Genomic DNA, 63166 nt, shown 5'->3' with positions numbered 1-63166 from the left:
ATGCTCATGTCATTGTTACCAATCAACTGCATTAAAGTAAAAAATGACTAGTAACAAGGATTTCTGTATGCTAGCTATGCTAACCAGCGTTTACGAATGGGAGTTCGTATTCAGTAATCACTTCTTCTAAACCTGAAAAGGGACAACTTCTACATGTTATGCAGCAGAAACAGCCAAATATATCCAAATCGGACTTAAGAAGGCACATTGTGGGCCTGTTATAATACATAAATCATGACAGATTTGATGAATATCCACTTTGTTAGATCAGATTTGATTCATGTGCGCCAACCTGTTCAAGGGAACGTCTGTATTCCATTGATTCCTTTACCGCATCTATAGGGCCGTAAAACTATTGTGTCACCAAGGCAGAACTTGAACTTGTACCCTAAAACTGTGATGTCACAAAAATAAAACTATTAATAATAATTCATACAATTTCTGTAGCTCTTTTCATAAATCTCAAAGCTCTCCAAAAGCAAAAAACAAACAAGCAATACACCATTATGAGTAGCCTAGCTATAGCTATAGCTAGCTATAGCTAGGCTACTCATGGTGATGTATTGGTTGACCGGTTGTTACTAAGGCGCCGTGTCAACCAACACAGGGGTAATGCACCTTTTAAAGGCCTTGTTGTTCCCGTGTTTGTTGATACTGCATTCACAATAAACATTGCATATGTTGGCTTTATCGGAAATGACTGCATTGACGACAAAGCGCAATCTGATTTAATCGTGGCCTTAAACTCTAAGGGCTCTATTCAATCAGACCCTCAATAGCTGCCATCCGCATAGCGGTTGTTTTGGTGGTGTCGGAGGTGGGACTACATTAGAGCTGTCAAATCAAAAGGCATTAAACCTAAACCCAAATATTTGATTTCATAGAGGGAGAAAACACGTGCATTGTCATGTCACAAAGGGAGAGACAGAGAGAGAGACAGAGACAGAGAGAGACAGAGAGAAGGACAGAGACAGAGAGAGAGTGAGCATTGGATATAGGCTTGTCCCAAAAGAGAGACCTGTGGTACTGTACTGTAAGCACATCCAAACTCACCCAGCCATTGAAAAATAACTTCCTTTCATTCCCTCAGTGAAATCAGACTTGGTGGATATTTGAGAGGCCTGATCCCGGAAGGACCTGGACCCACCTGTCTCCCCTAGTCAGAGACACAACAGCTGGGCTGCTGACGCACCAGAGGATGGTTCACTGAAAATCTGTGAAAAATGGTTCCTACACAAAACCACTGAGCTGAGAGGCTTGCTGACAGTGGGGTTGGCAGGGTCATATCTGACAGGTTCAGATCATGTTTTTCCCCCTCCTGACGTAGCACGGCTCAGAGTCAGTTAGAAAGACGATCTGGATGATACTCAGTCTCAATCACTCTGCTAATGGCAGAGAGAACCAGACAATATGTGATTTGTAGGGACAGATACACCAATACATCAAAGCAAGAGGTGGTCTCTCTTTAAACTCATTTCTGAGGTTAAAAAGACATTTACGTCATTGACGATGACGATCAATGGCAATCTCACAGGTGAGGTAAAGACTTGTAGTGTCAATGGATGAAGTAGTGAAGTTTTCATAATGTGTAACATTGTCTAAGACCGGACTAGTTATGTTACGTCCCCAAACCAATGCCTAGCCTTTACCTCAACGTAAAAAAGCCCACTGGTCACAGACGTCAATTCAACGCCTATTCCATGTTGGCTCAACATAATTTCATTCAAATGACATGGAAACAACATTGATTCAACCAGTGTGTGCCCAGTGGGAGTTTGTGGTTCGTACACAACCCTGATTCAACAGTCAGTCATACGCATGGTATAAACCATCTCTTCTCATCTCAACAATCTGTTGTACATTACCTGGAATGTTGTTTGAAAGGGAATGTCTCTTTAACTTATTTTACTCTAACTCTGTTGGGCAGCCTTGTATCAGAGCCAAACCCCTATGTTTAAAATGAACAACTGACATGCACCCAAACACAGATACACACATGCACGCACAAAGAGAGAGAGAGAGAGAGAACATCTGTCTGGTTTAGAGCACTAGAGAACAGTTACCTCACCAGCCACTAGGCCTCTGAGTGACAGGGAGAAGCCCCTTGGCAGCATCCCGGAGGACGACAGGGGAATTGAATCATCATAAAGAGCTATAACTTGCTTTTTAAAAGGCCTAAACATAAAGCTTAAGGAGAATGAGGAGCTCTGGCACGAGAGGCAGGGAAGTCGTTGACTTACTGCTGCATACGGTGGCTGATATCATGTGTTGTTACATGGTGAATGTGTCAACACACAGAGATGAAAAGTACTAATATATGTTTTCAATTTGGAATATAGAAAAGGAGTTCAAAGCTCACCTTTAAGGTTGCTGTGCTCACATCAGCAGTCAGATCATATGCTGTACTGTCTGTATATCACTATCTGGCCAAGCACTGTGGGGTGTTTCCATAGAAATGTACTGGAAGGACTCATGTATCAATGTGGAGTCAACAAGGAGAACACAGCCTGATGCAAACAGCTATGTTGCTATATTGGCACTATTTGTGCCATTTCAGAATAGAATAGACACAACATGACCTCTGGCTGGGGTTCAGACCTATTCTGTGTATGTTCAGAATGTCTACCCACACTTAAACCTATTCAACTCAATGGTTAAGATAAGGATTTGAGATGGTTAAAGTGGTCCTGGCCTGATGATATAAGACAGAAAGACCAATAGACCCTTGTCCCATGGTGATGACCTGAAGAGCTCTATCAGCCAATGAACTCACTCTCACCCTGAGACCGCTGCTCTGCTGGCGAGGCACGTGGGCTGAATGGAGCAGTAAATCAAATAAAATAAAATTGCATTTGTCATGAAATGATAACTTGCGACCCCTAACCAACAAAGCAGATTAAAAATCAAAACGTTACAAAAAAACACAGTAAAAAAGGGAATAAGAAATAAAAGTAAAAAATAATTAAAGAGCAGCAGTAAAGTAACAATAGCGAGGCTATATACAGGGGGTACAGGTCAGAGTCAATGTGCGGGGGCACCGGTCAGTCGAGGTAATTGAGATAGTATGTAAATTTGGGTAGAGTTATTAAAGTGACTATGCATAGATAATAACAGAGAGTAGCAGCAGTGTAAAAGAGGGAGGGGAGGGGGGTGTAGCCATTTGATTAGTTGTTCAGGAGTCTTATGGCTTGGGGGTAGAAGCTGTTTAGAAGCCTCTTGAACCTAGACTTGGTGCTCCATCACCGCTTGCCGTGCGGTAGCAGAGAGAACAGTCTATGACTAGGGTGGCTGGAGTCTTTGACAATTTTTAGGGCCTTCCTCTGACACCGCCTGGTACAGAGTCCTGGATGGCTGGATGCTTGGCCCCAGTGATGTACTGGGCCATACGCACTACCTTTTGTAGTGCCTTGCAGTCAGAGGCCGAGCAGTTGCCATACCAGGCAGTGATGCAACCAGTCTCAATGGTGCAGCTGTAGAACCTTTTGAGGATCTGAGTACCCATGCCAGATCTTTTCAGTCTCCTGAGGGGAAATAGGTTTTGTTGTGCCCTCTTCACAAATGTCTTGGCGTGCTTGGACCATGTTAGTTTGTTGGTGATGTGGACACCAAGGAACTTGAAGCTCTCAACCTGTTCCATTAAATCCCTGTCAACGAGAATGGAGGTGTGCTCGGTCCTCCTTTTACTGTAGTCCACAATCATCTCCTTTGTCTTGATCATGTTGAGGGAGAGGTTGTTGTCCTGGCACCAACCGGCCAGGTCTCTGACCTCTCCCTATAGGCTGTCTCGTCGTTGTAGGTGATCAGGCCTACCGCTGTTGTGTCATCGGCAAACCTAATGATGGTGTTGGAGTCGTGCCTGGCCGTTCAGTCATGAGTGAACAGGGAGTACAGGAGGGGACTGAGCATGCGCTCCTGAGGGGCCCCGTGATGAGGATCAGCATGGCGGATGTGTTGTTACCTACCCTCACCACCTGGGGGTGACACGTCAGGAAATCCAGGATCTAGTTGCAGAGGGAGATGTTTAATCCCAGCCAGGGTCCTTAGCTTAGTGATGAGCTTTGATGGCACTATGGTTTTGAACGCTGAGCTGTAGTCAATGCATAGCATGGGTGTTCCTTTTGTCCAGGTGGGAAAAGGCAGTGTGGAGTGCAATGTAGATTGCATCATCTGTGGATCTGTTTCGGGGGTATGCAAATTGAGTGGGTCTAGAGTTTCTGGGATAATGGTGTTGTGAGCCATGACCAGCCTTTCAAAGCACTTCATGGCTACAGACGTGAGTGCTATGGGTTGGTAGTCATTTGTTAGGCAAAGGGACTATGGTGGTGTCACACCCTGACCATAGTTTGCTTTGTATGTTTCTATGTTTTGTTTGGTCAGGGTGTGATCTGAGTGGGCATTCTATGTTGTGTGTCTAGTTTGTCTGTTTCTGTGTTTGGCCTGATATGGTTCTCAATCAGAGGCAGGTGTTAGTCATTGTCTCTGATTGGGAACCATATTTAGGTAGCCTGTTTGGTGTTGGGTTTTGTGGGTGATTGTTTCCTGTCTCTGTGTTTGTTGCACCAGATAGGGCTGTTTCCTGTCTTTGTGTTTGTTACACCAGATAGGGTTGTTTCCTGTCTTTGTGTTTGTTGCACCAGATAGGGCTGTTTCCTGTCTTTGTGTTTGTTACACCAGATAGGGCTGTTTCCTGTCTTTGTGTTTGTTACACCAGATAGGGCTGTTTCCTGTGTTTGTTACACCAGATAGGGCTGTTTCCTGTGTTTGTGTTTGTTGCACCAGATAGGGCTGTTTCCTGTCTTTGTGTTTGTTACACCAGATAGGGCTGTTTCCTGTCTTTGTGTTTGTTACACCAGATAGGGCTGTTTCCTGTAATTGTGTTTGTTACACCAGATAGGGCTGTTTCCTGTCTTTGTGTTTGTTACACCAGATAGGGCTGTTTCCTGTCTTTGTGTTTGTTACACCAGATAGGGCTGTTTCCTGTGTTTGTTACACCAGATAGGGCTGTTTCCTGTCTTTGTGTTTGTTGCACCAGATAGGGCTGTTTCCTGTCTTTGTGTTTGTTACACCAGATAGGGCTGTTTCCTGTCTTTGTGTTTGTTACACCAGATAGGGCTGTTTCCTGTAATTGTATTTGTTACACCAGATAGGGCTGTTTCCTGTCATTGTGTTTGTTACACCAGATAGGGCTGTTTCCTGTCTTTGTGTTTGTTACACCAGATAGGGCTGTTTCCTGTGTTTGTGTTTGTTGCACCAGATAGGGCTGTTTCGGTTTTTCCACGTTTATTGTTTTGTATTATGTTCATGCTTAGTTTTCTTATTAAAAAACATGAACTTCAACCACGTTGCATTTTGGTCCGCCTCTCGTTCCCAGGAAGAATCCCGTTACAGGTGGTCTGCTTGAAACATGTTGGTATTACAGACTCAGACAGGAAGAGGTTGAAAATGTCAGTGAAGACACTTGCCAGTTGGTCTGTACATGCTCGGAGTACATGGTAATCCATCTGGCCCTGCGGCTTTGTCAGTGTTGACTTGCTTTAAGGTCTTACATCTGCTGCGGTGAGCATGATCACACAGTTGTCCGGAACAGCTGAAGCTCTCATGCGTGTTTCATTGTTACTTGCCTCAAAGCGAGCATTGAAGTAATTTAGCTTGTCTGGTAGACTCATGTCACTGGGCAGCTCTCGGCTGTGCTTCCCTTTGTAGTTTGTAATGGTTAGCCAGCCCTGCCACATCCGACGAGTGTCGGAGCCGGTGTAGTGCGACTCGATCTTAGTCCTATATTTGCCTGTTTGATGGTTCATCAGAGGGCATACGGGATTTCTTATAAGCTTTCGGGTTAGATTCCCGCTGCTTGAAAGTGGCAGCTCTACCCTTTAGCTCAGTGCGGATGTTGCCTGTAATCCATGGCTTCTGGTTGGGGTATGTACGTACAGTCACTGTGGGCTGACATCATCGATGTACTTATTGATAAATCCAGTGACTGATCTGGTGTGGTGTACTCCTCAATTATTATTTTTTTCACTTTCATTTAACCAGGTAGGCTAGTTGAGAACAAGTTCTCATTTGCAAATGCGACCTGGCCAAGATAAAGCAAAGCAGTTCGACACATACAACAACACAGAGTTACACATGGAATAAACAAACATACAATCAATAATACAGTAGAACAATCTATATACAGCATGTGCAAATGAGGTAGGATAAGAGAGGTAAGGCAATAAATAGGCCATGGTGGCAAAGTAATTAAATATAGCAATTAAACACTGGAATGGTAGGCTGTGCATAAGACGAATGTGCAAGTTGAGATACTGCGGTGCAAAGGAGCAAGATAAATAAGTCAATAAATACAGTATGGGGATAAGGTAGATTTGATGGGCTATTTACAGATGAGCTATGTACAGGTGCAGTGATCTGTGAGCTGCTCTGACAGCTGGTGCTTAAAGCTAGTTAGGGAGGTAAGATTGTCCAGCTTCAGAGATTTTTGCAGATCGTTCTAGTCATTGGCAGCGGAGAACTGGAAGGACAGGCGGCCAAACGTAGAATTGGCTTTGGGGGTGTCCAGAGAGATATACCTGCTGGAGCGCGTGCTACGGGTGGGTGCTGCTATTGTGACCAGTGAGCTGAGATAAGGCAGGGCTTTACCTAGCAGAGACTTGGAGATGACCTGGAGCCAGTGGGTTTGGCGACGAGTATGAAGTGAAGGCCAGCCAACGAGATCATACAGGTTGCAGTGGTGGGTAGTATATGGGGCTTTGGTGACAAAACGGATGGCACTGTGATAGACTGCATCCAATTTGATGAGTAGAGTGTTGGAGGCTATTTTGTAAATTGCCGAAGTTGAGGATTGGGATGATGGTCTGTTTTACGAGGGTATGTTTGGCAGCATGAGTGAAGAATGCTTTGTTGTGAAATAGGATGCCAATTTAAGATTTCATTTTGGATTGGAGATGCGTAATGTGAGTCTGGAAGGAGAGTTTACAGTCTAATCAGACACCTAGGTATTTGTAGTTGTCCAAATGTAGTCAGAACCGTCCAGAGTAGTGATGCTGGACGGGCGGACAGGTGCGGGCAGCGATCAGTTAAAGAGCATTTAGTTTTACTTGCATTTAAGAGCAGTTGGAGGCCAGGGATGGAGAGTTGTATGGCATTGTAGCTCATCTGGATGATAGTTAACACTATCATGATTTTGGCCTCTTTGGGTATAGCAACCCCATCCCCCTCTCCCTGCCTCCCCCTTGCCTCCTTCAACTAGGCTGCTGTGGTCAGAGGTCGTAAATTCCTGAGAAGACCTCCACATGGACACACAGTATAGAGAGAGTAGATTTTCATGGAGTACAAGGGAATTTCTTCCACCTCAAAGAACTTCAGGTACGAACAAATTTCATGTTCCCGGAGAAAGTATAAAAGATTGGTGAAGAATCCAGCTACGAACTGGTCCGTTTGTCACAACTTGGGAACCTCATGGGAGACGATGTGGCCACATTACCATAACGCTGTTTATATAATAGCCTCAGATATGAGGTTTACATCTAATTGTTGTATAAGATGAATGAGTGAGGATGATACTGTTTGTATAATTGTGTAATATGATTGTGGACTGTTGAATGAAGAAAAATACAATTCCCTTTTGATTTTAACTAAATCAGAGAACCGCCCCTGAGCCCAGTTAGGGTCAGACATCATGGGACAGCCCTCTTCGGCCCTTCCGAATAAAACCCCCACTCGGGTTTTCGATCAGCAGACCGAGCTTACCTCAATTACGAGATGGCTAAAGGTTGCAGACCATGTTTTATTCCATTAGGAGGGACAAAGGTTGTAGACCATTGCTGAATCCTTTAACCATACCATGTGGTTAAACTCTTAGACTATCGATACCGACAGAATAAGAACAAGTCTTTGATATTAATTACTAGTCTGCAGCTAGGAATTCTGTATCAATGAACGCGAAGAACGACAACCGCTGAAACATACATTCTATAACGGATGTCACTCTGAACAATCCACTATAACCACGACATAAAGAGAGAGGGAGAGAGACGGACAATTCTACAAAATAAATGAACTTTTCACCAGCGATCAAGACGACACACTGAGCGTAAATATATATATTGATTGCAATTGTTCCCGAATGAGTGAGCGTTCATGGGTAAAGGATTAGCATTTCAATTGTTATAATTACCACTCTGTGGTGACTTCTTAGTCGACTCCCACTTCCCCCTTTGTCTAACAAGCCGCCATGCCGGTTTAGCCCACTAGGGAACATTCTATCATTTCATGTAACCACATTTACCTTGTTTGTTTGTTTGTTTATGCATTTCTGTGAATTACTCAGTTAGTAATAAATAAATGTTTTAAGACAATTGATGTATGGATGACTCATAGCGAAGACTGGGTTCGTGCAGATAACCAACAATTTACGACGTTTGGAATGAGACTAACGTGAGGTAAAGTAAATAATTCATTAATTCGAAGAATAATTGATCAGATAAAATATCTGAAAAGTTATTTTAGGAAATTATAACTTTGTAATCTGAATATTTTTCCTTGGTGCCCCAACTTCCTAGTAATTACGGTTACATGATTAATGAGTCAAATTGTGTAATAACTAATTACAGAGAATCTTTGATAAAAACTATCAGTCTTCAGTTAATGATAGTAAAGACACGACAACACAGTGTCCAACGAAGAGCCAGAGGTATACAGAATGGTGTCGTCTGCGTAGAGGTGGATCAAATAATCATCAGCAGCGAGAGCAACATCATTGATGTATACCGAGAAGAGAGTTGGCCCGAGAATGGAATGCCATCGGAAGAATCCAGGAACATATTCCAGTCTGTGCTAGCAAACAGTCCTTTAGCTTAGCATCTGCTTCATCTGACCAGTATTTATTGACCAATTCACTGATGCTTCTTGCTTTAATTGTTGTTTGTAAGCAAGGATCAGGAGGATAGAATTATGGTCAGATTTTCCAAATGGAGGGCGAGGGAGAGCTTTGTACGTGTCTCTGTGTGTGGAGTAAAGGTGTTCTAGATTTTTTTCCCTCTTGTTGCACATTTAACATGCTGGTATAAATTTGGTGAAACGGATTTATGTTTCCCTGCATTAAAGTCCCCGGCCGCTAGGAGTGCCGCCTCTGAGTGTTTTCCTGTTTGCTTATGGCGGTATAGAGCTCATTGAGTGCAGTCTTAGTGCCAGCATTGGTCTGTGGTGGTATGCAGACAGCTATGAAAAATACAGATAAAAACTCTAGGTAGATAGTGTGGTCTACAGCTTATCATGAGATACTCTCCCTCAGGCAAACAAAACCTAGAGACTTCCTTAGATATCGTGCACCGGCTGTTGTTTACAAATATACATAGACCCCCACCCCATAATATATTACACTTTTTAATGTCCCGTTGGCAGTTTAATCTTTGCCAATAGATGGCAGTGGGGTTTTACTCGCTTGCCTATGAATTCTCAGAAGGCCGCCTGACCTCAGCCCTATTTTTCTCTTCACGCAAATGACGGGGATTTGGGCCTGTTCCCAGGAAAGCAGTATATCCTTCACATCAGACTTGTCGGACTCGTTAAAGGAAAAAGCTTATACCAGTTCGTGGAGAGTAATCACTGTTCTGATGTTGAGAAGTTATTTTTGGTCATAAAAGATGGTAGCAGCAACATTAAGTACAAAATAAGTTTAAAAAATAAGTTACAAACAACGCAAAAAAAATAACACAGTTGGTTAGGATGTCAGCCATCCACTCCGGTGCCATTCTACATACAGCCACATGCTGCTCTCTTTGTCCCTCTTCCTCTTCCTCTTCCTCTTCTCTCGCTCATGAAAAACCCGCTGGAGACATTAGTGGGCCTGAATCAGACAGAGGGAGAATGCAAAGTATGATAAAATGACACAAAATAAACCATTGGGAAAAAGAAAAGAAAGATTGATAAAGAGGAAAGAGAGAGCTAGAGAGGGGGAAGAGGGGAAAAGAAAGTAAGAGTGAAAGAAAGAGAAGGGAAAGAAAGTGAGAGACTGGCAAAAAGAGGAATAAAACACCCTTTTGCTTTTATTTTGCACTGAGATGAGAGGACATGGAACTTCTACATATGGTCACACTGTTCTCTGTAGTTGTCTGTACATAGTCTTCTGTCATCTATAGTCAAACAATTAGCCAATCTCTTTTCTATGACCATATTATCAGTAGACAACAGCAGTCCCTAACACATGTTTCATACAGTGCTCTCTCTGCGACTATTAGCAGTTTCTTTTGAGAGTTGTGCTGGATCCTGAGCATTCAGGCTGGTTGTAAATCAGCAGCATTTTACAGGACACTGAACAGGGGTCTGTCCTGACACCCTGGAACGAGCTGCTACCTGATTGAGTTATCAAACGACACTCCTGTATCACCATTAATACACACAGAGACAGGAGGTTGGAGAGGTGAATCAGTGGCAGAGGGTGAGTGCCTCTTCTCTATAGTTTACATAATCATAACAGTGTGTGTGTGTGTGTGTGTGTGTGTGTGTGTGTGTGTGTGCGTACATGATGCATGGGCTCCATATCTACCTGACTCAGCGTTTCCTGCTGTACCGTTCTGTGTTCCATTCATCAGAGGCACCAGCGGTCCAGGCCTTGTCCTTTAGCACATGTGGGTGATGAAGGAGCTGGATTGGTTGGATTTATCTGCAATGTCCGTCAGGGAAGTGAGTCCCCCGGGCACGTAGCCATTCAATGAAGTTCCTACATACAGTTTAATAACCAGTCCCTGGGAAAACGATCAACAGGCTAATCAACAGGCTAATTCATCTCTAACAGGTTCTGGAGTTCCTCCAAGCCAAATGTTTCCCCCTCCAGGCGGTACCCATTTCTGCATCTATGTCCGGGTAAGATACACTCTTAGAAAAAAAGGAACCTATAAATGGGTTTTTCGGCTGTCCCCATTGGAGAACCCTTTGAAGAATCCTTCTTAGTTCCAGGTAGAACCCTTTTGGTTCTTTCCACAGAGCGTTCTAAATGGAATCCAAAATGGTTCTACCTGGAACCAAAAACGGTTTTAGTTGGAACCAAAAACGGAGTCTCCTATAGGGACAGCCGAATAACCTTTTTGTAAGGGTCATAAAAACCCACAATGTAATAGCATGTTTCTGAAATATGCTCTGAAAATACCCAAATATAACAATGAGGGTGTAGAGAGGATTCTAGGTTTCTAGGTTGGAAAACACATAGCTACCCAGCGTTCCAGGACTCGGAAGTTGCACTCAGATATTAAAACAGATACAGGATCAGCTTACCATCTCCAAACCCCAACCATAACCATAACAGGGGAAACACAAAACTCACCTCAGATCTGTGTCCAGGGTAAACTTAATCCTACATTACTTGTACGGAGATGGAGGCGTCAAACACAGACAGGGCCCCCCAGGGGTGGCAAGAGAATGTCAATATTCACGTTATAACGTGTGGTCACAATCAGGGTTCAAAGTCCACATTAATTATCGGTGGTTCCTGAGAGTTGGTCCAACATTGCCACATTATTCTGAGTTATTATGGGGGTTTCCACATTAAGAGGTCAAACTTGGGGGTGCCAGGATTTGTTATGGGAAGTCATGCTGTGGAAAAAGCTGTCTGACACCACAGTAAGTGCCAACCCTAACATTAGCTAACAGCTTGAGTAAACCCTGGGATTGTGGACAGGACCCGTCCAGAGCCTTCTCTCACCAAGACCAGGCCTTACTCTAGGCAGTAAACATCTCTCACAGAGACCAGGCCTTACACCTGGCATCAAACATCTCACTGAGACCATGCCTTACTCAAGGCAGGAAACATCTCTCACAGAGACCAGGCCTTACACCTGGTATTAAACATCTCTCACAGAGACCAGGCCTTACACCTGGCATTAAACATCTCACTGAGACCAGGCCTTACACCTGGCAATAAACATCTCACTGAGATCAGGCCTTACACCTGACATTAAACATCTCACTGAGACCAGGCCTTACACCTGGCATTAAACATCTCTCACAGAGACCAGGCCTTACACCTGGCATTAAACATCTCACTGAGACCAGGCCTTACACCTGGCAATAAACATCTCACTGAGATCAGGCCTTACACCTGGCATTAAACATCTCACTGAGACCAGGCCTTACATCTGGCATTAAACATCTCACTGAGACCAGGCCTTACACCTGGCAGTAAACATCTCACTGAGACCAGGCCTTACTCTAGGCAGTAAACATCTCACTGAGACCAGGCCTTACTCTAGGCAGTAAACATCTCTCATCACTCCTCATATTGATCAGTTGATCTGTTGAGCAACACAGATCTTTCATAGTTTTTCTCATCATTGTCAAAAGCAATGTGGATGTGAAATAGGAGGATAGGGGACAAATGAAAGCAGAGTTTTTTATTTTAAGTCAGTTAAGAACAAATTCTTATTTACAATGACGCTCTACCCCGACGACACTGGACCAATTGCGCGCCGCCCTATGGGATTCCTGATCACGGCTGGTTGTGATACAGCCTGAGATCAAAGCCGGGTCTGTAGTGATGCCACTGCGATGCAGTGCCTTAGACTGCTGCGCCACTCGGTCCCCCATAAGAGTGGCGCAGAGTAGAGTAGGTGTGGGCTGCAGAACCCCACAGTGTTAAAACCTGATGAGAGCAGCTCAACTTCTCAGAATTTAGCTGTAGACATGTAGAAGAGGACAGATCTAGAGGAGACAATAGCCTGGTAGAAAGCAGAACATAGAGAGAGAGAAAAAAGGATGGATAATAGCCATGTAGGGGGCCTTCATGAGCCTGTAAAGCTCCTCCTAACTCAAGGTCCCAGAATGCACTGCAGCTCCATGGGTTTTCCTATGCACCCCTGTCTGCTCCTTCAGACCCAGTCCCTGTACTATCCACTACCCAGCTGCAGTAGGCAGCAGGTATGCTCATGTCCCAGACACAATGACAAAGCCCAAGGAACTGTGATGTCCTGTCCTGACGTCACTGCCTGCTGTAGCTGAGTGGGTAGGAGATCAACACAATTCTAGGATCAGTTTACCTTCTCAAAATCCTAACCAACACCAGGTCAGTGTTTAGGGGCACCCTCCTATTGTGAGCCAATCTCACTCTGTGTGTGTGTGTCCGACAGAGTGCCAGGGATCACCCAGAGTGACTATAGCCAGAGAACTGAGCCCATAGCCAGAGAACTGAGCCCAGACTGAACCACCTGGAGGAACTCAGTGTGTTGGGTCTAATGATGTATACACACACTGTGGTCACGGAGAAGTCCCACATAGATGGCAGGTGTAGTGGAGCGATCTAGGTGTGTGTCTGCGTATGTGTGCCTAAGGCAAGACGGTGAAGGGGCATAATGTCTACAAACGGTATTAAGTCATCTGGGTCTCATGCATCTGATCCAAGATGAGTCACTCTCTACACGAACAAGGTTTGAGAAGGTCTTCAGGACAAAGTTGTGCTGTAATTGTACTTTTTCCCCCTGTACACTACTGGAGGCTGTATGCTCATTAATTATATGGACATTAAGTTGGCATGGGCATGGCAATGTACTGAGGTTAAAGGCAGATAGCCTCCAAATAACACTCACATGGCTCAACCATTTCCAAATGCGGGGTGAACCAAGACGAATCATAGTTAGGAAAGTATCCCCCCCTCTCCTCTTTGTGGTTCTGTCGTCCCTCCTCTGGTGACATCAGGCGGATAAGGCTGTTCCAGGAAGTGAAGCTCTTGTCTCTAATGCGAGCTGTCACAATGCATCAGCCACTCATCTTCAACACATTAGGCCTTAATGCCAAGACTTCTCACTGACACGAACACTGGACTTATACACATTGACTGACCCAACAAATGTATTTTCTATTAGAAGTGACTGAACATGATGCCAAAAGTTCAGTAGAGGTTCCACCAAATTACAGATCATACATCTTGCATGCATTATGGTGTGTGTGAGACCGTGCACGCATGTTTGTATCACATGCAACCATACTAAAGATAGGCGGCTCCTGGTAATGGCAGTGTGTGTGATTACTGGCACACATTATTTTATGTACCTCAAGCTGGCTGGCCCAATCCACAGCTCCTAATGCTGATCACTTTTTTCAGATTAGCGCTCATCAACCCGTCAATACTGGATCAATCGAACAGATTGACGAGCAGAACAGCTCCAATAGATTCAATCAGGTTGAGCCTTAACCAGCATTGACCAACATCTGCATATCAGATGTTTTGGCTGTGTGACTGCGGTATGAGCTGACATGTTGGTGGGCAGCTCCTCGTGTGTCACAAACCAATCCTCTATTGTCCCTATCGTGTTAGAAGTTGAAAACAGCACTAGAAAGTGAAGGCTCTATCGATAATAGAAATAATGACTGTCAAATGTAAAACCATTGATGTTAGGCGGATGCATGTTTCATGTTCATTTGGATGGAGGGATTTTGGCCTATCAGTCAAATTAGAGTGTTTGAACTTGTACCACGGCTGTCGGGTCGTAGTCGGGTGTGGTTTTGTTGCATCTAATGGTAGTGTCCTCGATAAGGTAACGCAACGTGCCACTTGTGGATTTGACAGTTCTAACGCAGTTCCACCTCAGACACTAGCAAAAACAACCACAATGAATATAGCCCTAAATTGAAGCTCTCAGTGAAACTGCTGTAAACAAACCACGTTTCCACAGACCTTACAGAACAATATGAGCAATCCTTGACACAAGTATGTCAACGGGAGACTTCTGTAACAAACACAGCACGAGTCATAATTCAGTATAAAACATGTATTTTTAATCATTGCTTTGTTTTAATCTAAATTTTTTAAGAATAAACATTGACAAAACTGCAAGTACTGCACTTTATGCACACCAAAAAATGTATATAAAAATGCACACACAGATTGCAAAGGCATGCCTTTGTCATAAGTGGAAGGTAAGAGCATGCTTTACCAGAATAACCTGTGTTTTCACTTACGGGGAGACATACAGAGGACTGAGAGAAGAGGACAGGAAAACATGAACATAAAACATTAAATATCTCCTAGATTTCTGTGGCTACGTCCCAAATTGGACCTTTTACCTTATATGGTGCACTACTTCAGGCAAGTGGTGCACTATATAGGGAATAGGTTGCCATTTGAGATTCGTTCTGTATATTCTTATGACCTATGACTATTCACATTCAAAACAAACGTGATAAAGTCAATCTATAGCGTGAAGAGTTGCAACTTTGAGGATTCACTCTGGACATAAGGGTCAAGCAAGTGACCCCGTGGAGGAACAGATGAAAGTACCAAAGGAACAACATGGAAACCACTCCTCTCGATGTGAAATGCTAACAGGTTGAAAGTCATGGATAATGGTCAAACTAGTGGTTCCAGAATGGACCTTTTCACATTGCTGGTGAATTCAATTGAAGTAAAAGCTGCAGCTAAGAGTTTGCTTCTCCACAGAGCACATGTTGTGTAGCCATTTACATTTAATGCTCTTTTTTGAATGTTTTCTATGGCATTATATCTGAAAAAAGACAGCCTGATCAAATCTTTGGTTTGCTTTCTTTTCCCTTGAAGATTGTTTCCATTCTAAATGTGTTTTCTTTTATATTTTGGTCCTCGGGCAAAATATTTCTCTCTCTGTGCTCCCTCTCCCCTCTTTTCCCTCTCTCTCTCTCCTCTCCCCTCTCTCCCCTCTTTTCCCTCTCTCTCTCCCCTCTTTCCTCTCGATCTCTCCCCTCTCTCCCTGTCTCTCTCTAATCGCGCTCGCCATCTCCCTCCCTCTCGTAACATTTTATTTCTACCGAAAACAAACTGATTCCTGATGTAGAGTGAGAGAGAAAGGGAGAGAAAGAAGGGAATTTATTGCAGCAGAATTAAAATGGAAGATTTACCCTACATTTTCCACTTTTCCTGAAATAAAGTGCACTACTTCTCACCAGTGCCATACATGGCTGAGACTTGAGATTTGCCAACAAAGTGCATCAAGCAAGTTTCTCCCCAACTTCAGGAGAACACTACCCAGGCTTACTACTGCCCGGAAACCCAGACAACAGAGACAGGCCCCATAGCACCAAGGACAGCACAGACACTGGCCAGTCAGCTGCTCTCAATCTCCCACAACCTACAGCTGTGTATAGAACAAGGGCACACAGCTCTGGTCCAGAGGGCAACAATATCGGCTGGTTTTAGTCCCTGCAGAGGACCTGTGTTACCTGAAGGCCTGAGTTACCTGAAGGCCTGAGTTACCTGAAGGCCTGAGTTATGCACCCCTGGTATAAACCATTACTTTGAGAACTGGCTCTAGTTCATACATAATATGTACAACAGCAGATACAGTGACAATGACACATTAAAGTACACATCCAACATTCACACTTTCCTCAACCCCTATGAGCTGAGATATGATGTTAAATGCAAAATAAAGACTTTATCATGTCTTATCTGCTACCTGAAGAACAGGTATCCTAGACAGCATTGCATTTTGTATGTCATCATTTCAGGCAACAAATATGATTCCAAATGGAGGGAGGCGGGTCTTCCCCCAAAAGGAAGACATCCAATGAGCAGCGGATCTGCCCCCAGCCACCACACCCATTCCAGCAGAGCTCACCCAATCGAGAGAAGACACTGAGAAAAGAGGAAGAAGGGCGGGACAAGAGAATAGGGCACCCCGTTTTTCACAGCATACAGCTGAGAGTCCCGTACAGGTCTACGTGGACACGCTCTCTCTGCGTGTATCAAGAGCGCTCTCTCTGCGTGTATCCAGGGCACTGTGGAAGACACACACACACAAACACTGATTAGACTGGGCAGTGTGGATACTGAGCAGCAGACACTTGGCACTAACTAAATACAGTACCTCACATACAGACTAGACACACACACACACACATATACACACAGTCATACATGATCACACTAATACGACTGCAAAATCACCACGCAATGCAACCCAACACACTCACACACTTCTTTTCTCTGACACAGACATACCCTGTCAGTCAAAATGAGACCAGAGTGACCGTCTGTCTCCACTAACGTGGCCTGTCTCTCTGGGACAGACATACCCTGTCAGTCAAAATGAGACCAGAGTGACCGTCTGTCTCCACTAACGTGGCCTGTCTCTCTGGGACAGACATACCCTGTCAGTCAAAGTGAGACCAGAGTGACCGTCTGTCTCCACTAACGTGGCCTGTCTCTCTGGGACAGACATACGCTGCCAGTCAAAGTGAGACCAGAGTGACCGTCTGTCTCCACTAACGTGGCCTGTCTCTCTGGGACAGACATTCGCTGCCAGTCAAAGTGAGACCAGAGTGACCGTCTGTCTCCACTAACGTGGCCTGTCTCTCTGGGACAGACATACCCTGTCAGTCAAAGTGAGACCAGAGTGACCGTCTGTCTCCACTAACGTGGCCTGTCTCTCTGGGACAGACATACGCTGTCAGTCAAAGTGAGACCAGAGTGACCGTCTGTCTCCACTAACGTGGCCTGTCTCTCTGGGACAGACATACCCTGTCAGTCAAAGTGAGACCAGAGTGACCGTCTGTCTCCACTAACGTGGCCTGTCTCTCTGGGACAGACATACCCTGTCAGTCAAAGTGAGACCAGAGTGACCGTCTGTCTCCACTAACGTGGCCTGTCTCTCTGGGACAGACATACCCTGTCAGTCAAAGTGAGACCAGAGTGACCGTCTGTCTCCACTAACGTGGCCTGTCTCTCTGGGACAGACATACCCTGCCAGTCAAAGTGAGACCAGAGTGACCGTCTGTCTCCACTAACGTGGCCTGTCTCTCTGGGACAGACATACCCTGTCAGTCAAAGTGAGACCAGAGTGACCGTCTGTCTCCACTAACGTGGCCTGTCTCTCTGGGACAGACATACCCTGTCAGTCAAAGTGAGACCAGAGTGACCGTCTGTCTCCACTAACGTGGCCTGTCTCTCTGGGACAGACATACCCTGTCAGTCAAAGTGAGACCCACGTGACCGTCTGTCTCCACTAACGTGGCCTGTCTCTCTGGGACAGACATACCCTGTCAGTCAAAGTGAGACCCACGTGACCGTCTGTCTCCTCTAACGTGGCCTGTCTCTCTGGGACAGACATACTGTAGCTTGTTAGATGTTTTTGGGATTGGAATTGTCTTCCCAGCCAACGTCATTCTGATTAAAGTCTGATTTCCACTCTCAGATATCAAGTTAAAGCTGACAGAATGAATTGAGCCACACAAACGTTTGATGCTGCCGCACAAAGTCTGCAAACTGCCGGTCCTTCGCGTAGAGCTCGATGATGCGGATCCTGTCCTGGATTTCCTGTGGAAGAAGGGTGGGTGTGGTTAACAGGGTGGGAAAGGTTACATGACAGACAGACGTTGTGTCCAATCGGTAGGTCTATGTCCAGAGAGTACAGATTAGATTAAGGAAGGCAACGATACGTATAAAATAAGTATGAGAAGGGATCCCACACATTGGCTATCACCGTCCCTCCACCCCACCAGCGCACGCACGCACACACACACACGCACACACCTACCTCCTTGGTCAGTTCGCTGTTCTCGTAGATGTGGCGTATCTCCTCACTGCTGAAGTCTGTGGAGGCCTCAGCGCTGGCGCTGCTGTAGACCGGGGCTTCTGGGTAGCGGCGGTAGTAGTGGCTATAGCCCGTCGTAGCCTCACTCTCATACATGGGGTTGTACTTAGTGGCCCTCTCTAGAGACGGGATACTCTCCCCTCGCCTGGGGGGACAGACAGCGACAGAGAGAGAGAAAGAGAGAGAGAGAGAGAGACAGAGAGAGAGAGGGAGGACAGAGAGAGAGAGGGAGAGAGAGAGAGAGAGAGAGAGAGAGAGAGAGGGAGAGAGAGACAGAGAGAGAGAGAGAGGGCGAGAGAGAGAGAGAGGGAGAGACAGAGAGAGAGAGGGAGAGAGAGAGAGAGAGGGAGAGAGAGAGAGAAAGAGAGAGAGAGAGGGAGAGACAGAGAGCGAGGGAACGAGAGAGAGAGACAGAGAGAGAGAGAGGGATAGACAGAGAGAGAGGGAAAGAGAGAGAGAGACAGAGAGAGAGAGGGAGAGACAGAGAGACAGAGAGACAGAGGGAAAGAGAGAGAGAGACAGAGAGAGAGAGGGAGAGAGAGAGAGAGACAGAGAGAGAGAGGGAGAGAGAGAGAGAGAGAGACAGCGAGAGACAGCTTAATCTACTAATAGGAGACAGAGACCGACAAGTCTTCTGATTGAATCATGACTGACCAAGGCTTGAATATTCGATGTCCTTCTTACAGTGAATATTCAGACAGGTTCAGTCTGTGGTGGTACTTACAACTAACATGACACCTCTAAAGCAGCTGTATTGTACTGTAGTATAACGTAGAGGCCAGGAGTGTTCCTGACAGGATTAGAGACACCTACACTTTGTTTAGCTACTAACACACAAACATGATTTATTTCATAATTTTTGTCATTTGTCATTACCTAGAGCGACTTACAATAGTGAGTACATACTATTTTGTATTGGTCCCCCATGGAAATTGAAACCACAACCCTGGCATTGCAAGCACCAAGCTTTACCAACTGAGTCACACAGGACCTCCACACACACATACTGTACACACACAAAACTCAGACTGTACCATCCCTCTGAGAGGCTATGACAAAGGAGTGGTGTGTGTTGACTGTCACCGTAAGGGGTCTTCTGTCTCATCCTTATCGTACTGATCCCGTAGTGTCCTCGCCAGGAAGAAGATCACACCGGAAGCCACCAATAGGAAACCGGCTACGGAGGCAATCGCTATGCCGACCACTAGTGGTTCTGACACGTACTCCTCACAGTGTTCTCCACGGTACCACCAGTTCTCCCCTACACGACATCTAGAACCACAAAGAACAACAGTCAGTGCCACTCACACACACAGCTAGAACACTACCAGGTCTCAATTAAATGACAGCTAGAATAGTAAGAATGATCTGTTAGAGCAACTCAATAACGCATATATAAACACACACACACACAGGAACTGGAAATGAAACGTTCCATCGAGGGTGTGTGAACTGGAAATGAAACGTTCCATCGAGGGTGTGTGAACTGGAAATGAAACGTTCCATAGAGGGTGTGTGAACTGGAAATGAAACGTTCCATAGAGGGTGTGTGAACTGGAAATGAAACGTTCCATCGAGGGTGTGTGAACTGGAAATGAAACGTTCCATAGAGGGTGTGTGAACTGGAAATGAAACGTTCCATAGAGGGTGTGTGAACTGTAAATTAAACGTTCCATAGAGGGTGTGTGAACTGGAAACGAAACGTTCCATAGAGGGTGTGTGAACTGGAAACGAAACGTTCCATAGAGGGTGTGTGAACTGGAAATGAAACGTTCCTTAGAGGGTGTGTGAACTGGAAATGAAACGTTCCATAGAGGGTGTGTGAACTGGAAATGAAACGTTCCATCGAGGGTGTGTGAACTGGAAATGAAACATTCCATCGAGGGTGTGTGAACTGGAAATGAAACGTTCCATAGAGGGTGTGTGAACTGGAAATGAAACGTTCCATAGAGGGTGTGTGAACTGGAAATGAAACGTTCCATCGAGGGTGTGTGAACTGGAAATTAAACGTTCCATAGAGGGTGTGTGAACTGGAAACAAAACGTTCCATAGAGGGTGTGTGAACTGGAAATGAAACGTTCCATCGAGGGTGTGTGAACTGGAAATGAAACATTCCATCGAGGGTGTGTGAACTGGAAATGAAACATTCCCTAGAGGGTGTGTGAACTGGAAATGAAACGTTCCATAGAGGGTGTGTGAACTGGAAATGAAACGTTCCATCGTGGGTGTGTGAACTGGAAATGAAACGTTCCATAGAGGGTGTGTGAACTGGAAATGAAACGTTCCATAGAGGGTGTGTGAACTGAAAATGAAACGTTCCATAGAGGGTGTGTGAACTGGAAATGAAACGTTCCATAGAGGGTGTGTGAACTGGAAATGAAACGTTCCTTAGAGGGTGTGTGAACTGGAAATGAAACGTTCCATAGAGGGTGTGTGAACTGGAAATGAAACGTTCCATAGAGGGTGTGTGAACTGGAAATGAAACGTTCCATAGAGGGTGTGTGAACTGGAAACGAAACGTTTCATAGAGGGTGTGTGAACTGGAAATGAAACGTTCCATAGAGGGTGTGTGAACTGGAAACGAAACGTTCCATAGAGGGTGTGTGAACTGGAAATGAAACGTTCCATAGAGGGTGTGTGAACTGGAAATGAAACGTTCCATAGAGGGTGTGTGAACTGGAAACAAAACGTTCCATAGAGGGTGTGTGAACTGGAAATGAAACGTTCCATCGAGGGTGTGTGAACTGGAAATGAAACATTCCATCGAGGGTGTGTGAACTGGAAATGAAACATTCCCTAGAGGGTGTGTGAACTGGAAATGAAACGTTCCATAGAGGGTGTGTGAACTGGAAATGAAACGTTCCATCGTGGGTGTGTGAACTGGAAATGAAACGTTCCATAGAGGGTGTGTGAACTGGAAATGAAACGTTCCATAGAGGGTGTGTGAACTGGAAATGAAACGTTCCATAGAGGGTGTGTGAACTGGAAATGAAACGTTCCATAGAGGGTGTGTGAACTGGAAATGAAACGTTCCTTAGAGGGTGTGTGAACTGGAAATGAAACGTTCCATAGAGGGTGTGTGAACTGGAAATGAAACGTTCCATAGAGGGTGTGTGAACTGGAAATGAAACGTTCCATAGAGGGTGTGTGAACTGGAAACGAAACGTTTCATAGAGGGTGTGTGAACTGGAAATGAAACGTTCCATAGAGGGTGTGTGAACTGGAAATGAAACGTTCCATAGAGGGTGTGTGAACTGGAAATGAAACGTTCCATAGAGGGTGTGTGAACTTGTGATGGTGGGTGTGAAACAGAGGGTTCACACTCATGTTGGCACACAAATATGTTTATGCACACTGTGTGTGTAAATGAATGTGAGCGTGTTCATTATGTCAGTATGTCAGAGTCTGCTTTACAATATGGAAATGTATTGTAATTGAATAAAGAGTGGGATCAGTGCCCCCCCCCCCCCCCCACACACACACCTACCTGCAGATGGCCCCCTGTCCAGGTATGATGTCACACTTCCCATCATTCATACAGAAGTCTGTCTGTAGGTCACAGATGCTCTGACAGGGCAGTCCGTCCACACTGAAGTATCCAGCGTTACACACACACTCCGCCTCGCCAGACCAGCGGTTCACAGAACACTGTGCAAACTCATTACACGCCTGGAACTTACACTGGTTCGCCTGGTCACCTGGCAACAACACACAGGAAGTGTTAGGGTAGATACAGTCAACTCCTGATAAGTGCACATTGGATAAATCCAGTTCACCAGTTCCAATTCAAATACATTATTTTGAATTGCTCTGGATATTTATTTGAAGTTTAGTCCTGAGTCATAGAATACAGTATATACTGCATAGTTTCTCCTTGCATTAGAACGGGGGGATATAACAATTAGTAGAGGTAAAAGGTTATTATAAGAACATAATATTATTCCTAGAAACGTCATGTTGGGATATAATCATAATAAGACGTAGCTATTTTTGTTGTGATTGGCTCAGACAGATTGTGACGGCTCATCTGTCACGATGAGACAAAAAACAGTCATCAGTCAGATATTATCTAAGGCCTCATATGATCCCATACTGTCACAACCACAAACAAACACACCGTCACTGTCACATACAGTCAAACAGTCCCGCTAGTCTCTGAGCCTCTAGGAGAAAGAGGAAAAGATTACACACATACAAATGTATTACAGGATGGTATTTGGATGCATAAGTAATATGTTCAATACCTTCATAAACTTCATTTAACGTAATATACTGTATAACGTAACATAACTTCACCTCATGATGCCAATAACAAGTATCACCAAAGAAGATACAGATGTCCAACGGGAGGGAAGAGGAAGTGGATGTCTTCTCACAGTTTGCTATTCCACAGTGGGATATGGGTTATCTTGCTGTAGTTACACAATCAGTGTGACCAAGACATTGAGTAATGAAAGGAACGCCTGAGAATGCCCGAGACATTTAACACCTAGCTTACACACACACACACACACACACACACACACACACACACACACACACACACACACGCGAAGATACCCGCAGTCTCTGATTTTGAAAAGTGATTCATTTTCTTTGTCTTCAGTCTAGATTAGAACCTCCCTGGAGAGAGCTTTCATGCCAAAATGTATCCATCTACCATGCTTATAACTGACAATCCATGTGCCATGCTTTTAACTGATAATCCATGTGCCATGCTTTTAACTGACAATCCATGTGCCATGCTTTTAACTGACAATCCATGTGCCATGCTTTTAACTGACAATCCATGTGCCATGCTTATAACTGACAATCCATGTGCCATGCTTATAACTGATAATCCATGTGCCATGCTTATAACTGATAATCCATGTGCCATGCTTTTAACTGACAATCCATGTGCCATGCTTTTAACTGACAATCCATGTGCCATGCTTATAACTGACAATCCATGTGCCATGCTTATAACTGATAATCCATGTGCCATGCTTTTAACTGACAATCCATGTGCCATGCTTTTAACTGACAATCCATGTGCCATGCTTATAACTGATAATCCATGTGCCATGCTTTTAACTGACAATCCATGTGGATATGCACATTTTAATGCATTTGAACTCCCCAAAACCAAAGGGAGGAGTGCCTAGGAATAATTAGGAACCCTCCGTTGTGTCTCTGGTGAAATATGTGGTAGTTGTCAGCCTTACCTGACTCTACGTCCAGTGAGTACTTGTCGATGGCCAGGTTCATGGTCTTGTAGGCTGTGTTAGCGAAGTCTTCCAGGATCAGGTAGACTGCGTTGTTGACGCCGCGAGGCACCGGCTTCCCGAACTTCATCCGGCTGTTGACCACAATACTCCCGTTCCGGAAGTTCAGGATCTCCAGGTTCTGGAAGTTACTAAGGTTGGACTGGAGGTAGGGGAGCAGCTAGAGGGGGGCAGGGAGGGACGGAGGGAGGGATGGAGAGAGAGAGTTACAGAGAGAGCGCACCCTCTACATATAGTATCACACCAAGTAAAACATCTATTTCTAATTGTCTACAGGGGGAAAGGGGGAATAAAGGCTTAAAATGAATAGCTCACCAGCTCTATGAACCTTTGTTCCAGGGCCTTGTATTCCGGGGAGCTCTTATTGAAGAGGTCATCTGAGAACTTCATGTTGGTTACCCTCAGACTGAAGAACACCATCAGCGCCCGCCCAGGGTTGATTGGCATGGCAACGCTGTGGTCCACACCATGTACCCCTCCAGAGGGGTACCCGCTGCTTCCCTCCTCTGTTTGGTTGGTGCCACCGAAGGAGACCAGGTCATAGTCTGTCACAGGGTCGATCGTCTGCAGCTGGTTTAACAGACATGAAACAATTCATGGTGCAACTGGTCAATGTGGAACAACATTTGGTTGCTTTTATGATACAACAAGGAAATGTCTGCACTAACAGATGAATAGACAAAGTAAAGTACCATAACAAGGGGAGTTTTTCCTAGTCAGGTTACATGGTCACTCAGACAGGAAAAACTCAGGGTCCTGACTAATGTCCATTACAACCATCATCTCTCCATCATTTTTTATTACCTCCAGAGTGATCGAAATGTCTGGGCCAGGGAAATACTTGGCAGGTGTGAGAGCTGGGGTGACTCCCTGGTCCTCTGCTTCTGCCTCCGGTTCTGGGGCTGTGTCTAGGCCTGTGGCCTCTGTTGCCTCTTCTTCTACTATGGCATCAGAGACTTGGGTGAAGGGCGACTCCTTCTCTGCAGAAAGAGTGTTAGGGTAAACTGCCTCTGGAACAGCCTCGTCGACCAACATAACCTCATCTTCTACCAGGTCCTCCACCGAGGTCTCAGTCATGTCCAGAAGTTCCATCACCACTTCTTCTTTTGCCACCTCTTCCTCCACCTCCAAGGCATCCTCTCCAGTTACTGGCTCCTCGATGATTGGTCCCTCCTCTAAGCTCTTAACTTCCTCTCCATATCCTGATATTTCTGGATGACCCAACACCTCGTTAGCCTCTTCTTCAGGCTCATCTGGGGGTACAGTCTCCATGGCATTCTCGGGGACATTAAGACTCTCCGCTGGCTCGGGATTATCCATCGTTTCCACAGGGACAAAGGCAGGGTTCACTTTCTCCAACTCTTCTATGGTCTCTGTCTCTCGGATGTAATACTCAAGGTTTTCTGAGGGTTCAGCTTCTTCTAGAACCTCTGCAGTATCAGAGACCTCCACTACTTCCTCCTCTACCTCTTCTTCCTCAGGGACTTCCACTGCTTCCTCCTCTACCTCCTCTTCCTCAGAGACCTCCACTGCTTCCTCCTCTTCCTCAGGGACCTCCACTGCTTCCTCCTCTTCCTCAGAGACCTCCACTGCTTCCTCCTCTTCCTCAGGGACCTCCACTGCTTCCTCCTCTTCCTCAGGGACCTCCACTACTTCCTCCTCTACCTCCTCTTCATCAGAGACCTCCACTGCTTCTTCCTCTTCCTCAGGGACCTCCACTGCTTCCTCCTCTTCCTCAGGGACCTCCACTGCTTCCTCCTCTACCTCCTCTTCCTCAGGAACCTCCACTGCTTCCTCCTCTACCACCTCTTCCTCAGGGACCTCCACTACTTCCTCTTCTACCACCTCTTCCTCAGGGACCTCCACTACTTCCTCCTCTACCTCCTCTTCCTCAGGGGCCTCCATTGCTTCCTCCTTTACCTCCTCTTCCTCAGGGACCTCCATTGCTTCCTCCTTTACCTCCTCTTCCTCAGGGACCTCCACTGCTTCCTCCTCTACCTGCTCTTCCTCAGGGACCTCCGATTCTGCTTCCTCTGTTAAGATCTCTTCCTCTATGATCACCTTTTCCAAAACTACCTCTTCTTCTATGGTATGTTCCTCTTCTGCAGCTGAGGAAGGCTCTTCTTCTTCCTCGGGCTGGAAGGGCAGGTCCTCAAGTCTATCAACACCTGACCCAGAGGCCTCTATCTCCAGAGGAGGCTTGGGGAGCGTAGTGCCCTCTGGCTGCTCGGGGGAGACAGGGTCTGCAGGGAGGAGCTCCGGGGGAGGGCTCTCTATAGCCACAGTGTTCCCCAACAGCAGACCCTCCTCCTCCATCCCCGTGTCATCGATGGTCACCTCTGGCTCAGGGGGGAGGGTCACGCTCTCCTCCAGAACGATGACATCATTCTCCCCCGTCGCCACATCCTCAGCTTCAACCTCAGAGGCATCTGGGGTCATCTCAGTAGCCAAGATTTCCTCCTGGACATTAGAGGAGAAACACATTATAACCTAAACTGTCACACAATTAGGTTGGAGTTGCATTCCATTTCAGTCAATTCAGGACATGGAATTGACCCCAACCCTGAACTCCATACTATTAAAATCAAAATTAGGAATTATAGGTTTCCATGCCTTAATGACAGGTAAAAAGGATTTACTTACATATACATCCTTTGCATATTAAGTTTAATCTACCTACATGGTGTGACAGCTACTCCAAGGCATAACACTACCTGATAAAACTTGAATTGGAAAAGGCAGCTTCTGTCTGATAGAGAGAACTCTAGTCTAAGATATTGTAGTCTGTTTCTGGGCAGCTCGATGCCTAGTGCTTCTGTTATGTGTAGTTGGCTGTAAATGCCAGTTACTGACTGGTAGTTTGCCAACCTCTTCCAGTCCATGTAATTACTCCAATTAATCATGTAGGGCCTTAGCAGGCAAGTAAACCAGCAGACCCAGTTACTGTCCAAGACCAAGACTGGAGCTCCCTGCTCTGTTTATCACAATACAGCTGCTAGTCTACTGGCAGAATCCACAAAGATCATAGGGTCCTGCATTCACAAACTGAGTGATAACCTCCCTCCCTCTCTCGCTCTCTCTCTCGCTGTAACTCTGTAGCCCCAGAATAGTAGTGGATTATTATATCAAGAGCCAATCTAATCCTCAAAGCCTTCACCTCATCCCTTACTTCCAGGAGAGCCCTGGTTAACACCACCTAGCAGCTGTCTCACCACTAGACAGGAGAGTCATGGTTAACACCACCTAGCAGCAGTCTCACCACTAGACAGGAGAGTCCTGGTTAACACCACCTAGCAGCTGTCTCACCACTAGACAGGAGAGTCCTGGTTAACACCACCTAGCAGCTGTCTCACCACTAGACAGGAGAGTCCTGGTTAACAGGACAGCATACATCATCACAGCCATATAAGATTCTGCCTCTCACTGTTTCCCAGAAATAACCTCTGGACCAACTGGAGGTCAAGGGTCAAAGGCTGACTTACCAAGCAGTCATCCTTGGTAATTCCAGCCGTGGACTCGATGGACTCAGGAACACTGGACACTGTAGAGTCAAAGAGGACAGAGTCAATACTGTGAATCATAGGGAGGCCTATTCAATCAAACCTGATCATTAAAACAACAACAGGTTCTTCCCTATAGCGGAGGGAGGTAGCCTAGTGGTTAAGAGCGTTGGGCCAGTAACCGAAGGGTTGTTGGTTCAACAACTGCTCCCTGGGCACCCATGATGTCTACTGAATGAGAGGGGTTGTGTTAAATGCGGAAGACACATTTCAGTTGAATGCATTCAGTTATGTAACTGACTACGTATCCCCTTTCCCTTCCCACACTTGAGTCCATGCACCCAACAAAGATGGCAGTTGGAAACCAAACTTAACTGCATAATAAGTCAAACTTTCTCTAATAATGTACTGGAGGAATGACGTTTAAACACTCTCCATCTTTTCTGTATAATCCATTTGTCCTCTCCCCAGTCCTGACAGTGGTGGTGCCGACTATGTGTTTACCTAAGGGGAAACTAATCACCTACTACTAATCACCCTAGAGATCTAGCCCCTATACCTGCCACTATGGGCCAAGACCATTACTGCATTTACCATCAGGCCTGGAGCCTGGGACTGGAGCCTGGTGGCGACAGCTTGGAACCAAGCAGTGCCTGTAAGTCACCACACACTGTGCCAGGCAGGCATCTGACATTATTTACCCCTCATATCAGATGTCTCGGCACATAATGAATCAGGCCGTCAGACGGCATCCATCTTCAGGGAAACACAGTAAACTAATAACAGCAACTCTTTTACAACACTGTCAGGGAGAATTCCAATAGACCAGGGAGATGGTATTATCATCAGTACCATAGAACGTGTTCCATTCGCTGGACAAAACCCTGCCAGGAGTTAGAGCTAACCTACTTACTGGCTAGCTAAATCTAGTGTGTGTGTGTGTGTGTGTGTGTGTGTGTGTGTGTGTGTGTGTGTGTGTGTGTATGTGTGTGTGTGTGTGTGTGCGTGTGTGCGTGTGTGTGTGTGTGTGTGTGTACGTGTGTGTGTAACTGAAGCACTGGAACCCAGCAAAAATAATAGATGAAGTAGAGGGAGAGAGAGAGAGAGAGGTAAGGGCTCTGATTTTTCAAATCCAGTTGTCTCACTTCTATCAAAGACTGTTTAATGAGCTAGATTTAACTGTTGCAAAGTACAATCATAGTCCCAATAAACGAGGAGTCTGTTATTTGTCCATCAAAAAGGACCCACTTCTGGACAGAAATCACCACAAAACACTGTGTAAGACAAAGCGCTGTTGAATAGAATGAAGGAAATGAGGCCCCAGAGAGCCAGTGACATACCCATGGTTTGTCATACCCATGGTATACGGTCTGTTATACAACGGGTGGGTCTAATCCTGGATGCTGATTGATTAAAACCGCATTCCAGGTGGTGTCTATTCCACAAGTTCGCTCAGGCTAAATCTATGGCGTTGAAATGCCTATTTACTCTGTTCCATCTGACTGCGCAATCTACTGTCTCATCAGCCCAGCCAGGCAATTTATAAACTAGATCTACACTGAAAAAAGCATCTATACATTATCTTGTATTTCTTTTAGACCAGCATTTGGTTTTCAACAGCGGAGATTTGTAATAACCTTGCTGTCTGTCTCTCAGACATTTGCAACATTGTTTCAACATTGAAATTCAATCTTCAGCTGTCCTATGGTAATGAACTGTCACACCCTGGTCAAAGTATTTTGTGTTTATCTTTATTTATTTGGTCAGGCCAGGGTGTGGCATGGGTTTTTGTATGTGGTGTGTATGTATGGGGATTGTAGCTAGTGGGGTGTTCTAGCTAAGTCTATGGCTGTCTGAAGTGGTTCTCAATCAGAGGCAGGTGTTTATCGTTGTCTCTGATTGGGAAACATATTTAGGCAGCCATATTCTTTGAGTTTGTCGTGGGTGATTGTCCTTAGTGTCCTGATGTCATTGTTCTGTGTTAGGTTACACAAGTATAGGCTGTTTCGGTTTTCGTTAAGTTTATTGTTTTGATAGTGTTTGTGTTTAGTGTGTTACTTCATTAAACATGGATTGCAATAGACACGCCGCATTTTGGTCCGACTCTCCTTCTCATCAAGAAAACCGTTACAGAATCACCCACCACAAAGGGACCAAGCAGCGTGTCAACAGGCAGGAACAGCCCAAAGTGGAGTACAGTATGGACTATACTTCTTGGGAGGAGATAGACAGGTGGGCGGTCGACCCAGGGAGAGTGCCGGAGCCCGCTTGGGATTCGATGGAGCAGTGCGCGGAAGGATATAGGAGAATGGAGTTTGCGAAGCAAGCAAGGCGGCGCGGACGGAGGCCCCAGAGTCAGCCCCAAACATTTCTTGGGGGGGGGGCTCAGGGAGTGTGGCAGAGTCAGGGTTCAGACCTGAGCCAACTCCCCCTGTTTATCGTGAGGAGCCAAGGAGGAGACCAGAAACAGAGCCGGTGTTGGAGGTGAGCGAAGCAGAGACTGTGAAGGAGTTAATGGGGAAATTGGAGGAGAGAGAAATTAGGGAGTTGCTGTGTTGGTGCATTTTGCATAGAATTCGCCTGACGGAACGTGTCAGGGATTTGATGGCACCTGGGTTAGCGCTCCATACTCGTCCTGAGGTCCGTTTTAGTCGGCTGGTGAAGTTGGTTCCAGTCTCACGCATCAGGCCTCCTGTGCCCATCCCTAGCCTTGCACGTCCTGTGCCAGCACTACGCATCAGGCCTACAGTGCGCCTCGCCTGTTCAGCGCAGCCAGAGCCTCTCTCCTCTCATGCGCTATCGGAGTCTTCCGCCTGTTCAGCGCAGCCAGAGCCTTTCTCCTCTCCTGCGCTGCCGGAGTCTCCCGCCTGTTCAGCGCAGCCAGAGCCTCTCTTCTCTCCTGCGCTATCGGAGTCTCCCGCCTGTTCAGCGCAGCCAGAGCCTTTCTCCTCTCCTGCGCTGCCGGAGTCTCCCACCTGTTCAGCGCAGCCAGAGCCTCTCTTCTCTCCTGCGCTATCGGAGTCTCCCGACTGTTCAGCGCAGCCAGAGCCTTTCTACTCTCCTGCGCTGCCGGAGTCTCCCGCCTGTTCAGCGCAGCCAGAGCCTTTCTGCTCTCCTGCGCTGCCGGAATCTCCCGCCTGTTCAGCGCAGCCGGAGCCTCTCTCCTCTCCTGCGCTGCCGGAGTCTCCCGCCTGTTCAGCGCAGCCAGAACTGCCAGTCTGCATGAAGCAGCCCAAGCTGCCAGTCTGCAATGAGCTGCCAGTCTGCAAGGAGCTGCCAGCCTGCAAGGAGCTGTCAGTCTGCATGGAGCAGCCTGAGCTGTCAGTCTGCATGAAGCAGCCCGAGCTGTCAGTTTGCAAGGAGCAGCCAGAGCTGTCAGTCTACATGAAGCAGCCAGAGCTGCCAGTCTGCAAGGAGCTGCCAGTCTGCAAGGAGCTGCCAGTCAGCATGGAGCTGCCAGTCAGCATGGAGCAGCCAGAGCTGCCAGTCAGCATGGAGTAGCCAGTCATCATGGAGCAGCCAGTCAGCATGGAGCAGCCAGAGCTGTCAGTCGACCAGACTCTTCCAGATCTGCCAGTCGACCAGACTCTTCCAGATCTGCCAGTCGACCAGACTCTTCCAGATCTGCCAGTCGACCAGACTCTTCCAGATCTGCCAGTCGACCAGACTCTTCCAGATCTGCCAGTCGACCAGACTCTTCCAGATCTGCCAGTCGACCAGACTCTTCCAGATCTGCCAGTCGACCAGACTCTTCCAGATCTGCCAGTCGACCAGACTCTTCCAGATCTGCCAGTCGACCAGGATCTGCCAGCCAGCCAGGATCTGGTAGATTCATCAACCTGCCTGAGCTTCCCCTCAGTCCCGAGCTGCCTCAGTCCCGAGCTGCTCCTCAGTCCAGTGGGGTTCTGGGTGAGGACTACTAGGCCATGGTCGGCGGCGAGGGTGGACTATCCAGGGACGCGAGGAGAGGGGACTAAGACATTGATTGAGTGGGGTCCACATCCCGCGCCGGAGCCGCCACCAAGGACAGACGCCCATCCGGACCCTCCCTATTGTTTTGAGGTGCGTTCGGGAGTCCGCACCTTAGGGGGGGGGGGGTTCTGTCACACCCTGGTCAAAGTATTTTGTGTTTATCTTTATTTATTTGGTCAGGCCAGGGTGTGGCATGGGTTTTTGTATGTGGTGTGTATGTATGGGGATTGTAGCTAGTGGGGTGTTCTAGCTAAGTCTATGGCTGTCTGAAGTGGTTCTCAATCAGAGGCAGGTGTTTATCGTTGTCTCTGATTGGGAACCATATTTAGGCAGCCATATTCTTTGAGTTTGTCGTGGGTGATTGTCCTTAGTGTCCTGATGTCATTGTTCTGTGTTAGGTTACACAAGTATAGGCTGTTTCGGTTTTCGTTAAGTTTATTGTTTTGATAGTGTTTGTGTTTAGTGTGTTACTTCATTAAACATGGATTGCAATAGACACGCCGCATTTTGGTCCGACTCTCCTTCTCATCAAGAAAACCGTTACATGAACGTGTCGGGAGTCAGGATGAGACAGACAAGCTGGCAGCTTTTCTAAGCCAGTCAAAATAATTTATCAGCATTATTTTTATGGATATATAAAAAATTAATATATGAAATGCAGATAGTTTTCTGTCATTGCAGCTTCAGTTCTGTCCTTGCGCTGTTCTTGTCTATTGATGTTCTGTATTATGTCATGTTTCATGTTCTGTGTGGACCCCAGGAAGTGTAACTGCTGCTATCGCAACAGTTCATTATAGTGGTTTTGCTGTGTATGGTAGTGTATATATACAGTGTATTGTACAGTAGTGTTTGGTAGTGCTGTATGTCTTACCACTCCTGATAAAATACCAAAATGCAAAAAATGTGTTCACTGAACAGTGGCCTGGCGAGAGAGAAGATTTTCTATGCCAGGTGAAATCGCAGGTCATTAGCTCATTGTTATGAATGAATCCCAAAAAATCACTAGAAAACATCTTAAACGCAAAGCTACTTTGCTGTTACTATGGCTCCACTGTTTTACATGTTTTTATTTTACCCTTATTTTACCAGGTAAGTTCACTGAGAACACATTGTCATGCACAGCAACAACCTGGGGAATAGTTACAGGGGAGAGGAGGGGTGATGAATGAGCCAATTGGAAGCAGGTGATTAGGTGACCATGATGGTATGAGGGCCAGATTGGGAATTTAGCCAGGACACTGGGGTTAACACCACTACTCTTATGATAAGTGCCATGGGATCTTTTACTGACCACAGAGAGTCAGGACACCTGTTTAACATCCCATTCGAAAGACGGCACCCTACAGAGGGCAATGGGATGTTTAGACCAGAGGAAAGGGTGCCTCCTACTGGCCCTTCAACACCACTTCGTTTGAGGTGACTGTGTTTGCCAAAGTTGGCCAGCTAGCAAGCAAGGGGTAAGAATGTTGCCAGCCATCATGGCAATGGAACATTTAGAACGAATGACTGTGTCGCATCCATAGATTTAGAACAAAAAGACTTAACGACTGGGTCACGTCTCTGACAACCGAACCGATAGAATGAACGACCAGCCAGTTTGCATCTTGGGCATTCTCACTTAAATATATCACGGCATTCAGCGAATCAGGATTCAGGGCTCAAACCACCTGGTTCATAATGTATATTTTACCATTCATAGTTTTAAAAAAAAAAATGTTTTACCTTTATTTAACCAGGCAAGTCAGTTAAGAACAAATTCTTATTTTCAATGACGGCCTGGGTTAACTGCCTGTTCAGGGGCAGAACGACAGATTTGTACCTTGTCAGCTCAGGGGTTTGAACTCACAACCTTCCGGTTACACAACCTTCCGGTTACTAGTCCAACGCTCTAACCACTAGGCTACCCTGCCACTAGGCTACAGTGCCAGAGTACTGTGTATAGTCGTTTTACTGTGTATGGTAGTGTATAGACAGTGTATTGCACGGTAGTGCTGTGTGTCTTACCACTCTCTAGTTGCAGTAAGTCATGGTCCCGGGCCAGGGTTATGTCTCTGATGATGTTGTCATTTAGCAGGGGCTCAGTGATGTTGTTCCTGAAGTCAGTGATGTTGTAGACCACTGTGGGCCTCTCCTTCAGCTCTCTGTAGGAGTTCTCCACCAGGTTGGACTGCAGGGTCAGGTAGTCCAACTGCTCACTGCTCACCCCCTCCCCTTCCACCTCCACCGTCACCGCATAGACCACCACTACGCCATCCAACCTGCACAGGCAATACATGTACAGATACATCAGTCAGTTAATCTGTCAGTTGATCTGTCAATCAATCTATCAATATATCAATCTAATAAATATACTCTACCGTTCAAAAGTTTGGGGTCACTTAGACATTTCCTTGTTTTTGAAAGAAAAGCACATTTAGTGTCCATTAAAATAACATCAAATTGATCAGAAATACAGTGTAGACATTGTTAATGTTGTAAATGACTATTGTAGCTGGAAACGGCTGATTTCTAATGGAATATCTACATAGGCGTACAGAGGCCCATTATCAGCAACCACCACTCCTGTGTTCCAATGGCACGTTGTGTTAGCTAATCCAAGTTTATCATTTTAAAAGGCTAATTGATCTGATCAATTTGATGTTATTTTAAATGGACAAAAACAAGGAAATGTTTAAGTGACCCCAAGCTTTTGAAAGGTAGTGTATATCCATCCATTCCTCCACCATCAACATCTATCCACCCATACACCAATGGAAAACCCATCAAATTTCACTGTCAATTGATACATAATTTTATTGATCAGTTTATGAATCTACTGTATATAATATGATTAGCTAGAATCAGAGTCTCTAACAGGAAAACAGTTACCCTGAGAACAGTAGAGTTCCAAACACAGTACTTTTTTGGACTATTCTGAAATGATAGATGGTAGTGTGATAGATTTACACCCGTCTGGAGCATCATCTATAACTTCCATGACTTCCATCCAACCAGCCCAGCCACCCGAGTGATCAATATGGTCATAAACACGACAAACACCCCACAACAGACTCTTGATGTGGAACCTGACTGTGTGGAAAAAGCCATCTATCAGACTTCATATGGCTTCAGAGAGCCCTTCTCTTCTCCCTGTGACCTAGATCTCTCAGCAGGCTTGGCTTGGCCCAGTATGAGGCACGTGCCTGTAATCGGCCCACTGCACCACTGCACCACCACATCCCAGATCCCATTTTTCCTGCTGACAGCTCACACTGGGAAAATGGTACGAACATTTTCACAAGTGTTTAATGACACTTGAAACTAGTTGATGTTCTTTTATACTCTTCTGATGCTGGCCCTACTGCGGAGCTCCGGTCAGATCCACACTGTAGCGCTGCTGACCTGGGAATCTGGAATGACCACTCAGAAGAGAGCAAGGCTTTTCTTAGTAAAGTCCCACGTAATTGCATGAGCAGAGGACTGCTGCATGACTTGTGCGTGTGTGCGTATCTCTCTATACCTGTCTGTCCCAACTGTTGACAGTGACAGGCCAGGAAGCTGATTGCAGTGGGCATAAAGCCTCAGAGATGAGCTCCTCTCCTGGGTTGGGGTTAGGTAGCAGGCATAAAGCGCCATAGATGAGCTCCTCTCCTGGGTTGGGGTTAGGTAGCAGGCATAAAGCGCCATAGATGAGCTCCTCTCCTGGGTTGGGGTTAGGTAGCAGGCATAAAGCCTCAGAGATGAGCTCCTCTCCTGGGTTGGGGTTAGGTAGCAGCCATAAAGCGCCATAGATGAGCTCCTCTCCTGGGTTGGGGTTAGGTAGCAGGCATAAAGCCTCAGAGATGAGCTCCTCTCCTGGGTTGGGGTTAGGTAGCAGGCATAATGCCTCAGAGATGAGCTCCTCTCCTGGGTTGGGGTTAGGTAGCAGCCATAAAGCCTCAGAGATGAGCTCCTCTCCTGGGTTGGGGTTAGGTAGCAGCCATAAAGCGCCATAGATGAGCTCCTCTCCTGGGTTGGGGTTAGGTAGCAGGCATAAAGCCTCAGAGATGAGCTCCTCTCCTGGGTTGGGGTTAGGTAGCAGGCATAAAGCCTCAGAGATGAGCTCCTCTCCTGGGTTGGGGTTAGGTAGCAGCCATAAAGCGCCATAGATGAGCTCCTCTCCTGGGTTGGGGTTAGGTAGCAGCCATAAAGCGCCATAGATGAGCTCCTCTCCTGGGTTGGGGTTAGGTAGCAGGCATAAAGCGCCATAGATTAGCTCCTCTCCTGGGTTGGAGTTAAGAAGCAGCTGGTTCATTGTCAAGCCACGCCCTTATCCTTCTTACCAGGTGAGCGACCACCCTAACACCAATAAAGGGATACTTTGGGATTTTAACAATGAGGCCCTTTATCTACTTCCCCAGAGTCAGATGAACTCATGGATACCATGTTTATGTCTCTGTGTCCAGTATGAAGGAAGTTAGAGGTAGTTTGGCGAGCCAATGACTGGAAGTCTACGGGTATCATCACAACTTCACACGAACCTACGCACACTTACAGATAAAGCCAGCATGGATCTCACATGACCCTCAGACACACACACATACACACACAAATTTAAATAGGTTCTCTGGCACAAAATGAGTATCAGCCAATTAAAATCTCTCTCTTTCTTCAGCCTTGCACACAACACACTGCTATTGCGTTTCTCGTGGTCAGTGATTTTAAAGCAGGGAAATTGAAATCCTTTTTAGCTCGTTTTTACCAGCATGCCACCTCTAGACCACACTTATTCCACACACAAGGCTCTGCCCCGCCCTCCTTTTGGCAAATCAATCCATAACTCTATCTTTCTGCTTCCTGCTTACAACAAAACAAAATTTTAGAGAGGATATCATGTTAATTACTGTTGAAATAATATGACTAGAGGTTCATCTGCCTCAGCTACAGCCCATTCTGGTGAGAAGCTGCTAAAGACCAAGTGCTAACAGTCCGTATCTGGATAACGTGTGAAATGCTTGATAATGTATGTGACATCAACAGATAGATATATTTTCTGGGTGATTTAAATATTGACTGGCTTTCATCAGGCTGCCCACTTAAGAGAAAGCTTATTTAACTAGTGCTTGCAACCAGGCTATCAGTCAACCTATCAGGGTAGTTACAAACAGCACAGGAACGAAATCATCAACATGTATTGATCACATCTTTATTAATGCTGCAGAAATGAGCTTTGAAAGCAGTATCCAGAGCCATTAGATGTAGTGATCACAATATAGTAGCCATATCTAGGAAAACCACATTTCCAAGGGCTGGGCCTAGTATAGTGTATAAGAGTTCATAGAATACATTTTGTAGGGATTCCTATGTTGTTGATGTAAAGAATGCGTGTTGGTCTGTGGTGTGTAATGAGAAGCAACCAGACGCTACACTTGCCACATTTACGAAATTGCATATCACAGTTACTAATAAGCATGCACACATTAAGAAAATTAAGAAAACCAGTTACATCCCTGTGGATTGATGAGGAATTGAAAAATGGTATGTTAGAGAGGGATGAGGCAAAATAAATGGCAAATCATTCTGGCTGCACAACTGATTGGCAAATGTTCTGCAAATTGAGAAATCATGTGATTAAACTGAATAAAAAGAAGAAGAAACTACACTATGAAACAAAGGAAAATGACAAAGAATGATAGTAAAAAGCTTAGGAGCACCTTAAATAACATTTTGGGTAAAAAGGCCATTTTTATTATTTATTGAATCAGAATGCTCATTCATCACAAAACCCACTGATATTGCCAACTACTTTAATGATTTTGTTCATTGGTAAGATTAGCAAACTTAGGCATGACATGCCAGCAACAAATGCTGGCACTACACATCCAAGTATATCTGACCGAATTATGAAAGACAAGCATTGTAATTTTGAATTCTGTAAAGTGAGTGTGGAAGAGGTGAAAAAAGTATTGTTGTCTATCAACAATGACAAGCCACCGGGGTCTGACAACTTGGATGGAAGATTACTGATGATAATAGCGGATGATATTGCCACTCCTATTTGCCATATCTTCAATTTAAGCCTACTAGAAAGTGTGTGCCTTCAGGCCTGGAGGGAAGCAAAAAGTCATTCCCCTACCTAAGAATAGTAAAGCCCCCTTTACTGACTCAAATAGCTGACCAATCAGCCTGTTACCAATGCTTAGTAAACTTTTGGAAAAAGGTTTGACCAGACTTTTGACCAGACAACAGACTTTCAGCACACTTATAGGAAAGGACATTCAACAAGCACAGCACTTACACAAATGGCTGATGATTGGCTGAGAGAAATTGATGATAAAAAAATTGTAGGGGCTGTTTTGTTAAACTTCAGTGCGGCTTTCGACATAATCGATCATAGTCTGCTGATGGAAAAACGTATGTGTCATGGCTTTACACCCCCTACTATATTCTGGATAAAGAGTTACTGTACTTGTCTAACATAACACAGAGGGTATTCTTTAATGGAAGCCTATCCAACATAATCCAGGTAGAATCAGGAATTCCCCAGGGCAGGTGTCTAGGCCCCTTACTTTTTTCAATCTTGACTAACGACATGCCACTGTCTTTGAGTAAAGCAGTTAGTTTCAGAATGGGTGGCAAGGAATTAGTTATTCCCAAATATTAAAAAAATTAAAGCATTGCATTTGAGACAAATCATTCATTAAACCCTAAGCCTCAACCAAATATTGTAATGAATAATGTGGAAATTGAGCAAGTGACTAAACTGCTTGGAGTAAGTCTGGATTGTAAACTGTCATGGTCCAAATACAACAGTAACTAAGATGGGGAGAAGTTTGTCCATAATAAAGCACTGCTCTGCCTTCTTAACAGCATTATCAACAAAGTAGGTCCTAGTTTTGTCGCTCCTGGACTACTGTTCTGTCGTGTGCTCACGTGCCACCAAGAGGGACTTCAATTGGCTCAGAAAACAGGGCAGCACGGCTGTTCCTTAGATGTACACAGAGAGCTAACATTAATAATATGCATATCACTCTCTCCTAGCTCAAAGTGGAAGAGAGACTGACTTCATTCCTACTCGTATTTGTGAGAGGTATTGACATGTTGAATGCACCAAGCTGTCTGTTTGAACTATTGGCACACCGCTCAGACATCCGTGTATACCCCACAAGACATGCCACCAGAGGTCTCTTCACAGTCCCCAAGTCCAGAACAGACTATGGGAGGTGCACAGTACTACATTGAGCCATGACTACATGGAACTCTATTCCATATCATGTAACTAATGCATGCAGTAAAATAAAATTTGATTTAAAAAAACAGATATAAATACACCTTATGGAACAGAGGGACTGTGAAGCAACCCAAACATAAGCACAGACACATGCATACACACACACGATAGCATATACACTATACACACATGTACACATGGATTTTGTGTTGCAGATATGTGGTAGTAGAGTAGGGGCCTGAAGGCACACACTTATTAATGTGTTGTGAAATCTGTTGTGAATGTATTGTAATGTTTCTAAAATTGTACAATTGCCTTAATTTTGCTGGACCCCAGGAAGAGTAGCTGCTGCCTTGGCATCAAATTGTCAAAGACTCCAGCCACCCAAGCAATAGTCTGTTCTCTCTGCTACCATAGAGCAAACAGTTCCAGGGCACCAAGTCTGGAAACAACAGGACCTTTGAACAGCTACACCCAAGACGTAAGGCTGCTCAACAACACTGCTAAATAACTCATCAAATGGCTACCCGAATTGCCTGCCTTTACCTTTTTTACTAACTCTCTCGCACTGACTCTATGCACAAACACTGGACACTACCCACACTCACACATACTTACACTTTGACCACAACACCCATATACACACACACACTACATACTACCACACACACACTACATACTACCACACACACACTACATACAACCACACACACACATTTTCGCACTCACCACATACGCTGCTGCTACTGCTCCACATGCACTCCTGCTACTGCTCCACATGCACTCCTGCTACTGCTCCACATGCACTCCTGCTACTGCTCCACATGCACTCCTGCTACTGCTCCACATACACTCCTGCTACTGCTCCACATGCACTCCTGCTACTGCTCCACATGCACTCCTGCTACTGCTCCACATGCACTCCTGCTACTGCTCCACATGCACTCCTGCTACTGCTCCACATGCACTCCTGCTACTGCTCCACATGCACTCCTGCTACTGCTCCACATGCACTCCTGCTACTGCTCCACATGCACTCCTGCTACTGCTCCACATGCACTCCTGCTACTGCTCCACATGCACTCCTGCTACTGCTCCACATACACTCCTGCTACTGCTCCACATACACTCCTGCTACTGCTCCACATACACTCCTGCTACTGCTCCACATGCACTCCTGCTACTGCTCCACATGCACTCCTGCTACTGCTCCACATACACTCCTGCTACTGCTCAGTCTTATCTATCCTGTTGCCTAGTCACTTTACCCTCAGCTATGCGTACATAGCTACCTCAATTACCTCGTACCCCTGCACATTGACTCGGTACTGGTATTTCCTGTGTATAGGCATGTTATTTTTTACTCGTTATTGTTATTCAATATTCAGTATGTATTTATTCCTCGTGTCACTATTTCTATTTGATCTTCTTTATCTTTATCTCTGCATTGTTGGAAAATGACCCATGAGTAAGCATTTCACTGTCGTTTACGAAGCATGTAACAAACACGTTTTTATTCGATAAGCTAATAATATTATTAATAAGCAATATTACATGGACGTGTACACCTTTTCTACCTTTTATAAAGGAACTCAGTCTGGCTTTAAACTTACTCTTGAGGGCCTCCTGAGTGGCGCAGTGGTCTAAGGCACTGCATCGCAGTGCTAGCTGTACCACAAGAGATTCTGGGTTTGAGTCCAGGCTCTGTCGTAGCCGGCCACGACCGGGAGACTAATGGGGCGGCGCACAATTGGCCCAGCGTCGTCCGGGTTAGGGGAGGGTTTGGCTGGCAGGGATGTCCTTGTCCCATTGTTCACTAGCGACTCCTGTGGCTGGCTGGGCAGCAGTGCACGCTGACACGGTTGCCACGTGCACAGTGTTTCCTCCGACACATTGGTGCGGCTGGCTTCCGGGTTAAGTGGGCATTGTGTCAAGAAGCAGTACGGCTTGGTTAGGTTGTGTTTCAGAGGCTATCGACCTTCGCCTCTCCCGTGTCCTGATCAACTAGCCCATGTCAGCTAATGTTTTTTTAGTAGATAGATATTTTTGTAATTATTTGGTAACTGAAAAATCACATCACAAATTAGACATGCCAAAATGTATAGAATTGCAATACATTTAGCTTTAAAACGGCTAAATGTTCTTTGCACCCCATGCCAAAATGTGTAGAATTGCAGGAAATAAGCTTAAAACCTGCACAATTTTCTCCACCAACAAGAGGGGTGTGAACAGTTTGTGTCATGAACAGTGCCTGTGCACATAGATGTGGTAAAAGTGTGAGAACCCCGTGGTCTAGATAACTGTTGTTTGACAAATCCATAAGGCTCTTTGTTTTTTGATTTTTAAATGAATGTTAAATGTACATGTTTTTTCCATAAAAGCACATGGATGTGTGTGAAACAGATAAACAAGTAGGATTTTGTCATATTTGAAAATGTGAGTAGTAGCTAGTAAGTAGCCTAGTCAAGGATGCATCAATGCAATATTGGCACACAACATTTTGTCACAGACCAACGAAACTAAAGTAAACCTTGAATTTTTAGGTTTTAAATATCCCTGTAGTGGCTAGGGTTGACTTATTTCAAGAAATGCCATTGGTTGGTGGATACAAAGTCTAAGATCTTTGATAGGCTTATGAAGAATTTGTGATCAGTGCCACCTGTTGAGGTTAGCATATGGCTGACGTGTGCCATGTTATCTGATGGAAACAGCTTCAATTTAGCTTTCTGTTGCCTGCAAGTAAATCAACTAATTGAATTGGCTGATATGCATTTTGTGCCAGAGAATCTGTTTAAATGGAAATAGTTGCTTATGTTCGCAAGTATGGACACACACACAAACACTCAAGACTAGGTTATCCTTAACCACAGATCTAGGGTCAGATTACTAGCCTACTGGCTATACACATCCAGGACTACAGGTAAGGGTCTATACTCACCCTTGGGCATCCTTCTGAAACCTGAAAACAAATAAAAAACTAGATCTCAGGCGTCCCGAGTGGAGCAGCGGTCTAAAACACTGCATCGCAGTGCTAGAGGTGTCACTACAGACCCGGGTTCGATCCCGGGCTGTATTACAACCGGCCGTGATCGGGAGTCCCATAGGGCGGTGCACAATTGGCCCAGTGTCATTCGGGTTAGGGGAGGCTTTGGCCGGGGGGCTTTACTTGGCTCATCGCGCTCTAGTTACTCCTTGTGGTGGGCTGTGCGCCTGCAGGCTGACGCCAGTCGTCAGGTGAACAGTGTTTCATGTGCGGCTGGTTTCCGGGTTAAGCGGGCGGGTGTTAAGAAGTGTGGTTTTGCAGGTCATGTTTCGGAGGACGCATGACTCGACCTTCGCCTTCCGAGCCCGTTGGGGAGTTACAGCGATGAGACAAGATAGAAAAGGGAGTAAAATACACAATATTAAATAAATAAAAATAGATCACAGACTCTAAATATGACTCCCTGTTTGACCTCTAGGTTTTATGGGTATTATAACTCATACTGTGGTACTCTATCAAGGGAGGACGGGCTCATAATAAAGACTGAAATGGAGTAAATGGAATAGGATCAAACACAGGAAACCATGTGTTTCATGTATTTAATACCATTCAAATCTTTAAACTCCAGCCAATAATATGACCCGTACTCCACAATTAAGATGCCACCAACCTTCTGTGTTCTCTATAGCCCTACCGTTTATGCATTCGAATGGCTGATGCGCTTCCCTCCATTCATTACTTTAATTGTAATGCCAGACACTCAAGATTGTAAAACGCTGACAATTACACAACAATTTGAGTTGAGGAATAAATCACACAGAACTGAAAAGCTGGGACCCTGCTCTTTTCAATAATTGCAGTCAAAAACTGTTGTATTTTCCCAAGATTGCATTTGGGAATATTGTGCAGCGACTGAGCTTATTAGAACCCATTTCTTCCCTTGCACCAATCAGCAGTGTGCGGAGTTGCACACACTTGCTACCAGACAGGTTATATTAAGCTGATAAATAAACAACATAGCTCATGAACAGCTTCAGGAATTCATCTGGTTTCTAAATAATTATATAGGCCTAGACTACATAATAGTATTACTCAGCCCTTTGTATTTAACCAACAAGAGATTTGTGTAAATAATGTTTATGTCTTGACAAGCAAGCAGTTCCATAGTGTCGGGTCTGTGTAAATCTTCCTGTTTCTGATATGAAAAAAGACTAAAGCAGGTGGAGGACTTTTGAATGCGAGTGCCGATGTTCAACTCTGAGTCGATACGCTTCCCGCCTCCGACAGGCTTTTACTCGAGACTGAGAGGGAAGGTTTTGACATTCTTACTTCCGCTTGGAAACCGAATGCTGGTTGATAACAAAAATCTGGATTAAATACCAATACATTTTTTGTTGTTGTGTTGGAGTTTTAACATGTAGGCTCCTGACCCAAGCGAACCATATGAAAACTTGATTAACTGGCCCGGTGAGCTCGGCAGATGTTGCCAGGCCAGCCAGTCTCCTGAGATAATCCACTCCCTGTAGGCTACTCCATGTCATGTGCCAAAGAAATAACGCCACCTGCTGTAGAAGACAGATTTTGGGCCCAGTTATACCTCTTGCTTTGTAAATACTGGATCTCTATGACAAGACACATCATTCAATGTCGTCAAAATCGGGCCAGTCATGTATGACATATCGCGTGTGAATAACGGACGGACAGAAGGAACGGAGACCGATCCACGGTCCCCTCCCCGATTTCATGGTGGGGGACAACTAAACACACTTTATCTAAAGAAATGATGTTTGACAAAGATCAGGTGAAAAGGTCAGGTCAGTGTATCAAATCAATGGCCTACACCACACAGATGTGTGTGTGTTTTATCCAACTCTTCAGATTATTGCTGTCATGCCATACATATGTCCAGTATAGCATTCCAATGATAGCTAAGGGAGTTGGCTAAACTAAATCACATCCTAATGTGACCAGGACCAGGCAAATACACCACTACAGTAGAGACTGACCTGAACTCCAGCACAGTCACACTCTTCAAGCCTGGCAGTCCCCCCAGAGCATCTTCTATCTGCAAACACAACGAGGTCACCTTGAGTTCAACAGTTAATTCTGAGGATATTGCTAGTTTATGTCCTCTTTTTATTTATTTATTTTATTTAACCATTATTTTATAGCTCTTTAATTCTGTTATTTTACTTTAATTGCATTGTTTTACTTTTAGATGTTTGTGTATTGTTGTGAATTGTTACATACTACTGCACTGTTGGAGCTAGGAACTCAAGCATTTCACTACAACCACAATAACATTTGCTAAATATGTGACCAATTCAATTTGGTTTGATTTGATTTGTAGCATGGCCATCTAGTGACTACTCACTCAGACCTCTGATTGAACCTTGTTGCTGGATGCTAGTGAGTGTTTTGTGAAGAGAACCATAGTTTTGCTGACTCATGGACCCAGCATTGTGGGACACCTCAGTGACAAAGTTGAATTACGTTTCAGTGTGCCAACAACCCTGCCATTACACCCTCTCCTACCTTTCCCAATCAATGTGGCAAATACCCTGCCATTACACCCTCTCCTACCTTTCCCAATCAATGTGGCAAATACCCTGCCATTACACCCTCTCCTACCTTTCCCAATCAATGTGGCAAATACCCTGCCATTACACCCTCTCCTACCTTTCCCAATCAATGTGGCAAATACCCTGCCATTACACCCTCTCCTACCTTTCCCAATCAATGTGGCAAATACCCTGCCATTACACCCTCTCCTACCTTTCCCAATCAATGTGGCAAATACCCTGCTTTTGCAATCACTATTATTCTGACACACTTGGCAACACAGCCGACTTCTTTAATCGTCAGATTGTGTTTTTCCGAACATGTCCGTCCCTCTCCTCCTCCTGTCTCTCTCCTTCTTTCATTGTCTATCTCCCTCCCCTTTCCATACACAGAATGATCCAAGTTTAATACAGAGTCATAGCCGTGGGAATTCGGGGTGCTGAAGGCGCTGCACTGTGCAGCGCTGTCCCTCCATGACAACAACAAATTGTCAGCACCCCACCCGTCGAACTACTTCCCGCGGGCTATGGACAGAGTAATAATGAGTACATTAACGGCTTCCAGGGGAGAGTCAATAACATCTTATTTTCCCAGCAGCAGTAAAATGTCTGACCTATTTGTTGTCAGTCAAAAAGCCTTGATGGTGGAGGAAAGTTATCTGTGTGTGAGTGAGTGTGTGTGTCCTGCTTTCTCTATTCCAGTAGAGTCATAAACTCTAACTTTCAGCATCTTTTCACACAGAGTATGCCTAGTGTACAATACCAACAGTCAAATGAAGGGAATTTCAAACTGTGTGGGTTCTGCCCTGACTGTGTGTGCTTAAATGAAAAATGAATAACCATAGCCTCAGAGCCTACAAACAAAGTGATGGATTAGGAGATGCCAGAAGAGGACAAAGGGGATGGAGAGAGTAGAAAAGGTTGAGGGAGGATTAGAGAGAAGATTTAGAGGAGATACAGATGACAGGAGGAGCGAGATGAAAGGATAGTGAGAAAGGAGAAGGAAAGAGTGGAAGACATAAGAGGAGTACTGTAAAGAAGTGAAGTGGAGAAATGAGAGAAGGAACGCTGAAAGAGAAAGGAACAGCCCATTAGCAGCCTTAAAACCTCATTCTGGCACATTCTTTACAAAAAAGGTCAAATGCAGCTAAAGTTTTTCTCACTACATTGCTGTCAATTGGAAAAGATGATTGTCACAGTGTTTATGTTTTTCTCAATACATTACAGTCAGTGGGAAAAGATGATTGTCACAGGGTTGATGTTTATCAATACATTGCAGTCAATGGGAAAATATGAATGTCAGATGGTTGATGTATAAGTGAATACCTTGCATTCAATGAGGAAAGATGAACATCACAATATGGACGCATAGAGAAAGACTTCAGAGACATGACGCTCCTCTCTCGCTCTCTACCTCCCTCTTTCTCCTCCCTCTCTCTCTTTCCCCCCTCCCAACTTTACCATCTCTCCCTCTGTCTCCCCTCTCTCCCTTCTCCCCATTTTATCTCCTTCCTTCTTTCCCCCCTCCTCTCGCCTCCCTCCTCTCACCTCTCGCTCCCACCTCTCGCCTCCCACCTCACGCTCCCTCCTCTTGCTCCCTGCTCTCGCTCCCACCTCTCGCTCCCTCCTCTCGCCTCCCACCTCTCCTCCCTCCTCTCGCTCCCACCTCTCGCCTCCCACCTCTCGCCTCCTCCTCTCGCTCCCTCCTCTCGCTCCCACCTCTCGCCTCCCACCTCTCGCCTCCCACCTCTCGCTCCCTCCTCTCGCTCCCCACCTCTCGCTCCCACCTCTCGGTCCCACCTCTCGGTCCCTCCTCTCGCTCCCACCTCTCGCTCCCTCCTCTCACCTCCTACCTCTCGCTCCCACCTCTCCCTCCCTCCCACCTCTCGCTCCCTCCTCTCGCCTCCCACCTCACGCTCCCACCTCTCGCCTCCCACCTCTCGCCTCCCACCTCTCGCCTCCCACCTCTCGCCTCCCACCTCTCGCCTCCCACCTCTCGTCTCCCACCTCTCGCCTCCCACCTCTCGCCTCCCACCTCTCGCCTCCCTCCTCTCGCCTCCCTCCTCTCGCCTCCCACCTCTCGCCTCCCACCTCTCGTGGACAATAAGTTAGTAATGGGTTATGGCTAGCATTAGGGTTGAACTGGGAGTGAACATGAAGCTAGGGTTAGGGTTGAGATGAGAGTGAACGTGAAGCTAGGGTTGAACTGGGAGTGAACATGAAGCTAGGGTTAGGGTTGAACTGGGAGTGAACATGAAGCTAGGGTTAGGGTTGAACTGGGAGTGAACATGAAGCTAGGGTTGAGCTGGGAGTGAACATGAAGCTAGGGTTAGGGTTGAACTGGGAGTGAACATGAAGCTAGGGTTAGGGTTGAACTGGGAGTGAACATGAAGCTAGGGTTAGGGTTGAACTGGGAGTGAACATGAAGCTAGGGTTAGGGTTGAACTGGGAGTGAACATGAAGCTAGGGTTAGGGTTGAGCTGGGAGTGAACATGAAGCTAGGGTTAGGGTTGAACTGGGAGTGAACATGAAGCTAGAGTTAGGGTTGAACTGGGAGTGAACATGAAGCTAGGGTTAGGGTTGAGCTGGGAGTGAACATGAAGCTAGGGTTGAACTGGGAGTGAACATGAAGCTATAGTTAGGGTTGAACTGGGAGTGAACATGAAGCTAGGGTTAGGGTTGAACTGGGAGTGAACATGAAACTAGGATTGAGCTGGGAGTGAACATGAAGCTAGGGTTAGGTTGAACTGGGAGTGAACATGAAGCTAGGGTTGAACTGGGAGTGAACATGAAGCTAGGGTTAGGGTTGAACTGGGAGTGAACATGAAGCTAGGGTTAGGGTTGAACTGGGAGTGAACATGAAACTAGGATTGAGCTGGGAGTGAACATGAAGCTAGGGTTAGGGTTGAACTGGGAGTGAACATGAAGCTAGGGTTAGGGTTGAGCTGGGAGTGAACATGAAGCTAGGGTTGAACTGGGAGTGAACATGAAGCTAGGGTTAGGGTTGAACTGGGAGTGAACATGAAGCTCGGGTTAGAGTTGAACTGGGAGTGAACATGAAGCTAGGGTTAGGGTTGAACTGGGAGTGAACATGAAGCTAGGGTTGAGCTGGGAGTGAACATGAAGCTAGGTTTGAACTGGGAGTGAACATGAAGCTAGGGTTAGGGTTGAACTGGGAGTGAACATGAAGCTAGGGTTGAGCTGGGAGTGAACATGAAGCTAGGGTTGAACTGGGAGTGAACATGAAGCTAGGGTTAGGGTTGAACTGGGAGTGAACATGAAGCTCGGGTTAGGGTTGAACTGGGAGTGAACATGAAGCTAGGGTTAGGGTTGAACTGGGAGTGAACATGAAGCTAGGTTTAGGTTGAACTGGGAGTGAACATGAAGCTAGGGTTAGGGTTGAGATGAGAGTGAACATGAAGCTAGGGTTAGGTTGAACTGGGAGTGAACATGAAGCTAGGGTTAGGTTGAACTGGGAGTGAACATGAAGCTAGGGTTAGGTTGAACTGTGAGTGAACATGAAGCTAGGGTTAGGTTGAACTGGGAGTGAACATGAAGCTAGGGTTAGGTTGAACTGGGAGTGAACATGAAGCTAGGGTTAGGTTGTGGAGTGGACATGAAGCTAGGGTTAGGGCCTCAATCCTAGACATAACACTAACCTTAATCAATTAACAATTAATTTGCCCCTCTCCCCACTACATGGTAGAAAGGTAGGTCTCACTTGAAGACTGGTCTAGAGTTAATGTGTTTTAGAGTGACATTGGCAGAACAGTTGAGGCTAGAAGCAAAATTAATGTATGGTCTTGTTCAACAGACGCTTCCCGATGAACACCAGCCTACCATGCAAAATGTACTCTTGACAGTGAAAACTTTGTCCCACCGAGATTAAGGCCTTTCTTCCATAGAAAAGCATTACCTACAGCCCTCACATAACCATAATGCCCCCATGGCCTGCGATTGAGCTAGCTAACCGTCCTTGTACACATCCAATCGTGACCTTATAGGGATGCCCTATGTTGAGGCTCAGCTTCCTGTGGCAAAAGGAATCCTCAACATGGTCCTTCACTCTCCCTGCAGTTACACAAAAGCACGGTCTTCCATCCTCTGTAGAATGGTAAGTTCTTAATGTAAAGTCTTGAAACACAGGGCATCGTTAAAAAGTGTCCCACGGAGGCCGTACATTGAATTTCAGCTTCCTGCGACTAGAGGGAAGTACTTCATTGGGGATCAGAGGGGTGGTTTCAACGGGTTAAAAAGGTTTAATCTTCCCAAATTGTACATATTTGTGATCAGGGGACCATCATGACACGGCATATGTAATTTGAAGTCAATCGACCAAAATCATTTTTGACCTCCATTGGACACAATGGTCTTGCAGATCCAGAAACAAAGAGCCTTTTTATTAATTATTGAATTAATTCTGAAGAGGATTTGTGTCACATTTTTACAATTGACTTGAAACTGTCTGCCAGCCTGCCTGTCTTTCTGTCTGCCTGTCTGCCTGTCTGTCTGTGTCTGTGAGAAAATGGAGGGGGATGAGAGAGAGAGAAGGGGGAGAGTGAGGGATGAGGACAGAGGGGAAAGAGGGAGAGGGTGTAGGAGGGGGGAGAGCAAGCAGAAGGGGGAGAGTGAGGGATGAGGACAGAGGGGAAAGAGGGAGAGGGTGTAGGAGGGGGGAGAGAAAGCAGAAGGGGGAGAGTGAGGGATGAGGAGAGAGGGGAAAGAGGGAGAGGGTGTAGGAGGGGGGAGAGAAAGAGGGAGAGAGGAGGGACAGAGAGAGATGAGAGGAAGGGGAGGCAGGGAAAGGAGAGAGACAGAATGCAGGGGGAGGAGGAAGAAAGAGAAGGGGGAGAGTGAGGGAAGTGAACAGAGGGGAAAGAGGGAAAGGGTGTAGGAGGGGGGAGAGAAAGCAGAAGGGGGGAGAGAAAGAGTAAATATACAGCCAGAGGTGGGCGAGAGGAGGGACAGAGAGAGATGAGAGGAAGGGGAGGCAGGGAAAGGAGAGAGACAGAATGCAGGGGGAGGAGGGATAGAGAGAGATGAGAGGAAGGGGAGGCAGGGAAAGGAGAGACAGAATGCAGGGGGAGGAGGAAGAAAGAGAAGGGGGAGAGTGAGGGAAGGGGAGAGAAAGAGGGAGAGAGGAGAATAACAAGAAAATTGTCAACCCTGTGACACTCTTCTTTCCCATTGATTGCAATGTATTGAGAAAAACATCATCAAAACATTACCTCTCTTCTTTTTTCTTTTTTTTACAGGCCAGGATAAAGATTTCCTATGATATCATGTTGGGAGGAAAGAATGTGAAGTAGGAATGAGTGAATGAGGTAGGGAGAAGGAGAGAGATAAAGAGGGAAACAGAAATTTCTGAGTCGTACCTTGTCAATGAACTGCTGGTTGAGTGTCTGGTACTGGAAGCTGGCAGTGTCTCTTAGAGCATCGCTGTACCTCTCTCCCTTCAGCAAAATACTCAGCTCAACCACCTGCTCCAACTGGGCCCGAGTAGGCCACACCAACACTTCCATCTCTATGTCATTGGTGGGTTCTGTGGGAAGCTCCACCTCTATGTCATTGGTGGGTTCTGTGGGAAGCTCCACCTCTGCCCCTTCTATGATGACCTCTGGGGGTTAGGGAGAGAAAGGTTGGTGTTTTTAAGAAAGCAGCACTTTTCTTATAACACTGATGTCTGATTCAACTTAATCAAGCTCTTTATATTTAGTTCATTAGCCGACTCAGGTACATTGGTAATGGTCTGGAACAAAAGCCTGCACAAAGTTGTGGGACCGAGATCAGTAAGTTCTTTAGACAAATCCTGGTAAGTGTACCTAGGGCTGTTGAGGTGACCATAATGCCGCCACACAGAGAGTCATGACCGCAGTGAAATTCCATGTGACTGTTCATGGTAATCTCCTCTTATGCACTCAGGACATGTGTTGGTATTAACCAACTCACTAATGAACACCAGGTCCTAATGGCCTGGTACTCAGGCCTCTATTGTCCTTCCATCAGGTCCTAATGGTCTGGTACTCAGGCCTCTACTGTCCCTCCATCAGGTCCAAATGGCCTGGTACTCAGCGCTCTATTATCTCTCCATCGGGTCCTAATGGCCTGGTACTCAGGTCTCTATTATCTCTCCATCGGGTCCTAATGGCCTGGTACTCAGGTCTCTATCAGGTCCCTCTAACAACTCTGACATCAATCTAAAATCACATCAAACACTTATCATCAAAACAGTATCATGCTTTTAAAACTCACCTCACTGTGATGATCAATTTGAAGAAGTACAACAGGTTGAAACTGAGTGGAAAACATGGTCATTGTGGATGTTGTTTCAAAGCCAAACAATGAAATGGAGAGCACTTTCTAAGGTGATGATTAATTAAAAACACCCATATGCATATTAGAGTTAATGCATCGGCACTGGCCTAAACAGTATACGAGCCCAATCCCCCCCCAAAAACTGAATTAAAATAATGATTGTGTTACGGTGCGTGAATGAGGACCCAAAAGCGAATTAACGTAAACAGAGCTTCTTTAATAAGAAAACAAACGTAGGCTCAGATGGACCGGCAGGTTCCGACAGGACAGGACAAGGTTGCAGCAAACATGACGATAGTCTGGTTCAGGCATGAACAACACAAACAAGAATCCGACAAGGACAGGAACAAAAACAGAGAGAGATATAGAGGACTAATCAGAGGGAAAAAGGGAACAGGTGGGAAAAGGGGTGACGAGGTAGTTAGGAGGAGACAAGGAACAGCTGGGGGAAAGAGGGGGAGAAAAGGTAACCTAAAACGACCAGCAGGGGGAGACAGGGTGAAGAGAAAGGACAGAAACAAGACACAACATGACAATACATGACAGATTGTGCCATTATACAATACATAGCCTAGCCGAAGTTTACACACAGCAGATTTGTATTTATTTTTTAAACTGATTTAAGATATATTTGGTACAGAATTGGTTTAGCCTACAGTTCATTCGAAAATATTCAGATCCCTTGACTTTTTCCAAATGTTGATACGTTACATCCTTATTCTAAAAATTTTTTTTTTTAAATGTCACCTAGTCAATCTACACACAACACCCTGTAATGGCAAAGCAAAAACCTTTACATAAGTATTCAGACTTTTTACTCAGTACTTTGTTGAATCACCTTTGGAAGCGATTACAGCCTTAAGTCTTCTTGGGTATGACACGACAAGCTTGGCACACCTGTATTTGGGGAGTTTCTCCCATTCTTCTCTGCAGATCCTCTCAAGCTCTGTCAGGTTGGATGGGGAGCATCGATGCACAGCTATTTTCAGGTCTCTCCAGAGATGTTCGATCGGGTTCAAGTTCGGGCTCCAGCTGGGCCACTCAAGGACATTCAGAGACTTGTCCTGAAACCACTTCTGCATTGTCTTGGCTGTGAGCTTAGGGTCACTGTCCTGTTGGAATGTGAACCTTCACCCCAGTCTGAGGTCCTGGGCGCTCTGGAACAGGTTTTCATCAAGGATCTCTCTGTACTTTGCGCCATTCATCTTTCCCTCGATCCTGACTAGTCTCCCAGTCCCTGTCACTGAAAAACATCCCCACAGCATGACGCTGCCACCACCATCCTTCACCGTAGGATGGACTCAGGTTTCCTCCAGATGTGATGCTTGGCATTCATGCCAAAGAGTTCAATCTTGTTTTCATCAGACCAGAGAATCTTGTTTCTCATGGTCTGAGTCCTTTGGTGCCTTTTGGCAAACTCCAAGTGGGCTGCCATGTGCCTTTTACTGAGGAGTGGCATCCATCTGGCCACTCCACCATAAAAGTCTGATTGGTGGGATGCTGCAGAGATGGTTGTCCTTCTGGAAGTTTCTCCCATCTCCACAGTGGAACTCTAGAGTTCTGTCAGAGTGACCGTCAGGTTCTTTGCTCCAACATGCACTGTCAACTGTGGGACCTTATATAGACAGGTGTGTGTCTTTCCAAATCATGTCCAATCAATTTAATTTACCACAGGTGGCCTCAAGTCAAGTCTTTTTCATTATGAGGTAGTGTGTTTAGATTTATGAGGGAAAAATGTTGTATGTAATTATGTAATCAAATTTAGAATAAGGCTGTAATGTCACAAAATGTGAAAAAAGTCAAGGGGTCTGAATACCTGCATACTCCAGAATGCACTGTATACTACAAAATTGAACAAATTCTAGTAATCGCCTTTGAGGGCATTTTTAATATTTTCATAATTAATCGGCTGACACCTTACTTTTAGCTACAGAATATCTCACCAACATGTTTTCCATCTCCTCCCCTCTCTCTTTCATTCCATTCTTGAGCGCGCAGAGAGAGGGTCTGTCAACAGTTTAATTAAATATGTTTCTTGTGAAAACATGTTACTATCGATGAACAGGGTTGGAGAGCCCATGGCATACAGAGTTTGGGCGGAATATCACCTGTTACGCAGCAAGAGGCTGCATGCTCCTCAAACAGTGGTTGATGCATGGAGTGAAATAACCACAATAACCCAGTATGAAAGTGGCCTCCAATCACTATTAGAGTGCATTTGGATGACATGTATTTTTACCCCTGTTCCTGCCCCTGTTCCTGCCCCAGTTCCTGCCCCTGTTCCTGCCCCAGTTCCTGCCCCTGTTCCTGCCCCTGTTCCTGCCCCAGTTCCTGCCCCAGTTCCTGCCCATTTCATAACGGGCCATTCTAAATCTAAACTAATTTTACATATTAGAAAAGACAAGACTCAATTGAGAATAGTCTGATGGGTGAAAATATGATCACTTGATGAGAGAAGAGCTGTGCAGCATTAGGCAAGGAACAGAGCACAAGCTTTATTTGTGACTTTCTCAAATCATCAACAGCCTATAGTCGCATCATGCAGCCCATATATGTTTGGATTTCTATGGTTCGTATCATTCACAACTAAAGTTACCTAACTCTAAATGTATCTTATAGAACCTGTTTCAAATGATCACTTTTACCTCAACATAACCACTTCATATGTACACTCACTCTGGAATGGGAAAAATATCCTTTCTGTTATATTCAGCTAAGTTGAATTGTATTCTTCTTACTATAAAATCATATAAGATAAAATAATAGCATGGGACTTATAAGCATATATTGTCAGCTAAATGAATAAGCCTACATCCTATGGCCCTGAACATAACATAACATATAGTAAGCCAACTCATATGCTGTTCTTCTGAAATACATTTTCTTCATCTCATAATGGTTCTTTAGACCTGACTAAAAGTAATAATGGATGTATTGTGATGGTGTATATTAAATTAATATATTAGACGTTTGTATGCGGGTTGTATGCATGGAGGACTGGAGATGCTTGACGTGTTTATGCTAATTCAAAGTAAAATGACCATGAGACCGGCAGTCTTTTGCACGACAATAACCAGCTGATGAAATGTCATGACTGCCACAGCACTATGTGCACCACAACACATCGATAGTCAGAGGCATTGCTTGGCTTGAGCCTGTAATGTGGGGCAAGAAATCAATAGCCAGAGGGGTTGGTGTGAGTGAACTGCGTGGATGCGCTGCTTACTAATGTGGATTAGACAGCCATAGTGGGCTATTACCGGTCTGAGCACGTCACAGAGCAGAGAGAAGGACATGGAGAGAGAGAGAGGTAACAGAGAGAGAAAGGATGGAGGGATAAAGAAGTTATAAAAGGTGTGTGTGTGTATGACACTGACCTCCTTGAGCCTCCTGTTCTGTGGCTGGAGTTGAGGTGCTGTGGAAAAACAACAGTCACTCACAGTTGAGAGGTTTCCCTCAGAGATCCAATCAAATCAAATTATAATAGTTAAGAAGCACAAAACTATCTGGTGTTCTACTTGTAGTGGAGCCATAGAGATAGATACCATGTATCTGCAGCCATAGAGGTAGATACTATGTATCTGCAGCCATAGAGGTAGATACTGTGTATCTGCAGCCATAGAGGTAGATACTGTGTATCTGCAGCCATAGAGGTAGATACTGTGTATCTGCAGCCATAGAGGTAGATACTGTGTATCTGCAGCCATAGAGGTAGATACTGTGTATCTGCAGCCATAGAGGTAGATACTGTGTATCTGCAGCCATAGAGGTAGATACTGTGTATCTGCAGCCATAGAGGTAGATACTATGTATCTGCAGCCATAGAGGTAGATACTGTGTATCTGCAGCCATAGAGGTAGATACTGTGTATCTGCAGCCATAGAGGTAGATACTGTGTATCTGCAGCCATAGAGATAGATACTGTGTATCTGCAGCCATAGAGATAGATACCATGTATCTGCAGCCATAGATATAGATACTATGTATCTGCAGCCATAGAGATAGATACTGTGTATCTGCAGCCATAGAGATAGATACTGTGTATCTGCAGCCATAGAGATAGATACTGTGTATCTGCAGCCATAGAGATACAGTAGATACCGTTTATCTGTTTATACAATGTGCCAAGCTTTTAGCGTCATACCCAAGAAACTCGAAGGTGTAATCACTGCCAAAGGTGCTTCAACAAAGTACTGAGTAAAGGGTCTGAATACTTATGTAAATGTGATATTTCCGTTTTTAATTTTGAATGCATTTGCAAACATTTCTAGAAACCTGTTTTTGCTTCGTCATTATGGGGTGTTGTGTGTAGATTGATGAGGATTATTCTTTTTTGGATGCATTTAAGTATAAGGGGGTAACATAACAAAATGTGTAAAAAGTCAAGGGGTCTGAAAATGTTCCCAAATGAACTGTACGGCCACAGCAACGGGGGAGAGGATGAGGAGTAATATGGCCAGGTAAGTTTGAAGAACATTCAGAACTTTACCTGCACATATGTAGCCATGAGTTGTTGGGCTCACTACGGTTGGTGGAGCAGGAGTACAGAGAGAGAGCAGCAATGGGGAAAAGAATGAGACACATGTAAGACAAGGGTAATGCACAGTGAATACGCTCCAAGAAATGTTACAATGGCAATGAAAGTAACTACGACAGGATTGCATACTTTACCTTGTTGACCTTGTTAGCAACATTCTCTGAAATGGCAAAGATGGAAGACAGAAATGATACAACAGCAAGTAACGATTGAAGCGTGAATATAGTAGTTACACACACACACATACAAAATAACAGCTGAAAGCCATCACAATTTGGATGAATAACGATGTGGAAGTTGCAGACATACAGTACCAGTCAAACGTTTGGACACACCTACTCAATGCAGTCATGACACACACCTCATGTTTATATGGCTGTTTATATGGCTGTTTATATGGCTGAGGACTGTAGCATATCCAGAGCCTTCAGAAAGTATTCATACCCCTTGACTTATTCCACATTTTACTATTTTCTACATTGTAGAATAATAGTGAAGACATCAAAACTATGGAATAACACACATGGAATCATGAAACTAAAAAAGTGTTAAGCAAATCAAAATATATTTTAGACTCTTTAAAGTAGCCACCCTTTGCCTTGATGACAGCTTTGCACACTCTTGTCATTCTCTTAACCAGCTTCATGAGGAATGCTTTTCCAACAGTCTTAAAGGAGTTCCCTTATGATGAGCACTTGTTGGCTGCTTTTCCTTCTTTCTGCCGTCCAACTCATCCCTAACCATCTTAAAAATTGGGTTGAGGTCGGTGATTGCAGAGGCCAGGTCATCTGATGCAGAACTCCATCACTCTCCTTCTTGGTCAAATAGCCCTTACACAACCTGGAGGTGTGTTGGGTCATTGTCCTGTTGAAAAACAAATGATAGTTCTAATAAGCGCTAACCAGATGGGATGGCGTGTGCAAGAATGCTGTGGTAGCCATGCTGGTAAAGTGTCCCTTGAATTCTAAATAGATCACAGATCACAGTGTCACCAGCAAAGCATCCCCACACCATCCCACCTCCTCCATGCTTCACGGTGGGAACGACACACATGCGGAGATCATCCGTTCACCTACTCTGTGTCTCACAAAGACACGGCGGTTGGAACCAAAAATCTCAAATTTGGACTCATTAGACCAAAGAACAGATTTCCACCAGTCTAATGTCCATTGCTCGTATTTATTGGCCCAAGCAAGTTTCTTCTTATTATTTGTGTCCTTTTGTAGTGGTTTCTTTGCAGCAATTCGACCATGAAGGCCTGATTCACACAGTCTCCTCTGAACAGTTGATGTTGAGATGTCTCTGCTACTTGAACTCTGTGAAGCATTTATTTGGGCTGCAGTTTCTAAGGCTGGTAACTCTAATTAACTTATCTTCTGCAGCAGTGGTAACTCTGGGTCTTCCATTCCTGTGGCGGTCCACATGAGAGCCAGTTTCATCGCAGCGCTTGATGCTTTTTGTGACAGCATTTGAAGAAACTTTCAAAGTACTTCAAATTTTCTGAATTGACTGACCTTCATGTCTTCAAGTAATAATGGACTGTCGTTTCTCTTTGCTCATTTGAGCTGTTCTTGCCATAATAAGGACTTGGTCTTTTACTAAATAGGGAGAAAAAAAATATTCTGTATACCAACCATGCCTTGTCACAACACAACTGATTGGCTCAAATGCATTAAGAAGGAAATAAATTCCATAAATTAACTTTTAACAAGGCACACCTGTTAATTGAAATGCATTCCAGGTGACCACCTCATGAGGCTGGTTGAGAGAATGCCAAGAATGTGCAAAGCTGTCATCAAGGCAAAGGGTGGCTACTTTGAAGAATCTAAAATATGTTTTGACATGTTGAACACTTTTTTGGTTACTACATGTTTCCATGTGGGTTATTTCATAGTTTTGGTGTGTTCACTATTATTCTACGGTGTAGAAAATAGTACAAATAAAGAAAAACCCTTGAATGAGTTGGTGTGTCCAAACTTTTGACTGGTACTGTACATGATGATGGTAATTTCATGGAGACTGGAGAGACTCACACTCTCAACCAGGGCCAGGTGCTCCTTTGATTGGCTAAAGTTTTTGCCCATCGCCAGAGCGGTGGCTGTGCCGTCCAGGCATTGGCTCATCCAGGTCTGGTACTCTTCCTGGTTTGGGAGGCGATCCCAGAAGATCTTGAAGGCCTCCCACACCGTCTCCTGACACACTAAACACACACGTCACATATTGGTGAAAGAACCCATTCTTTCTGTCTCTAAGGATTACAAGGGGCATTGATGAAAACTACAGTACGCATGCTGTGGCTGTCTAGTTCTAGAGCTGTGACCCCTGAGGTAAATCTTAGCTGGCATATTAGCTCATGTGTCGATCACAGTGTGACTATAAGTGTTACAGTACATACCCCCCACCAGGTTAGAGTTAACTGATTCCATGTTTAGCCCTGCCACAGCAGGGTTGTGGTTACGCAGACTTGCTGTGTGCCTCTCTTCCTGACCTCAGTATCACTCTCCACTGTCATGCCAATGCCAAACCAGTGATGTAACCCTTCTCCATAAATCAGCTTACAAGTCACCAACCCAATGACCTGCAGCTACCTACCCAACCCTCACTGCTTTTCCTCCACATCTACACTCTTAATAAAAAGGGTTCCAAAAGGGTTCTTCGTGTCCCCATAGGATAACCATTTTTTTTACTTCCAGGTAGAACCCTTATGGGTGCCATGTAGAACCCTCTATGGAAATCGTTTTACATGGAACCCAAAAAGGTTCTACCTGGAAGCAAAACATTGGTTATCATATGGGGACAGCCAAAAACCCTTTTAGGTTCTAGATAGCACTTTTTTTCTAAGAGTGTACTGTCTCATCCCTGGACCCAAAGTATTTCCCCAATCCCCATATCATCAAGCTTCTCCTGGGTTAATACAGTTAAAGATGAGTTCATACAGCAAAGTATCTGCCCCAAACCATAATGCTGTCCCAACTATTCTCTTCTCAATTCAGCTCATCTACACGGGAGGGGCCGTGCACCTATATAATATTGCACTATATTTCCTCAATCATTGTGCTTACCTCACCTACCTGCATCTATACTCTTACATTCACCAACCACAGCCCTGGTCTAAAGAGCTACAGGGTGGGATTTGTTCCAGTCCAGCTGGAGGAAGGTCTTGATGAGCAGATGTTGAGTTGAATCAGGTCTGTTAGTAAGTGCTGGGCTGAAACTAAAGTTTTGGTTGCCAAATTGGACCAATCTCTTGAAAGTCATTATTTTATGTATTAATTTATTTACTGTACAAAGAAAACATTCTGGAATAGTTTGGTAGCACTTTATAATAACTGCACCTAATAAAGCATTCATAATGGATTTGTAAATAATTTATTCATCGGTGCTCCATTCAAATAAAATCTAATGAATTCAAGTTTTATTGGTCACATACACGTCTACCTGATGTTATTGTGGGTGTAGCGAAATGCTTGTGTTCCTAGCTCCAACAGTGCAGTAACATCTAACCATACACAACAATACACACCAATCTAAAAGTAAAAGAATGGAATTAAGAAATATGTAAATATTAGGGCGAGCAACATCAGAACAGCATTGATGTTTATTATATATCCTTATAAACCATTTACCTGTCACATCCTGACCATAGAGAGTCCTTATTTTTTATGGTAGAGTAGGTCTGGGCGTGACCGGGGGGTTAGTCTAGTTTATTATTTATATGTGGGGTTCTAGGTTTGTTTTTCTATGTTGGTGATTGTGTTTGATTCCCAATTAGAGGCAGCTGGTAATCGTTGTCTTTAATTGGGGATCATATTTAAGTAGCTATTTTTCCCACCTGTGTTTGTGGGATATTGTTTTGAGTTAGTGCACGTAGCATCGCTGTAGTCACGGTTCATTGTTAGTTTATTGTTTGTTTGTTTTTGTCTTTGCTAAGTTTCACTTTATCATTAAATTATGTGGAACTCAACATCCGCTGCGACTCGGTCCGATATTTATTCTAACGAACGTGACATTACTACTATTCATTAGTTAAGTATTTCGTGGGCTGTATTGAGTGGCCAGTGTAATTTCTCACAAAAAGATGGACATGTCATGAGTAGACATTCCAACAAAACCAGTTGCTCCTTAAGGTCTCAAAATATTCTAGAACATATCAATGGTAAAACAATAAGCACACAACACAGGACGTTAAAGGAAATATATCCAACATTTTATTCACACAAACGGTTGTGAAACAACTGTTGCAAGGACTTGAGGTAGAGTTGTAACGTTAATGTTTTGCTAAAGTCGGCAACCTCGCTACCGTAAACTAATCATACAACAGGGAGATGTAGCCTACACACAACAGCTGGCTGGACTGGATCCTTTTTGTTATTCCATTACTACTAATATGGTGATTGAGGTATACATGTTTGATGTACGGTTTGCAGGTAGAAATGTTACATACTGTATACAACATTTAAATCTTCCAGTGCTTCAGTCTTTTAACCGCAGACAAATAGCAACCAAAAAAAATTACACCGAAGCGCAAGAGCAGCAACACAGATGAATGAATAACAGTGCACATGGGAAAATAGAGCTTCTGTTGTGATCAAAGCAAAAATAGCCTATATGAAAGTAAGAGAGTAAACATTGTTTCTAGTTGAGGTTAGTTCTGGCTTTGCATCCTTCAAAAGATTGACTAGTGACTGAAGTGATCTCTGAGGAAGAGCCGGGCCAATCAGCTCAATTAGACAACACAACTGAAAAATTTAAATTTTTCCAAATGAGAGGCTTGCATGAACTATTCTGTATGCATGCTAAGCATTGGACAACTGATGAATTGGAGCTTCATGTCAAATATTGTAACGGCTCTCGTTTGTGGAATGAAGAGTGGACCAAGACACAGCGTGGAATGAAGAGTGGACCAAGACGCAGCGTGGAATGAAGAGTGGACCAAGACGCAGCGTGGAATGAAGAGTGGACCAAGACGCAGCGTGGAATGAAGAGTGGACCAAGACGCAGCGTGGAATGAAGAGTGGACCAAGACGCAGCGTGGAATGAAGAGTGGACCAAGACGCAGCGTGGAATGAAGAGTGGACCAAGACACAGCGTGGAATGAAGAGTGGACCAAGACACAGCGTGGAATGAAGAGTGGACCAAGACGCAGCGTGGAATGAAGAGTGGACCAAGACGCAGCGTGGAATGAAGAGTGGACCAAGACGCAGCGTTGAATGAAGAGTGGACCAAGACGCAGCGTTGAATGAAGAGTGGACCAAGACGCAGCGTGGAATGAAGAGTGGACCAAGACGCAGCGTGGAATGAAGAGTGGACCAAGACGCAGCGTGGAATGAAGAGTGGACCAAGACGCAGCGTGGAATGAAGAGTGGACCAAGACACAGCGTGGAATGAAGAGTGGACCAAGACGCAGCGTGGAATGAAGAGTGGACCAAGACGCAGCGTTGAATGAAGAGTGGACCAAGACGCAGCGTGGAATGAAGAGTGGACCAAGACACAGCGTGGAATGAAGAGTGGACCAAGACGCAGCGTGGAATGAAGAGTGGACCAAGACGCAGCGTGGAATGAAGAGTGGACCAAGACGCAGCGTGGAATGAAGAGTGGACCAAGACGCAGCGTGGAATGAAGAGTGGACCAAGACGCAGCGTGGAATGAAGAGTGGACCAAGACACAGCGTGGAATGAAGAGTGGACCAAGACGCAGCGTGGAATGAAGAGTGGACCAAGACGCAGCGTTGAATGAAGAGTGGACCAAGACGCAGCGTGGAATGAAGAGTGGACCAAGACGCAGCGTGGAATGAAGAGTGGACCAAGACGCTGCGTGGAATGAAGAGTGGACCAAGACGCAGCGTGGAATGAAGAGTGGACCAAGACGCAGCGTTGAATGAAGAGTGGACCAAGACGCAGCGTGGAATGAAGAGTGGACCAAGACGCAGCGTGGAATGAAGAGTGGACCAAGACGCTGCGTGGAATGAAGAGTGGACCAAGACGCAGCGTGGAATGAAGAGTGGACCAAGACGCAGCGTTGAATGAAGAGTGGACCAAGACGCAGCGTGGAATGAAGAGTGGACCAAGACGCAGCGTGGAATGAAGAGTGGACCAAGACGCAGCGTTGAATGAAGAGTGGACCAAGACACAGCGTGGAATGAAGAGTGGACCAAGACGCAGCGTGGAATGAAGAGTGGACCAAGACGCAGCGTGGAATGAAGAGTGGACCAAGACGCAGCGTGGAATGAAGAGTGGACCAAGACGCAGCGTGGAATGAAGAGTGGACCAAGACGCAGCGTTGAATGAAGAGTGGACCAAGACGCAGCGTTGAATGAAGAGTGGACCAAGACGCAGCGTGGAATGAAGAGTGGACCAAGACACAGCGTGGAAAGTGTTCATGATTTTAATATTCAAAAAACACTCAAACAAAATAACAAACGTGAAAGTGAACAGTTCTGTCAGGCAAAAACCACTAAACAGAAAACAAGATCCCACAAAACCCAAAAGGAAAAACTTATATATGATCCCCAATCAGAGACAAAGATAGACAGCTGCCTCTGATTGGGAACCACACTCAGCCAAAAACAAAGAAATAGAAAACATAGACTTTCCCACCTGAGTCACACCCTGACCTAACCAAACATAGAGAACAATAAGGATCTCTAAGGTCAGGGCATGACAAATATAATGTTCATTAGTATCACATGGAATTATTGTCCTAAAATGAAAAGTAATGTACTAGTTATCCTTTTGTCCTTAGCATCTCATCTCTATAGTAGGTCGCTGGCGAGTAATTTTCGTCAGTCATTGTTAACAAGATTAACACTGCCATGTCAGCTAAAGTACTCTAGTAAACTAACTTGTAGTGATCATAGTTGAATTACCAACCGGACACGCTCCCCAACTAAATGTATCTTGGGGCCCACAAAAGGCTAGGCCCTAAGACAATGCCTCCATCCGCTGCTGCCAAGAAACGCTTATGTTAGCATTTAAAAAAAAGGTATTTTACTCAGCATACTCAGTGTGTCTGAAGTGTGTCATATCACACTACTACAACAGTGGGACTGTTTTGGAATAAAAGTTTCAATATATTTTGTGTGCTTATTGTTTAACCATTGATATGTTCGAAGGGCGATTTTGAGCATCAGGTACTGCAGGAATGTCTACCAACATCTTTTTGTGAGAAATCACATTGGTCACTCAAAACATTTACAAAATATTTCTAAAGTGTAAATAGCCAACACTATTTTTTTTAACTAATGATTATTAAATGATGTAAACCATATGCCATGGCCATCTCCGTTACTAGAGCTTAACCCAATTCAACATTCTGGAGTGACGCCTGAGACGTTTTCCACCATCATTAACAAAACTCCAAATGATGGAATTAAGGACCTACAGATAACTACCAAAATAAAGGAAACGGCAACATAACGTGTCATAATAAGGCAATGAGCCAGAACAGCTTCAATGCACCTTGGAATAGATTCTACAAGCGTCTGGAACTCTACTGGAGGGATGTGACACCATTCTTCCACCAGAAATTACATCATTCAGAGTTTTGTTAATGGTGGTGGAAAACTCTGTCTCAGGCGTCACTCCAGAATCTCCTGTAAGTGTTCTGGTAACGGAGACGGCCGTGGCATATGGTTTACATCATTTTCATGCTCATCAAACCATTCAGTAACTACACGTGCCCTGTGGATGGGGCATTGTCCTGCTATGGGGGTATAGCCATGGTAGCCAAATTAATAGCCTGCCCAGTATTTTTATACATGCCCCTAAGAATGATGGGATGTTAATTGCTTAATTAACTCAGGAACCACACCCGTGTGGATGCGCCTGCTTTCAATATACTTTGTATCCCTCATTTACTCTCGTGTTTCCATTATTTTGGCAGTTACTTGTATATTAAACATCTTGTGAATGATCTGATGAATCGTTATTAAATACTTTAAAAGTTGTTTATAAATGTATGAATAACTAGGTTACCAACATTTACAATTATGGGAGTAATTAATGAATAAATGGTTTACTAATCCTTTATAAATGCTTTATTATGTGGAGTTGTAAAGTGCTACCAATAACTTTACTATTTATCGCGAGACAATGCCGGGAGACTCCAGAGTTCGCCAAAAATCCAAGGATGGAATGTTAGCAACCCTCTAACTTAGTCCAGCCAGGTCAGTGTCTCAGTAACCCACAAGACTGGAATCCCATACAGAGCTATCCTGCACACTGACCACTGATTAGTCCCACTACAGGCCCTACAGACCCACTCACTCCACCATCTCAAAACCCTAAGCC

The 63166-nt window shown here is 45.1% G+C and overlaps 1 protein-coding gene across 1 annotated transcript; it reads right to left on the bottom strand.

Moving 5' to 3' along the window:
* Positions 1-14747: 14747 nt before the first annotated feature.
* On the bottom strand, positions 14748-54859 carry LOC110504631 (uncharacterized). The gene is made up of 14 exons (XM_036965159.2): positions 54831-54859; positions 53719-53756; positions 49402-49643; positions 43472-43530; positions 33298-33551; positions 27304-27362; positions 24626-26281; positions 24137-24391; positions 23762-23981; positions 22042-22252; positions 19638-19826; positions 18498-18699; positions 18198-18277; positions 14748-16740 (listed from the first exon to the last, which is right to left on the bottom strand). Exons 1-14 carry the CDS (start codon positions 54836-54838, stop codon positions 16680-16682), a joined length of 3534 nt encoding a protein of 1177 aa, XP_036821054.2. The 5' UTR covers positions 54839-54859; the 3' UTR covers positions 14748-16679.
* Positions 54860-63166: the final 8307 nt, after the last annotated feature.

Source organism: Oncorhynchus mykiss, chromosome 3 (genome assembly GCF_057628025.1).
Source record: "Oncorhynchus mykiss isolate SJ-2025 chromosome 3, ASM5762802v1, whole genome shotgun sequence".
Classification (NCBI taxonomy): Eukaryota; Metazoa; Chordata; class Actinopteri; order Salmoniformes; family Salmonidae; genus Oncorhynchus; species Oncorhynchus mykiss.
Note: the sequence above shows the minus strand (reverse complement) of the source record. Positions and strands in the feature narration are given on the sequence as shown.

Bases quoted from the DNA above. Each gene is read 5' to 3' on its own strand.
- LOC110504631 (XM_036965159.2), bottom strand. The intron at 33,552-43,471 runs GTCAGTCTCTAC...TTGCCTGTGCAG, and splicing joins GTGACTGTGCTGGAGTTCAG to GTTGGATGGCGTAGTGGTGG. The intron at 23,982-24,136 runs GTGAGCTATTCA...GCCCCCCTCTAG, and splicing joins AACAAAGGTTCATAGAGCTG to CTGCTCCCCTACCTCCAGTC.